The sequence below is a fragment of the Acipenser ruthenus genome, chromosome 16 (assembly GCF_902713425.1).
Source record: "Acipenser ruthenus chromosome 16, fAciRut3.2 maternal haplotype, whole genome shotgun sequence".
In the NCBI taxonomy this organism is placed as follows: domain Eukaryota; kingdom Metazoa; phylum Chordata; class Actinopteri; order Acipenseriformes; family Acipenseridae; genus Acipenser; species Acipenser ruthenus.
This window is the reverse complement of record NC_081204.1, coordinates 17,971,579-18,043,667: the sequence shown is the minus strand read 5'-3', so window position 1 is coordinate 18,043,667 and position 72,089 is coordinate 17,971,579. Positions and strand designations below refer to the sequence as shown.

The 72,089-nt window shown below is 43.0% G+C and overlaps 1 protein-coding gene and 1 long non-coding RNA gene across 6 annotated transcripts; both read right to left on the bottom strand.

Annotated features, from left to right (window-relative positions):
• Positions 1–13,181: 13,181 nt before the first annotated feature.
• On the bottom strand, positions 13,182–15,142 carry LOC131697765 (uncharacterized). The gene is made up of 2 exons (XR_009307480.1): positions 15,015–15,142; positions 13,182–14,572 (listed from the first exon to the last, which is right to left on the bottom strand). It is a non-coding gene; the product is annotated as an uncharacterized LOC131697765 (long non-coding RNA).
• Positions 15,143–24,750: 9,608 nt separating this feature from the next.
• On the bottom strand, positions 24,751–50,602 carry LOC117414309 (galactoside alpha-(1,2)-fucosyltransferase 2-like). Of its 5 annotated transcripts, none has more exons than XR_009307477.1 (5): positions 50,506–50,596; positions 37,957–38,067; positions 26,410–26,520; positions 26,014–26,150; positions 24,751–25,852 (listed from the first exon to the last, which is right to left on the bottom strand). XR_009307477.1 is itself a non-coding variant. In XM_034024106.2 (2 exons), the coding sequence occupies exon 2, from the start codon at positions 44,892–44,894 to the stop codon at positions 43,860–43,862; it is 1,035 nt and encodes a 344-aa protein (XP_033879997.1). In that variant the 5' UTR covers positions 44,895–44,911; positions 50,506–50,602; the 3' UTR covers positions 41,679–43,859. The 5 variants fall into 5 exon arrangements, 1 of the variants encoding a protein (XP_033879997.1); XR_009307476.1 differs by having other exon boundaries at positions 24,751–25,791; XR_004546182.3 differs by lacking the exon at positions 37,957–38,067 and having other exon boundaries at positions 24,751–25,791.
• Between the last annotated feature and the right edge of the window lie 21,487 nt (positions 50,603–72,089).

Sequence of the window (72,089 nt, the reverse complement as noted above, 5' to 3'; positions counted from 1 at the left end):
GATATTGCGATATTGGATCTACCCAAGAGATGACTGGTGTGGTGATGTGTGCGCGCGCACGAGAGAGCGAGACCGCCAAGTTAATAACAGCATCATTCTCAGCATGTAATGGGAAGAAAAAAAAAATATCAATCAAATGTAGACCAGCGGCCCACGCAGGTCCAAACAGACCGGCCCACCGGGAATTCTCCACCACTTCCCGATGGCCAGTCCGCGCCTGGAGATCAGCACAGTGCAACACAGACAGGGACAGAGAGAGATCAGGACAGTGCACACAGACAGGGACAGAGAGAGATCAGCACAGTGCAGTACAGACAGGGACAGAGAGAGATCAGCACAGTGCAACACAGACAGGGACAGAGAGAGATCAGCACAGTGCAGTACAGACAGGGACAGAGAGAGATCAGTACAGTGCAGGGCAGACAGGGACAGAGAGAGATTAGCACAGTGCAGTACAGACAGGGACAGAGAGAGATCAGCACAGTGCAGTACAGACAGGGACAGAGAGAGATCAGCACAGTGCAGTACAGACAGGGACAGAGAGAGATCAGCACAGTGCAGTACAGACAGGGACAGAGAGAGATCAGCACAGTGCAGTACAGACAGGGACAGAGAGAGATCAGCACAGTGCAGTACAGACAGGGACAGAGCGAGATCAGCACAGTGAGGCACAGACAGGGACAGAGAGAGATCAGCACAGTGCAACACAGACAGGGACAGAGAGAGATCAGCACAGTGCAGTACAGACAGGGACAGAGAGAGATCAGCACAGTGCAGTACAGACAGGGACAGAGAGAGATCAGCACAGTGCAGTACAGACAGGGACAGAGAGAGATCAGAACAGTGCAACACAGACAGGGACAGAGAGAGATCAGCACAGTGCAACACAGACAGGGACAGAGAGAGATCAGCACAGTGCAGTACAGACAGGGACAGAGAGAGATCAGCACAGTGCAGTACAGACAGGGACAGAGAGAGATCAGAACAGTGCAACACAGACAGGGACAGAGAGAGATCAGCACAGTGCAGCACAGACAGGGACAGAGAGAGATCAGCACAGTGCAGGGTAGACAGGGACAGAGAGGGATCAGGACAGTGCAACATAGATAGGGACAGAGAGAGATCAGCACAGTGCAGCACAGACAGGGACAGAGAGAGATCAGCACAGTGCAGCACAGACAGGGACAGAGAGAGATCAGCACAGTGCAGTATAGACAGGGACAGAGAGAGATCAGCACAGTGCAGCACTGTGACAGGATGAATAATGTGGTGCAAAAGACTGCCAATGTCCAAACATATTCTCCCAAAACAAGTAATTTAATAATCCACACAAAAACAAAAAATATCCACAAAAATAATCCAAACAGGAAAATAATACACCCTGATACCAGCAATGGTAATCAGGGCAAAACAAAACAATGTCCACGTTTCAAAAATAACAAACAAAATGACACTCCTTAACCACAATCCTCCGTGCACGAAACTGTGCTCTCTCCAAAGGGGACTGTGGTGCGTGCGCTGTGCTGTGTTGTGCTGTGCGATGAGGGGAGTGCTCTGGGGTTAGTGCTGGCTCTGTAGCGACAGCCTCCCGTCCTCCTGCTCCTCTACGAAAACACACAAACACGTAACAAAAACAAACAAACATACACCAGCTCCGGCCGGTCAATTATTGTCTCAGCGCAAGGGGAGATACTGACGTCGCTGCTTCCCCTTTGTACCCAGAAAACTCCTCCCTGCGATCAACGCGTCGCCTGGTTTCTCCAATAGAGGGCTGCCCCGCAGCTGACTGCAATGGAATCGTCCTGAGTACTCGCAGCTACGCGCCCCTCCTAATATGGTTACCTTCCGGTTTCCACCTACCACCGAGGCAGATCTAGGAGGCAGCTTACCTTTCCCCTTGCACAGTGTCATTTCTAATCGGGAGGGAGATTTACAGCATCAATCCTTTCTCTCTCTATCACATATCTCACCCTCAGAGTGATGCCGAAGAAACACTCGGCCAACTCTACATTCCCCAATGGTCCCCCCTCCCTTGAAAAAAAATCTGCATTTTGATGCTCCTTACCTGCACGATGTTTCACTGTATAGTGGAAGGGTTGCAGCGCCAGATACCACGAGTTATCCGAGCGTTATTGTCCTTCATCGTATGTAACCACCTTAAAGGAGCATGATCAGTGATGAGAGAGAAAGAACGCCCCAACAAGTAATAGCAAAGAGCGTGAGTAGCCCATTTGATGGCTAAACACTCCTTTTCAATGACGGAGTAGTTAATCTTCCTCGGAGCCATTTTTTTGCTCAAATAAATAACAGGGTGTTCTACCCCGTCAACTTGTTGGGACAGGACTGCCCCCCGACCAATGTGGGAGGCATCGGTCTGCAGGATGAACTCTTTGCTGAAATCTGGTGAAATCAGAGCGGGAGCTTGACAGAGTCGCTTCTTGATCAAATCAAATGCCTCCTGACACTGCCCTGTCCATTTAACTATTTTTGGAGCAGCCTTTCGGGTGAGATCTACCAGGGGGTTAACTATGGTGGCATACTCGGGGATAAATCGGCGGTAATAGCCGGCTAACCCCAGTAGCGATCTCACCTGTGACTTGGTTCTCGGGATCGCCGTCTCCACCAGCGCCTGGACTTTGGAGGCGATCGGCCTCACCCGGCCATTACCCATAACGTAGCCAAGATATTGGGTCTCCTGTTTGCCAAATGCACACTTGCCCAGCTTGGCTGTTAGCCCCGCCTCCCTCAGAGACTGGAGGACGGCTGAAACTCTAACAATATGCTCCTTCCAGGTGGAGCTAAAATCACCACATCATCAATGTACACAGCGGCATACTGATGATGGGGAGCTAAGACCTGGTCCATCAGTCTCTGAAAGGTGGCAGGAGCTCCATGCAACCTGAAGGGCATGGTCCGGAAATGGAACAAGCCATCTGGGGTAGAGAAAGCAGTTCACTTTCGAGCTCTGAATCAGTGGAATCTGCCAGTATCCCTTCGTCAGATCCAAGGTCAAAATCAACCGTGCCTTACCCAGTCGGTGGAGGAGCTCCTCCACCCGGGGCATTGGATATGCATCGAACTTGGAGATGGCATTAACCTTTCGAAAGTCCACGCAGAACCGAGTGGAGCCATCCTTCTTGCCCACCATCACGATAGGACTGCACTACTCACTCCGGGAAGGTTCAATGACTCCGAGCTCAAGCATATCCTCCACCTCCTTGCGAATAGGAACCCTGCGACTCTCTGGGACCCTGACCCCTGGTGGAGTAATAATAGCGTGAGAAATAACATTAGTCCTGCCGGGCAAGTCAGAGAAAACATCATTAAACCTTTCCACTAACTGGTAGAGCTCTCATTTCTGATCCGGAAGTAACTGTTCCCCCATTGGAATATGAGTTGTAGCTGGTGGATTGACAGTGGGACCAAAATCCTCTTCCAAACTGTCACCAGCTACAAATAGGGCCTCCCTTTCATTCCAGGGTTTTAGCAAATTGATATGATAAATTTCGGTTTTATTTCGGTGATCGGGTTGTCTAATTTCATAATTTACTTTACCAGTTTCCCGAACTACCTCATATGGCCCCTGCCACTTAGCATACAACTTAGATTCCGATGTGGGAAGCAGCAACAGTACTTTATCACCTGGCCGAAAAGTCTGAATACGTGCTTGTTTATTGTACTGTTGCTCCTGGCGATGCTGAGCTAGTTTTAGGTTCTCCTGCGCCAAACGACCAACCAATGCTAGGTGGTCTCTTAACATAATTACATATTTGACTATGTTTTTAGAGGTTTTTGTTTGCTCCTCCCACCCTTCTTTCACAAGATCAAGGATACCTCGTGGTTGCCTCCCATACAGCAGCTCAAAGGGAGAGAACCCGGTCGAACTCTGAGGCACCTCTCTCACTGCAAACATTAGGTAAGGGAGGAGTTTAGCCCAATGTTTTTGCTCTTGGTTGACAAACCGCTTCAGCATCTGTTTCAAGGTCTGATTAAAACGTTCCACCAAACCGTCCGTCTGCAGGTGATAAACGGAGGTTCGGATCGACTTAATTTGCATCAATTTGTATAATTCTTTCAAACATTGTGACATGAAGTTCGTTCCGTGATCAGTGAGGATTTCTTTTGGAATCCCTACTCTCGATATAATATTCACTAACTCTTTAGCAATGGCTGCGGCACTAGTGGATCTCAATGGTACTGCCTCTGGATATCTGGTCGCGTGGTCCACCACTACTAAAATGTGCGTATATCCAGAGTCAGACTGGCTCAATGGACTCACTATGTCCATAGCGATGCGTTCAAAGGGAACTGAGATCAGGGGCAGTGGGACCAGCGGGGCAGGGCGAACCCGCCCCGGCGCTACTTGCTGGCATTCCGGGCATTCCGCTACATATCGCGCCACCTCACTAAACACTCCCATCCAATAAAATCGAGCCAATATTCGTTCCCGAGTCTTATCGATACCTAAATGGCCCGAACAGGGGACATCGTGAGCCAACCGCATGATCTCACATCGAAAAGACTGGGGCACGAGTAGTTGTGTTACAATCTGACTTGTGCTCCTGGCTTGGGATACTCTATACAGTAAATGCCCGACAATAATGTGGTAGGGATATGTAAGCAGCCGGCTATCCTCTACATCCTTCCCCTCGATAGACCGAACCTGCCCCCAGATGTGTGCCAGCGAAGGATCGTTCTTTTGCTCCAACGCTAGGTCCACATCTCGGTCCCAGAATTTCGGGATATCGAGCGGAGCTAAAGTAGCTTCAGCACTGTGGGCCTCAGTAACCTGCCCCCGCAGGTCACACTGGGTCCCAACCACCTTTCCCTTACATCTGACTGATCTTGAGGCTTCCCCCACCAAACCCCAGCCTTGTTTCATTAATGTTCCTTCCCATTTTTTAACCCTTCGCTCTTTTTTAGTTTTTTTTGGGCGAAATCGAGAGTGGAACAAATCGGTGTGCAGCGGAAAGATATTCCCAATAGTTTCCTCCGCTGCTGCCATGGTCTTACCAGAGACTGGCTTTACCGTTTTATTAATCATGCTGTCAAAATACGGCCAGTCTCGACCTAAAATAACTGAATATGGCAGCTTCTCTGCCACAGCCACGATTACGCGGCAGGCATGACATCCAACTGTCAAATCTAATTTAGTGAGGGGGTAGTCCTTTTATCCCCATGAATACAGGAAATGACCACGACCCCTCGTGACCACCAAGGTACCCCCTTCAATAGAGCTTGCCTAATCAAAGTCTGGCCACATCCTGAGTCCATTAATGCATGGGTGCTCACCTCACCAACCTGTACATTAACAATACAAGGCCCCTCCCAATCATTACCCCTGGTCTTACCTGGTGCTGTCAGAACCAAATGAGAGGTCACCCCACACTCCAGGGCTGCTGGACAATTCCATGCCAGATGGCCGACCTCCTGGCACCGATAACAAGTGGGGCGAAAGGGTGCCCACGGAGCCTGCGTGTCCCGTTGCCGGTTGGGCAACGGGGACGGGTACTCTGCTCTTCAGCCGCTGGGGGTCGCCCTCGCTCTCCATTGTGTTGGAGGGAGGCCGCCCATGGGGTGATGCTGCAGTGCTGGTCCGTGGGTAGTGGGGGTGAAGCGTGGTGGTGGTGCCGCCACTTGCGGTTTATTGGAGGCAGGAGCAGGTAGGGCAACCACCGGAGCGGCAAGTAGAGCATCCTTGAACCCTTCAGCCAACCTGACCGCTGCATCCAGCGTGGTGGGATGGTGGCGACTGACCCAGTTTCTTGTGTCTGGCCCCAGCACCTTAATGAATTGCTCAATGGCAATGAGCTTGGTGACCTGCTCTGCGCTATTGGTGCCGGGGCAGAGCCACCGGGTCACGTGGTCCACCAATTGTTGCGCCACCACGCGGGGTCGCAGTCCTGGGGGTCGCTGGTATTCCCGGATCTGGCAACGGTAGGTTTCTTCCGTGATGTCAAGTCGCTGGAGAAGGGCTATAGTGGAAGGGTTGCAGCGCCAGATACCACGAGTTATCCGAGCGTTATTGTCCTTCATCGTATGTAACCACCTTAAAGGAGCATGATCAGTGATGAGAGAGAAAGAACGCCCCAACAAGTAATAGCAAAGAGCGTGAGTAGCCCATTTGATGGCTAAACACTCCTTCTCAATGACGGAGTAGTTAATCTTCCTAGGAGCCATTTTTTTGCTCAAATAAATAACAGGGTGTTCTACCCCGTCAACTTGTTGGGACAGGACTGCCCCCCGACCAATGTGGGAGGCATCGGTCTGCAGGATGAACTCTTTGCTGAAATCTGGTGAAATCAGAGCGGGAGCTTGACAGAGTCGCTTCTTGATCAAATCAAATGCCTCCTGACACTGCCCTGTCCATTTAACTATTTTTGGAGCAGCCTTTCGGGTGAGATCTACCAGGGGGTTAACTATGGTGGCATACTCGGGGATAAATCGGCGGTAATAGCCGGCTAACCCCAGTAGCGATCTCACCTGTGACTTGGTTCTCGGGATCGCCGTCTCCACCAGCGCCTGGACTTTGGAGGCGATCGGCCTCACCCGGCCATTACCCATAACGTAGCCAAGATATTGGGTCTCCTGTTTGCCAAATGCACACTTGCCCAGCTTGGCTGTTAGCCCCGCCTCCCTCAGAGACTGGAGGACGGCTGAAACTCTAACAATATGCTCCTTCCAGGTGGAGCTAAAATCACCACATCATCAATGTACACAGCGGCATACTGATGATGGGGAGCTAAGACCTGGTCCATCAGTCTCTGAAAGGTGGCAGGAGCTCCATGCAACCTGAAGGGCATGGTCCGGAAATGGAACAAGCCATCTGGGGTAGAGAAAGCAGTTCACTTTCGAGCTCTGAATCAGTGGAATCTGCCAGTATCCCTTCGTCAGATCCAAGGTCAAAATCAACCGTGCCTTACCCAGTCGGTGGAGGAGCTCCTCCACCCGGGGCATTGGATATGCATCGAACTTGGAGATGGCATTAACCTTTCGAAAGTCCACGCAGAACCGAGTGGAGCCATCCTTCTTGCCCACCATCACGATAGGACTGCACTACTCACTCCGGGAAGGTTCAATGACTCCGAGCTCAAGCATATCCTCCACCTCCTTGCGAATAGGAACCCTGCGACTCTCTGGGACCCTGACCCCTGGTGGAGTAATAATAGCGTGAGAAATAACATTAGTCCTGCCGGGCAAGTCAGAGAAAACATCATTAAACCTTTCCACTAACTGGTAGAGCTCTCATTTCTGATCCGGAAGTAACTGTTCCCCCATTGGAATATGAGTTGTAGCTGGTGGATTGACAGTGGGACCAAAATCCTCTTCCAAACTGTCACCAGCTACAAATAGGGCCTCCCTTTCATTCCAGGGTTTTAGCAAATTGATATGATAAATTTCGGTTTTATTTCGGTGATCGGGTTGTCTAATTTCATAATTTACTTTACCAGTTTCCCGAACTACCTCATATGGCCCCTGCCACTTAGCATACAACTTAGATTCCGATGTGGGAAGCAGCAACAGTACTTTATCACCTGGCCGAAAAGTCTGAATACGTGCTTGTTTATTGTACTGTTGCTCCTGGCGATGCTGAGCTAGTTTTAGGTTCTCCTGCGCCAAACGACCAACCAATGCTAGGTGGTCTCTTAACATAATTACATATTTGACTATGTTTTTAGAGGTTTTTGTTTGCTCCTCCCACCCTTCTTTCACAAGATCAAGGATACCTCGTGGTTGCCTCCCATACAGCAGCTCAAAGGGAGAGAACCCGGTCGAACTCTGAGGCACCTCTCTCACTGCAAACATTAGGTAAGGGAGGAGTTTAGCCCAATGTTTTTGCTCTTGGTTGACAAACCGCTTCAGCATCTGTTTCAAGGTCTGATTAAAACGTTCCACCAAACCGTCCGTCTGCAGGTGATAAACGGAGGTTCGGATCGACTTAATTTGCATCAATTTGTATAATTCTTTCAAACATTGTGACATGAAGTTCGTTCCGTGATCAGTGAGGATTTCTTTTGGAATCCCTACTCTCGATATAATATTCACTAACTCTTTAGCAATGGCTGCGGCACTAGTGGATCTCAATGGTACTGCCTCTGGATATCTGGTCGCGTGGTCCACCACTACTAAAATGTGCGTATATCCAGAGTCAGACTGGCTCAATGGACTCACTATGTCCATAGCGATGCGTTCAAAGGGAACTGAGATCAGGGGCAGTGGGACCAGCGGGGCAGGGCGAACCCGCCCCGGCGCTACTTGCTGGCATTCCGGGCATTCCGCTACATATCGCGCCACCTCACTAAACACTCCCATCCAATAAAATCGAGCCAATATTCGTTCCCGAGTCTTATCGATACCTAAATGGCCCGAACAGGGGACATCGTGAGCCAACCGCATGATCTCACATCGAAAAGACTGGGGCACGAGTAGTTGTGTTACAATCTGACTTGTGCTCCTGGCTTGGGATACTCTATACAGTAAATGCCCGACAATAATGTGGTAGGGATATGTAAGCAGCCGGCTATCCTCTACATCCTTCCCCTCGATAGACCGAACCTGCCCCCAGATGTGTGCCAGCGAAGGATCGTTCTTTTGCTCCAACGCTAGGTCCACATCTCGGTCCCAGAATTTCGGGATATCGAGCGGAGCTAAAGTAGCTTCAGCACTGTGGGCCTCAGTAACCTGCCCCCGCAGGTCACACTGGGTCCCAACCCCCTTTCCCTTACATCTGACTGATCTTGAGGCTTCCCCCACCAAACCCCAGCCTTGTTTCATTAATGTTCCTTCCCATTTTTTAACCCTTCGCTCTTTTTTAGTTTTTTTTGGGCGAAATCGAGAGTGGAACAAATCGGTGTGCAGCGGAAAGATATTCCCAATAGTTTCCTCCGCTGCTGCCATGGTCTTACCAGAGACTGGCTTTACCGTTTTATTAATCATGCTGTCAAAATACGGCCAGTCTCGACCTAAAATAACTGAATATGGCAGCTTCTCTGCCACAGCCACGATTACGCGGCAGGCATGACATCCAACTGTCAAATCTAATTTAGTGAGGGGGTAGTCCTTTTATCCCCATGAATACAGGAAATGACCACGACCCCTCGTGACCACCAAGGTACCCCCTTCAATAGAGCTTGCCTAATCAAAGTCTGGCCACATCCTGAGTCCATTAATGCATGGGTGCTCACCTCACCAACCTGTACATTAACAATACAAGGCCCCTCCCAATCATTACCCCTGGTCTTACCTGGTGCTGTCAGAACCAAATGAGAGGTCACCCCACACTCCAGGGCTGCTGGACAATTCCATGCCAGATGGCCGACCTCCTGGCACCGATAACAAGTGGGGCGAAAGGGTGCCCACGGAGCCTGCGTGTCCCGTTGCCGGTTGGGCAACGGGGACGGGTACTCTGCTCTTCAGCCGCTGGGGGTCGCCCTCGCTCTCCATTGTGTTGGAGGGAGGCCGCCCATGGGGTGATGCTGCAGTGCTGGTCCGTGGGTAGTGGGGGTGAAGCGTGGTGGTGGTGCCGCCACTTGCGGTTTATTGGAGGCAGGAGCAGGTAGGGCAACCACCGGAGCGGCAAGTAGAGCATCCTTGAACCCTTCAGCCAACCTGACCGCTGCATCCAGCGTGGTGGGATGGTGGCGACTGACCCAGTTTCTTGTGTCTGGCCCCAGCACCTTAATGAATTGCTCAATGGCAATGAGCTTGGTGACCTGCTCTGTGCTATTGGTGCCGGGGCAGAGCCACCGGGTCACGTGGTCCACCAATTGTTGCGCCACCACGCGGGGTCGCAGTCCTGGGGGTCGCTGGTATTCCCGGATCTGGCAACGGTAGGTTTCTTCCGTGATGTCAAGTCGCTGGAGAAGGGCCTGCCTCACTCGTTCATAGTCGAGGGCATCTTCATTGGATAAGGCTTGGTAGGCTGCCTGGGCCTCCCCAATCAAATTGGGCCCCAACTGGGTAGGCCACCAATCCCAAGACCACTGCGCTGCCGTTGCCTGCCTCTCAAAAGCAAATAAATAGGCCTCGGGATCATCCTCCAGCGACATTTTTAACACCCATATCTTCGGTAAGGGTGGCGTTGGTTCTGTCACCGGTCCCCCCCGATTGGCTTCCAGGAACATGGCATGCATCTGCTCCATCATGGTAGCCATTCCCTCCTGGTGTCTTCACTCCTGTGCCTACAATATCGCTAGCAACGTGGCGGCGTCCATCCTGAGATCAGCACAGTGCAGCACAGACAGGGACAGATCAGCACAGTGCAGTACAAACAAGGACAGAGGGAGATCAGCACAGTGCAGCACCAACAGAGACAGAGAGAGATCAGCACAGTGCAGCACAGACAGGGACAGAGAGAGATCAGCACAGTGCAGCACCGACAGGGACAGAGAGAGATCAGCACAGTGCAACACAGACAGGGACAGAGAGAGATCAGCACAGTGCAGCACAGACAGGGACAGAGAGAGATCAGCACAGTGCAGCGCAGACAGGGACAGAGAGAGATCAGCACAGTGCAGCACAGACAGGGACAGAGAGAGATCAGCACAGTGCAGCGCAGACAGGGACAGAGAGAGATCAGCACAGTGCAGCACAGACAGGGACAGATTAGGACAGTGCAGTACAGACAAGGACAGAGAGAGATCAGCTCAGTGCAGCACAGACAGTGACAGAGAGAGATCAGCCCAGTGCAGCACGGACAGAGACAGAGAGAGATCAGGACAGTGCAGCACAGACAGGGACAGAGAGAGATCAGAACAGTGCAGGGCAGACAGAGACAGAGAGAGAGATCAGCACAGTGCAGCACAGACAGGAACAGAGAGAGATCAGCACAGTGCAGCACAGACAGGGACAGAGAGAGATCAGCACAGTGCAGCACAGACAGGGACAGAGAGCGATCATCACAGTGCAGCTCAGACAGGGACAGAGAGAGATCAGCACAGTGCAGCTCAGACAGGGACAGAGAGAGATCAGCACAGTGCAGGACAGACAGGGACAGAGTGTGTGTGTGTTTTTGTTTAATTCTTTTTTTTTGATCACGATATAACTTTCTAGTTTCACGGAGCACTATTCTTTGGGATTGATTTGTGTAATTGTATTTTTGTATTTGATATTTATTTACACTAAGGATTTGTATTCATTGACTGGACACTTCCCGCCTGATTCGGGTTGATTAGCAAAGGCTTTCGTTTGTTTAATTTTAGAACGCAACTGGCCCTCGTGTGTGGAAAGGTATGAAACGTGCCGCGCAGCAGCAGAGAGACGAAGAGAAGGAGTTGGAACATATTGAGTCATGTGACATATTAGCGTACGAGTCACGTGACGATTAAGTTTCGCTTTTTTATTGGCATTTATTCGTATTATATTTATTTTTTTATATTTATCAATGTTTTTTGTATCATAAATGGTTGTATTTAATTTGATTGCTTTTGTTTTACTTACTGAAAATTACGTTTGCGTGTTTTTTTACATTTATTCGTATTATTATTATTATTATTTTTAATATTTAACAATGTTTTTGTATCATAAATGGTTGTATTTTATTTGATTGCTCTTCACGTGATTACATAAGAGCTTTTACAGTAAATATAAAATACATTAAATATTGTTTAATTACATATATATGCTAATAAATAATAATAATAAAGTAGAGCAGCTTAAATGATCACAACTGTAACGCAAACGTTATATTAAAATTGTAACTTTTCAAATAAAATGTTTATAACAAACAATAAGTTAGAAGTATAGTCTGGTAATAATTTCTACACATTTGTGGGTAGTCATGTTGATGTTTAGTCTTGCTATACTTATGGATCACAATCAGGGAGTTGTCATGATTACATACAGTTGCAGACAAAATTATTGACACCCTTAACTAAAGATCATTCAAGACGCTTTTTATTTTTTTATTTTTTTTATTTGAATTGTTGTCAAATGTGGTTACCATTAAGGTCGCGTATAAGCCTTTTGTGTTTAGATGACTTTGTATAGTTATTTCATACACTGCTATACCAGATGTTTCTTTAAATCCTTGGCTGTTAATGGTGGATTTTTGCGAGCTGCTCGAACAATTCTTTATGCTATAGTCGTAATCTTCCTGGGATGTCCACTTCTTTCCATCGTTTCAGTTGAATTAGTCTTCAAATACTTGTGGATTTTTGTATTACGATTTTTTTTTTTTATCCACAACGCTCTTTATCGATTCCCCTTCTGCTGTAGTAGTTACTGTAACAAGTGCTTTTCTCACATCTAGATCCAGCTCCTTTGTTTTGACCATGCTGTGCTAAGTGCACAAACTATTTTGCTTCAGTTTCTGTGCGTGTTTTACAGCTAATGGTTTTTTTGTTTGTTTGTTTGTTTTTAATAATATTGCTAAATTGATAAGTAGCGGTTTCTAATTGATTAATAGTGACTAACTCAATTAAGACTAACCTTAACTTACAGACTTTAATTGAAAATGTGCCAATAAGTTTGTGATCAACAAATATTGTTATTTACTCCAATAAGGCAGTATGATTAATATTGTGAGAAATATTTAGGGAATGTTAAAAATTAAAGGAATTAACAGGTCAAAAGGTTTAATATTTAGCATTATTCATGCATGGTCTTGCACTAAATCTGCAAACAAATTTCTCTTAGTTTAACCATATAACTTGTCATAAAAAAATGAAGTAATACACCCTCATTGTATGTGTTGCCACTTCCTACAGTGTTTGTCAGATCATTGGCATCATCCTGGAATGGAGCCTATCATTTCTCAAAGCAGGTCTGCAGATTGGTTGTTGTTCCTTTGTTATGAGTAATACTGTATATGCATTTGTTAAATATGTATGAAGCCAAATTATATCATATGCTATAAAATAAGAATGTTTCTTCCATAACTTCGAACACTCAAAAGTACAAATTTGGAACTAGAAGCAATGTGATTGTTAACCACTACATATTGTCCCTGACTTTAGTGTCTATAATTCAGGCTCTTAACTAATGAAGCATAGAGGATGTCAGATTTGTGTAAATGCTAGAGTAGAAGTCAATCTAGATCGGAGTTGTCCAGTCTTAGTGCTGGTGAACCCTTAACAGAGCACTGCATGGCGAGCAGAAATATGAACTCAATCATTTAGTGAGTTGTGTATCAGTTGTAGTAGTCAGAACCAGAAAGACATTCACAAAAAAGGCACAACATGTTGAAAAATGTAACAAACTTTATTTTCTGTATTCTTCACAATAAAACATGATCAGTACATGATCAGATTGCATATTTCCATTGTAAAGTGCTATCCAGGACTTAATGCGTAAGCAGTGGTGAAAAAAAAAAAAAAAAAAGCTATACTGTAGGTCAGCTTTGGTAAAAAGCCCACTCACCACGTCAAGGTCCTGACCTATGGAGTGGGGTGTTAGGAGCAGGTTTAACAGAACTTTAAAATGCCTTCTCACATAACCCACAAAAAAAGAAGGACTTTAAAGAGGCTGTCTGTCTAAAAATGACATTTCATACTGTTAACTTGTATAGTATTAATTGTCTAATATCATTTAATAGGAATGGAAATCGAATTTGAAATTGAAGCATTACATGTACTGTCTGAAACGTGAAATTGTTTATTACTTCAGAATTACATTTACTGTACTTTTATATCATGTTACACCCACCTTATTTGGCACAATTTCACTTCAATACAGTGAATCAACCCCTCCCCAGCTAGTTCACAATAACTACATTAAACAAGGTGGGTGTTAGAACTGACATCCAGTTTACTTTGGATATCTCTGCCCTGGAAATACTCAAGTCAGGCAATAATTCAGTAGCTCAGAAACTAAGACTACCATACCAATTAAAAATGAAAGTGCAAAAGCATCTGCAATATTTCTCCAAATAAAAATGTCTCAATACAGAATCAAGGTCTCCTGAAAAAAAAAAAGTCTTCAAAATAAGTAGTTGTGTGCTCATGAAAAATAAACACTGAAGACAATGAGCCTTATTAACAATGCCCTACTGTACATATGTAAATAGCTATAAATTATGACAGGCATTACCAAATTTTAGTGTTAGTATAATATACTAAGCTGGAATGCTTAGTATAAAATGTTCAAAAAAACATATAGTAAAAAACAAAATAATAAATCTGTTTCACCTTTACTTACCATGCTTACCCATGTGTGTAACTCTGCAAATGGAGCACATATACTCCTCCATACTGATGAGGTCATCTCGCTGTAGATCTTCACACTGGCCATGGAACCATTCTCCACACCTCCCGCATTCCACCAGCAGCTCCAGTCCAATCCTGTATGGTCTCCTGCATGTGCAGTAGACCTCCACATCACAGAAATGTACCTCTGGGAGGGGAGTTCTCTCACAGCTCGGGAAAGGAGTAAGAGATCCAGCTACAAAACAAGAAAAAAGATGATCACGAATTTGCTTTTGATCATAACATAACTTACCTGGCTCTTCACCCATGCAGAGTGCGAGGCTGTTTGCAATGGTAAACAGTCCACAGTCACTACATCCCTGCTGCTGCTGTACATGTGGCCACACGATCCAAACTGTCTTTCCACTGTACTGCAGCAGTGATACGACCTGGGAACGGAAATCATGGTTATTATTAATTCCCAAAGAGTCAAACACATTTAAATGGGGCACCCTTTTTTTTGGGGGGGGGGGGGGGGCAGTCATTGTTGTCAATGGGTGTTGCATCTTTTTGTACTGGAAATTGTCCTGATGCACCTATCTGTACAAAACATAGCAGATTTCCACCCCCTGTGGATGACACATTAATCACATTACAGATGGATGTCATGTGACAATGTGACACTTGCTCTAATTAGTCTGTAAACTGCAACCTGTTGTCAAATGATGTTTTGTGAGCACGTGCTTACAATCTGTTTAACTGGCTATCAAGAAAGTTTGTTACCAGACTAAGCTCTTAGTTTTCTACATATTACAGACTACATTTAAATTCTGTATGTTCTTCCATTCTTTGTCTGACCTCACTATAAAAGTTTAATGATGTAATACTCACCGATCATGTACCATGGAGAAACAACTTTGATTGGCTTCAGTTCTGGGGCAACAGTCTTCACCCTCTCAAATCTCTGGCATGCTTCACAATTCAGGATCTTAAGGGAAACAGTAATGATGAAATCGTTGAATGATTTTCCCCATCATTCTCTTCATCCCAGTGTCCTGTGTGAACTTCATTGCGAATGGCAGTCTTCTCCTCTTCATCGGTCACAACCCTACGGAAACACTCTCCATTCTTCTCAGGGACATACAGGTACTTACCTGACAGATAAAACACAAGTAAAGATAATACTACAATAAATACTTCAATGAGTGGAGGTTTTTAAATGAATGTTTTTAAAAAGAATGAGCTAAAACCTATTCAAAAGAATCAGAACCACTGACAATACTGACATGTGGAAAACTGTCTCTGCCCTTTATAATGGTCATTTCTTAGACTCTTAAGTTACATATATATATATATATATATATATATATATATATATATATACACACACACATATATATATATATATATATATATATATATATATATATATATATATACACACATATATATACATATATATATATATATATAATATATAGTAATATTCTTTTTTAATACAAATTCTGTTTTCTGGTACTCACATTTCTGCTATTAGTTATCTAGAGAGATGTTTTAATCTTTTAAACCTTTTTCTTTCATATATATATATATATAATGTTACACACACACACGTTTAATATTAATATTAATTTTCGATATTTATTTCTTTTTTTTTTTTTACCTTTCAAAACGAATGTACTGGCTTTCTTTCTGATACCCCTATTCTCTTCTTTGGTGGCTTTTTCAGGATACTCACCTGTGCTGAGGTAGCGATATACCGCTCTCAAGTGATCCATATCGATTGATAAATGTAGTTTTCTGAGGGGGAAAAAACACAGTATTACAAATTTGTACTGTAAAAAGAAAAATGATTTGATTACAATTGTATGACGGCGCCAACGAACTCCAACTGTCAGTGTCAAGATCTGTGGAGCAAAAGCAGTGACGCGCATAGCAACAGAACGCTGACATGTCACATGACTGACATGTCACATGACTCAGGGGGGGGGGGGGGGGGGGGGACAAATTTGGCAGGGGGGACAAATTTGCCATGACACCTGTACTCTGCTACAGGAAGTGCCGAGTGGTCTGTGGTGCCCTGAGACACTGCCGTGAGTGTCCTGCATAGGATTGTATTGTACTTTGTGAGTGGACTGCGGTGTCCTGGACTGCGTGAAACTCACGGTATTAATTATTATTGTTATGATTAATATTAATAATTACGTATGGAATTCTTTGGGGTGGTATGCCTATATTGTCTGACTTTAACGTGATAATTATAATTTGCTTCTGGCTCGTACTACTGTGCTGCCTGGGACACTGCCGTGAGTGTCTTGAGGATTCTATTATACAGTGTAAGTGTCCTGCATAGGATTCTATTATACTGTGTAAGTGTCTGCGGAGTCCTAGGACACTGCCGTAAGTGTCCTGTGTGCTAGAAAGGCTGTTGATAGTGTGACAAACATCCCTGTTCTCTGCAGAGCAATTGAAAGAGGAAGTAGGGATACAAATCTCCTTGTACTTGGACTGAGCTGTTTTTTCTAATGGTCATTTTGTGTATGTGTGCAAGGAAAGTCAAGCTTAAGAAATATGTGTAAATGTGTGTTTGCTCAGCAACAGGAGATGGGGGCACATGTAATACAAAGCCTGGAAGAGATGAAGAGGTCATGTATATAAGCATGGAAGAGATGAATGGGTCATGTATATAAGCATGGAAGAGATGAGGGTCATGTATATAAGCATGGAAGAGATGAAGGGGTCATGTATACAAGCATGGAAGAGATGAATGGATCATGTATATAAGCATGGAAGAGATGAAGGGGTCATGTATATAAGCATGGAAGAGATGAAGAGGTCATGTATATAAGCATGGAAGCTGCAACTTAACAACAGGCATCTTTAGGGATGTCTCTCCAAATATTTGTCTGATAATCAATACAATGAAATGCATTAAGTTTTGGGATTGCCAGCACACAACTAATGCTATTTAGTTGGATTGTTTTGGTAGACCAAATAAAACAAATGATGCTTCAATCAAAGTTGTTTCAAGTTTATTCAGTAAACATTACTAAAACAAATTATATATATACACATATATATATGTATGTATATATATATATATATATATATATATCCCTATATGAAAAAATATAGAAAATAACAAAATTACAAAATAAAAAGGAGGAAGGGGCTTCTCCAGATGAATGGCACGGGGATGGGTTTGCAGGGCATTCCAAGACATCTACACATTAAAACACAAAGGCCCAACTATTATCACAATGAGACAGCTCGGCTGCAATGTGCATGAGAGTAACACAAGTTATCTTAAAATGCAGCATGGCACAATTAATTCAACTCCATAATTCAACTTGTTTTTGTTTGTTTTTTTAACCCAAAGTAAGGCATTAGTAGTACTTTGCTAGTAAATGTGGTGTTTTAACAAGCAGATATTTTCAATTTATAAAAAAAATAAGTCTGACTGATTTCTCAAATACAAAAGTATGACAATTACAGTCCCACTACTTTTTAAAACAGCGGATACAACACCCTTTCAAATCATGTTTACACAAACACTAAGTCAATGGCCCTTACTTAACATGCTACTGCAACACTACAGTCCTGCACTGCATTCTATGCAATCTGCTTTGACAAAAGCCATCTCAGCTTTGTATCTGCATAGACCTTCATGCTTCTGAAGGATTTTGATAGTAACCTGTAATGCAAAACAGTCATTAGAAAAATCGTAGTTTGTTTCTGGTCATTAAGAGACTGTCTGTGACTACATGGCCCTGGCAGATCCTCCTCTGTCACAAGACTGTATTAACTGTAGTATACTGAAGTTTGAATGTGAAAGTTTTCAGCATGATACTCACTTCATACAACTGTACAAAACAGACCCTACTGAGTGATTCACTTCTGTTAATGTTTGTTCTATTATTGTAACAGGAACTCCATAAATGTGTTTGCATGATGAGGTCTTACCTCTGGACCAAGAACATCCAGGACTAATGATGTTTTATGAAGGCTAGTACAGAAACCCATCACCTTCTTGATGTGATCGAATAAACCAGTTGTCTGAAGAGGGGAAACAATGGTGTGGAGGTTATTAATAAAGGCATCCATACCACATAAAAATATCACTGTAAAATTAATGACTTACCATATTTTCATCAAAAATACAAATTCTTGTTTTCAATTCTTGCTTTAAATTTTGCTATGTATGTAGGATTAGTAAAAAGAAACCTTGAATTATGGCATTCCCCAAATCATGCATTCCAGAAAAGATATCAGTCACAACATGAGAAAATACAGACATTGATCAAAACAGGAAGAAATATATACAGACACTAAATACAAATATATTTTACATACTTATACACTTTCCATGAATATGTACGGTAGTGAAATGTAAATTTATTGACATGTTTCTACATCAATGGAACTGCCATCGACACTGGTGGTATCTTCATGTTCTGCCAAGGATTCGGATACAGTTTCACAGAGCACCTCCTGTTTTTCTTGGTATATCCACCACATTGACAAGTATCTGTGCACACAGAATGACATTTTCTTACTTCCCTTGCACTGGCAGTACCAGTTCCCTGTTTTTTGTGTCAAATGTGACGACACCAGGAGTCTTGTTTACCAGTGTAAACTGAAAAATGAAAAATCTTTCTGAAAAGTCGTGGGCTTCATAAAGTACTGGATAAACTGCACAAGCACCTTCAATTGAGGGCGGCTTGAGATGCCATGCTTGCACACTCATCTTTCCGAAAGTTAGATTTTAATCCTTTGCTCAAAAGACTGTCAAGGGACTGCTGGCATAATTGAATTGGAGGTGAATATGGGAGTGAATGCACCGTTCTTTGAAGATGGCAGCATTCCATTCCTGGATTGCCACTCCTATTAGCAAGAGCCATGAACTCTCTGCATTCTTCAAGTTCACAATCTAGAATTTGTGCTGTAAAAGATTTTCGCCCGTGAACTGGAGCCCTTGGACCACTTTGTGCTTTTTCTGTGAAGTATATTCCTTTCAGCACATCTACACAAAAAATGGGGTCCTTGCCAGAGCCATGTTGGTGTGCAGCATGGCGTCGTAATGATGTGTGACAAGTAAATGTGGATTTGCACACACTGCACTGTGTGGTTTGCAATGATGGGGGTCCAGATGCACTTTTCAATTCAGGGACATTCACTGGGATTTGTTCATCTTTCTTTGATGTATCTATAAAAATAAACAACAAAAACCCCACATAATAAAATATGCTTTTCCTAATTATACATATACTTGCTGGAACAATTTCACATTGAAATACAGTCTTGTATTGAACAATAATAACTTTGATCTGAAACACTGTGGAAACAATTATTACTGTGAAATATAATACTGTTGTCTAAAATACCTGGACTTGTACATGAAGTAGGAATTCATTTTGGGGGCTTGTTGTTTTATAACACATTTTTTTAAATTAGCACTTTGGTTTTATAATATTTTTAAAAAGAATAGCCCATATGAAAAACAACAACAAAAATAACTCTTTAATTTACCTGTAGGTGTTGTTTTGCATATAATGTTGTACCCTGTAAAATTAGAAGAGAAAAGTTCAAACATAAAATCACACTAATTGGCAGTTATATTTTCAATGTATTATTATATTCAAAGGAATACAATGACTTATCATGCTTCACTAAGTGGCTCCTAAAGTTGCTTGTGCACTGAAGTGTAGATTGACACTTCTGACGATGCCAGTGCAATCTCTGGTTTTTGATGAACTTGTTAGTAAACCACAATTACATGGAATATGTAATTTTCTGTAGAAAGAGAAATAAACACAAATTATATAATAATAATATTTACATACATTATGAAATGAGAAAATGAATGTGTGTGTGTATATATATATATATCTCTCTCTATATATATGAGAGAGAGAGAGAGAGAGATGAGTAGATAGATGGTCATCAACATAAAATCAATACAGACTAACAATTATAATTTTTGAAAATGATTACTTATGTATGCAAAGCAGTTCAAATCTTCATCTTTTTCTTCGAAAGCGATGTTAAAATTCCAATGCTTTTGCAATAAATGTTGTCTTGTAGCACTCTGTGGAACTTTACAATAAGGACAGCATGCAAATAAATTCTTGTACATCTGTGATATGGTTATTTAAAGTTTATTTGTAACTTTATGGTTGACATTGGTAATATTTTCACGTGCCACATTAAAAAGAAACTGCACAGGAATCTAAATTACAATCTTACAGTACATAAGTTAGAGTACATTGACGTAAAGAAATAGGCTACCTTATTGTAATACTTGTGAAGTCATTGTAATTAACTAGACACATTACAGGAAAAGGCATGCTTACACGACAGAGTTAAACTGTATTAGACATGACATAAATGACAAGTATCTTATTGGTCTGATTTCAGGTTGCTCGATTGGATTTCTAATACAATGCATGCAACACATGTACATGTTGCTAATGTAACGGGGTTTATTCACATTTGATTTAATGTTAGTTTAATGTGTGTATGTTTTTAATGGTTTTATTTTAAAAGGCATTGGGGATTGTTCTTGAATTATACTTAAACAAATAAACCATGTTGTATGCTTTGCAGTTATCCATTTTCAATGTTGCATCCTCAAAAAAGTCAAGTTGGTAAGTTAGACACGATCTCCCTTTACTAAAACCATGCTGACTGTCTCCCAGGATATTGTTACCATATACTGTAGGTAATTTTCCATTTTGGATTTTATTATAGTTTCCATAAGTTTACATATAATAGAAGTCAGGCTTATTGGTCTGTAGGAAATGGTTTCATTTCCATGAAAGGCTATTTTTTCTCCACCTAATGGGGCTTTTTTCTACCTATTTTGTCTTCATTTATTTTAATTATTTATTTTAAAAACAATTATTGTTTTTACCCCCGTTTTGGCCCAATTTGGAATATCCTGTTGTTTAAGACCTTGTCTCTGCACTACTGCAACTCCTCTAAGACAGGCACACATGTTTCTTCTCGTTTCTTCTCATTGACTTTGATGAGATCACACTGTAACACACAGCTCAGCCATCAGACCTATCGTGCTGGAGGACAACACAGATCAGGTGACAGGAGTCGCTGGTGCACTGTCAGACAAGGACCAGTCAACTAGACTACCAACCAATTGTGCACCACCCCCTGGGAACTCCCAGCCACAGCTGACAGTGGAATAGCCCGGATTTAAACCAGCAATAACTGAGCTATAGGGCGCATCCTGCACTTTTAATGGATGTGTCACTAGCTATCCGTCACTAACTTGTTTTGTTTCTACAGAAAAACACCTTATTATGAGAGGTAACTAGTCAGAATTGGGCGCGTCTTAATACGTTTTGTTAAACTAACGAGACTAAATGATTTCTTGGACAGTGCAAATATTCATTTGCAATCACTGAAATACACTCTTGTATTTCTTTTTTTGCGATACATTTTTATTGGTTTTCACAGAACAAAAACAAACTATTACATAACATACTACATTCTCCCTCCATCCCCTCCTCCTAATCTCCCTCCATCCCCTCCTCCTAATCTCCCTCCCCCCTTCTCCTAACCTCCCCACCCCCCCCCGGTCTTCTTGCGAATAAACGGACACAGAATTTAGCTGATGCATCACAATAGTCACAGTTTACCATCAGTTTCTTTGACGCTGTTAAACCAGCAAGCCAAATTTTCCGCTGGCGCTCCAGTAATTGAAGTTTTGAAACATCATTAGGTAATAGTACAACTGGATCTAATGGTATGTCTCTCTCAATTGTCCCAGACAGTGCAGATATCACCTGTCTCCAAAAGGAGTTAACTTCTGGACATTCTCAGATCCTGTGCATTCGAGTGCCTGGTGTGTTAGCCTTTGTATTTCTAATGTATTTACCTTCTCAACCTCTGCATCTGTTTTAATGGATATCACATTTTTAGTAAAAAAATAAACAACTATACATTTATAGATGTTGGAACCTAATATCCAAACCAACTTTTTAATTGAGATTTAAAATTAAAATAATAATATAGAGAATAAATAGTGACACTTATCTCTAACCTCAAGAGATAAAAATGAAAACTACACATTGGGATTAACCTACATAAAGGCTTGTTTTAAGATAATAGTGAGCATTCGTTGAATTTTATTTTAGAATGAAAATTACATAACAGGGTTTTGTATATAGTACTGTATAAGAGCCAGCTTATTGTGGTATTTTTCATACAGCGCAAACCAAGTCCCTCCAACAAGTTCTTGACAGATCTAAAAAAAAAAATGTGAAAAATAAAATCGAGCCAAAAAAATAAACTTGAAATTTCAGTACAAATGTCGCTTGTATGAATCCAGGCTATGTCATCGCCGCCCGTGGCCTGGGGTGGGGCGGCGCACAATTGGCCAAGCACCGCCCGGGTTGGGAGGGCTTAGCTCAGCAGGGTAATCCTTGTCTCACCACTACATTGCACCAGTGACTCCTGTGGCGACCAGGCGCCTGCGAGTTGGCTGCGAATTGCTGGCAGAACTGTGTTTCCTCCAACGCGACAGGTCTGGTTGGCTTCGCTGTCGGCTTGCAGTGTGAAGAGCACAGCAGACAGCATGTGTTTCAGAGGACGCGCATGATGAGTCGTCTTCTCTCCCGAGTCGAATATGTGCAGTCAGTGTAATTTCAGGATGTGTGTATTCCCTACCTCTGTATAACCTGGCGGTAGAAAGGACCTCAGTTATCTACCTCCCAGCTGCTGTGGACCTGACCTCACTGCCATGCCAATAGAAAGGTGCATCCACCACCTATGTACATTGTATTGTGATATTTTGTAATTATGTATAAGAAAATAAAAAATAATAATCTTAAAGCCTGGCTGACAGCACGCCCTTCAGAGGACACGCATGCTTGCCTTCATCGCTGCCAAATCAATATGGGAGCTGCAGCACTGAGACAAGGTCTTAAAAACAATTGGAAATTTCAAATTGGGAGAAAATGGGTAAAAATAATTGCCGATTCCAAATTTAAAAATAAAAAAAGTTTAAACCAAAAAAGCTTGGAGAACAAAACAAGAGAGAATGGTATTCCATGCCAAACACGGAGGCGAGTGAAATGGGGACAGTTTTGGCTGAATTCAGAAAACTCTGTAAAGATGTGAACACCAGCCTTCAAATAGTAGAATAGGCTGAAAGCAGAATTAGTGAAATGGAAGACAGCTGCATCAGCCGGGAGAGATTGTTAAGAAAGAAAGGCATCATTGATTATTGCAATTCAGTCTGATCCGCAGGATACATTACAACCCAGAACAATATTTCAAACAGTTTCTCAGATAACAAACATTATTGTACCACCTGAGCCATGCCTAATATGTCTTGGCGATATGTCTTTAGTGACAAATATGGGCATTGCGGATGTTTGATTTATTAAGATGGCACTAATAACAGCTGATAAATGTATTGCTCTTTGTTGGAAAAATGATAACTCCCCAAATATATCTATGTGGATCTGTAGTTACCGAACCAGGTAACTACAGATCAATAAGCCTGACCTCTATTGTATGTAAACTTATGGAAACTATAATAAGATCCAAAATGGAAAATTACTTATATGGTAACAATATCCTGGGAGACAGTCAGCATGGTTTTAAGAAAGGGAGATCATGTCTAACTAACCTGCTTGATTATTTTGTGGATGCAACATCGACAATCGATAATTGCAAAGCATACGACATGGTTTATTTAGATTTCCAGAAAGCTTTTGACAAAGTACTGCATAAAAGATTAATTCTCAAACTGAATGCAGTAGGGATTCAAGGAAATGCATGCACATGGATTAGGGACTGGTTAACATGTAGAAAACAGAAAGTACTGATTAGAGGAGAAACCTCAAAATGGAGCGAGGTAACCAGTGGTGTACCACAGGAATCAGTACTAGATCCTCTTCTATTCCTAATCTACATTAATGATTTAGATTCTGATATAGTAAGCAAACTTGTTAAATTTGCAGACAACACAAAAATAGGAGGAGTGCCAAACACTGTTGCAGCAGCCAAGGTCAAATTTTCCATTTTGGATCTTATTATAGTTTCCATAAGTTTACATATGATAGAAGTCAGGCTTATTGGTCTGTAGTTACATGGTTCGGTTTGTAAACCTTCTTATGTATGTTCTTATATGTTATTACTTATAACAGGTTGTTTGAGTTTTTTATTTTTGGTTTGTTTTTGTTTAAGTACTGCATTATATTTCAGGAAGGTATGGTGGGAATGCATGTAGCGGAACTACTGTTTAACTTTTCTATTGTTTTTATAATTTTATTTTCTGTCATTCTACTGTGTTTTGGATAGTTTGTTTGTTGTTATAAAGATAGATTTATATTACAGAGTTTCCAAATGTGAGAAAGAATGACACAAAACTGACCTTAAAAAAAAAAAAAATTGTGAATAAACTTGAAAGATGAAATACCAGAGCTTTTAACAGTTTGGGTATATTAGATGCTATTTTATCTGTTTCCATACTTTTGTTAAGCGCTTTGTGATCATTTGTCTTTATTAATAAAGATTATTATTATTATTATTATAACACCCTGGAGTTAAAGTGTGCAATGTGTAGTGCATGGCACAGAAAGGAATTGGTTAGCATGGTAACACACTGATAAGAATGGTAAAGCAGGATATCAAAGAGGGTGAATCATTGGAAAGGCACAGTGTGAACATGGCAGGATATGAAAAGCATCCTCGTTTTCACCGAGTTTTAGGCTTCTTTCAAGGATCAGCAGGTGACAGCAGAGCATTGTTAAATGATCACTCAGACAGACATGCTATTACTTAAGAGAAAAACCCATGCAAACTAAAGGGGCTATTCTGTAGGGGGATGGTTTCATGATAGAAACATGTCACATCACATGCATCACAGGAAAGCCTTTTATTGCAAAAGTGTCAACCTTTCCTCATTTACATCTGAAGAGAAAACACTGAAACCACAGTTAAAGACTAGAAATCAATATCATTCATTTTTAGAGTAATATAGTTGTGTTCTCTTAGGGGAAATAGATGCACTTCTACAGTATTATATATATCCAAAAAACAGAAATACCAATGGAGACCTCTGAACCGGTACAAATATAACACTATATAACAGAAACATACCAAAACCAAGAAATCCAAATATACTACAATATATATTTATATAAAAAAATGTAATCATACACTGTACAACTGAAGACATAAATGGAGTATTTAGATTTCAGATCCTTAAGTTTCGAATGATACAGGATAGTTTATAAAATGTTATGCCATGCACAGAGCTCCACTAAAATACAGTAAAAATAATTTTTTTGCTGAAGTACCCATACCATTGCTGTCATTTCAGCATCAAAAACCAGGATGGGGACAAATCCATACTTGGCCTCTATATTAACCAGACCTCGTCCCCCTCCTCCTCTTCTTCACTGTCCCCTTTTTGGTGACTCAGTTGCTGACTGGTGTGAGTTGAAGCTGCGGCGGCACTGAGTGTAGCACTGCACTACCAGGGCCAGCAGGCTCAGCGCAATGACCAGTACGATGAAGAAGACCGAGGCGGCCCGCACGCTGTAGCCATGACCTTTCAGCTCGCAGGGGTCTCAGTGGGGATTAGGTTGGTCAAGTTCAGCGTGTAGCCCAGCATCCAGCCGATATCGGTGTCATCGGCCTGAAAGAGAGGAGGGCTCGAGTGAACGAGGGGAACACGTAGCACCAGTTATTTTGCAGCCCTGCGGAAGGAGATGCAACAAAAGAGAGTAAGATAACATTAGAACGATCTTCAGCTGGTTCAAGTCTGAAGAAGAAAAGCTGCTGCTGTTTCGCTTGCAGTTTATTAGTTTGTTGGCGCGAGGTTTGATCGCTGCATGGACTGAAACTCCCTCACCCTCACCTTCTTCTCAAAGACGATCTTGTTCCATGATTGGTTGTCAAACTTGTAGGCATCAGCCAGTAGAGTGGTGATGTAATAGCTGGTGGCGCAGTACTCTCTGATTATTCTCCTTCTCTGTGGGGAAAGTCTGTCTTCAGCTGCAGCAAAAACACAGATGCAGCACTTTCAGCACAGGGTGGTTATGGATCAAACAACTCAGCTGGACGATAACCAGAAGAACAGCTTGCAAATGTTTTATCAGCTAAAGGTTTTATGGAACAGATATCCAACTGTATATAAGAACCCTATCCTTCAGCCATGCAATAGCCTTGATGCTGAGGTTTGGATTATTTCTGAAGTGTGATTCTGCAGTGAGTCCCTGCCCCACCCCACCCCACCCCACCCCCGATTACGCACACTGCTCCAGTCTCTCTTGCAGAATTCTTCAGTGGTTTTCTTCGTAACATCCAGAGAGGACCGTGGAGGCAGCTTAAGAAAGTCAAACGTGTAGAAAAACGCAGAGAAGGCCTGAAGAGAAACAACAATAACAACAATTCATATCCGAGTCACCTCTTGGGGACGTGCCCCCACCTTGTTATTTTGCTATCTAAATTGCACATCAAACAAAGTCATTGTCGGGAGACTAACTGGTATGAAAGCTGTAAAAACAGCAGCCCAGGGATGCCAGAGAATTACAAAGAAGTATTAAATTATATCAATTTAACAAGACCTGCAATTATAATGTATCAAAGTGGAGTAATTGATCACTATAATAAAATAATGTATTGATTTATCGCACAGTATGCATTTTATATGTGTTTAACCTGTATGTGCACTACAGTGCATGTTGTAAAATCGTATCCATGGCATCTTCATAACCGCATCCATCACAGCAAGCCCTTCACGCATTTGAAATTGAACGCTGACAATCCAGCTCCAAAGCTGGAGCGGCTAGTGTGCTCGGAGCCCTCCGACAGGATTCTCCTCGAAGTTTTCCGAACGACAAAGAGCACTCCGAGAGTTTACGAACGGCCAGAGTGCACTCTGACAATCTCAGACTGATTTTACAAACGCACCCCTAAGAGGTTGTTCTTGTGTCCAATCGTTTGTGCGTTCTGAATTGGACATTTTTTGACTGAAAAAATACTAAACACCTTAAAAAAGTGCTTGTTTAGGTAACTGCATCGCATGACAAGAAAAAAAAAAAAAAAAAAAAAAAAAAAAAACAGCTGCATGAGGATTATACGAGAATGGAGAAGGAGTAAGTACATGTGAACGTGTGGGATGCAGTGTGTAGTGAAAGGGTGATGCAGGTGCTCCAGACAAGGACAAACACAAAGTTCACGGTTCAAGTTCCTTTTTATTTCTTGACCAAATATTAAATAATAAAGCTGGCTCTACCCAGCAATGGGTACCGACAGCGTCAAAACAAGGGGTTGCAGTCCCGAAATAATAATCACAAAACCCACAAACACCTCTCCGGACAGTGCGTGCTCTTAGTGCAGGTGCGGTGCTAGAAACAGTGATACTTGGTTAAGTGCAGGTGAGGTGAAGTCCGGGTGAATCGCTGGCCCCGGGCTGCAGCTCCCAGATCCGTGCTTAATTATTCTGGCAATGACAAAAGACACACGGTTGCAAAACAAACACAAAACACTTACCTCTCGCTCCAAACAGTTCTCGTTTCCTCCCATCAACCACCGTCCCCCTAAAGTACCCTCAGCATCGCCCCCTCCGATAGCTAGTTCAATCACGTCTCCTCCAATTCATGAATGAAACTGTTGAATGAAACTGGTACCGTGACGCCATCCCATTCCTGAATGGTCGGCTTCCGACTGCCCCCGGAATAAACTGCCGAAACATTCAGTACGGGGCACGCAGTTTTTGCTGTACAGTGCTGTCACAGGTCGAGAGGGAGATTGTTGATTCAGATTCATTCGCTGTTTGTCACAGTACATTATAACATTTATTGTAATTAGTACAATATTTAGGTTTAATATCCTATTTTTGGCTCGTCTCTTTTTATAAACGCCTGGGTTATGGGCTTTAATACATGCTCTTGTGTGCTTGGTGCGTATGTAAGTGTGTCAAAATACAATGATTTGTCTTTAGAAAAAAACTTTTTTCTAAAATCAAAATTGACATAACATGAAAACCCATAACAGCATACTGTACAGTAGTATGTCAGTAAAATTAGATTTTAGTCCTGGTTAGCTGTATCAAGTTCCCAGTATGCCCATGTGTAGCGATATAACTCCAAATAAATAACAGGTTCTTTAAAAATCAAGACAGCACAGTGTGTACAACAAGGTATAAAAACAACAAGATTTTTTTTAAACAAAATATCACAGCTTTTACCTATAGCAGCAGATTTGATAGCAACACCCTTTAAACTATAGCAGCAGATTTGACCAAGAGCGATCCCATCAAACCCTAAGCACTAGGATACTTTGAACTACGTCATGTCACACCAACACTTCTAAATAAAAATAATTCACAACACAATAACACTTAAATAACAGCCTTCAAAACAAATAGTGGTTTCCACCAACACAATTCCAAACAAAACAAACTTTAAATAACACACTAAAAAAAAAAACAACTAATCAGTGATGTTCAAAGAAAAACAGAAAACGTCATGCAACCTAAAAAATGCCTAATGCTTAAACACTCCAATAGCCGCTATTTTAGTTAATACACAAGTTGATAAAGTGCAGGTGTGCAATCAACAGTTAACAGGCCTTTTATAACTATACATTGTAAACACATACACCATTACAGTTAGGGTGATCAGGACAAAGACGCTACTCTAAAAGTCTAAAACAACCAATAACACAGAAAAAAAAAAGTTTGTATGCAGCGCTCAGAATTACATCGAAATTCACAGGATCATAATTACCAACTCAGAATACAGACAATGCACATTCTCTTTTATAAATCAACCCCATACAATTGCGACCGACGGGGGATACTTCACTGAAACCTCTCCAATATAGAGCAGACCAAACTATTCAACATGAATAGTAGGAGTTTACCATTAACTTCTAGCGCTTCAGCCAATTCACAGCGCCTCAGTATTACACTTGAAAAGTTACAATCCTTAACAAACAGTAGTTCCCCGACCCGTGCTCTCAGCTCACAAATCTCTCAAACCCGGTCGCTCTCTCGCTGATTAACCCCACCTGTTTTTATACAGCTGGCCCCCATTACGAATTATCACTGCAATTACTATTGAGACCAGTAGTCTCCCTGGGGTTTAAAGGGACAGTGCAACAGTAAAAATAATAAAAATCACACAATAAAACTCAATCTTATTACATTAAAAAAAATAAACAATACATCCATTGTACATCCGTTACACATGTGTAACCCTGTCTACTTAGTTTTGGTTTGAAGGCAACAGAAGAAGTAGACTTTTGCATATTGCCTGTTTTGTTTAGTTGGGATAATTTAAAAAAAAAATCTGCTTAATTATTGCGCAGTGTGTGTCTGTTTCAGTAGATTGTCTGCATATTTGTTTTCTGTTTGTAACGAATACGTGCAACTGTTAAAATAGAACCTGCTCATGATACACTCTGCAACATACATGTCAGTCTTGGCTACTTTGCTGTGCTCCCAAAACTGAGTGTCCCCGGATTTTGTTTACAAAATATGGTCACCTTACATTTTTTACTTTTCCAGATAACACACGGGCATAAGCACACAAACCCTTAATTAGAAAAAAAACAGCCTTACAGATATGTTACATCTTAACTTTTTGACGCACTGTATATTTAAAATGCATGGTTTCAGGGCAGCATGTTAACATTTTCAAAAATCACATGATTTACATCACATAAGGAGTTGTGGCTTGTGGGTGCAGGAGTCAAAGTTAAGTTCAAATTTGATTCTGAAAGTGGTCCAGTGAATGCTCAGAATGCATCTGAGATCATGTGGAACCCCATAGTTTTTGGGGGGAGCCTAGGCGGCTCCCAAACCCCTGTTGGTTTCAGTCAAAATGACACTTTCACCTATGTGTAGGCTACTTGGCAGGTGTAAGTGGAATTTTTAATGCATGAGCAAACTTAATCAAAGTAAATAATATTAATTTGAATCAATAAAATATAATTAAAACGTCCTCATACTACTGTTAGTTCTGCAGACGTCAGGGACAATGCCAAGCAATGAAGAACAGAAAGTTTGACAAAAAAATAAGCAGGCCCACCTTACTGACATCTGTAAGTACTCTTTTACTTACAGCATTATTCACAGTATGTGTTTAGAAGTACATTGATATACTTTTCTCCGTTGGGGATTGTGGCGGAGTATCCCGCCCCTATGTATTATTATTTGTATTTTTGTTTGCGGCACGGATAAAAACGCTGCGTCTTTTATTATTTATATTTAAAAACCCCGTGAGGATGCATGACTGATCAGCTACTGATTATTTAACTGGCTGACAGTCATGCATCCTTACCAAACGCGTGCAGACTGTGGCCGAGGGGTAATAAGATAATTAACAGCTAGTTAACCCCTCGGCCAGAGTATAAGAACCTGCAGCTGCCCATGTTGCAGGGTGGAGTGTACAGAGGAGAGTACGGGGAGAGAGTTAGAGCGAGAGCGAGAGCGAGGAAAAATAACATTTAAAAAAACGACTGCTAAACAGTCTTTGTTTATTCGTTTGGCCCTCGTGCCCTTTGGTTTCTGTTTTGTTTGTTTAAATCTTTTGTTTTGTTTTGTTTATTAATAAATTCAGCTGAGTTCCAATAGCATTCAGCTTCACCCGCCCATCCATTGTTTTGGTTTCAGTTAATTCCTGGTCCGTGACGTCACCACTGCGAGCCAGCCTGTCACAGGGATCCATGATTAATGTTGCATTTAAAAAAGGGTCCATCAACAAACAAAGTTTGAGAACCCCTGCACTAAGGGACGGAGACTGCGCTGCTAAAACAAAACTTCCAAATGAAATGAATAGAAACTGCAACACAGGGCCGACACAGGCCCACAGCATTGAGATAGTGACCCTCAACACCGCAGAGCAAGATCTGAGTGACCAGACCCGTGCCGTTCTCCTTGTACACCAAGAGGGAGGTGTGAGTCAAACCCGCGTCAAACAACATGCCGTACTGCCGGGGACAGAGAGGAATGGGTTAGCAGCGCGAATAGCAGCTGCAGCTGACCCAGTCTCCCCTGGACTGCAATCCTGGCATGGGGGGGAGGGGGGTTCATGTAGCGGCCCCAGGGGACCAGGAGACAGACCCTGGTTATCAACATTAATTTAATTGATTATTTTAAATGACCAATTCAGTGGGTTTAACGACTACGCCAATTTAAAGCTAGTATAACTCCAAATAAATAACAGGTTATTCTAAAAATCAAGGAAGGCAAGTGTATAAAGTGAGGGCGGCACCAAGGTAAAAAGTAACAAGACATTTTATTGGTACAGAGTTAAACATTAAAATATAGCAGCAGGTAGCAATGATCCACAAGAGACATTCATTAAGGCTCAAAGTATTACAACGCTTTTCATACAAACACTTCTAAGTGCTCAAGAAAATTGAGATTTCCACAAGAAACATTTAAAGATGAATACAACCTTATATACTTCAAAATAACACACTTCAAAATTAGCAGGAAGCAGCGATCTTCACAGAAACAATACAAACATCAATACAGCACCATGCAACTCCAAATGCAACACTTCAAAATAGTTGTGACAAAGGTTTCATAGAAAAAAAAAAACAGCCTAACCCTAAAACACCATATAACTTTAAATTCTTAATTGTAAACACTGCAGTAGACACTTATCTATGGTGGCCCGGAAGGGCAGGGTGAACATTTAAAAAAACATGGTGAGCAAAAAAATGTGAGCCGGAAAATAAAAACGATAATGACTTCCGGCACACATTTCTATTTCCGGCACACATTTTATTGTGTTCGCACACTCGTTTTTAAGTTTCACCACTATTCTCGTAAATGTTGCACACTACTTTTTTACTTTTGCACACCACTTTTTAAAAATGTTTTTTCACAAGGGAATTTGTGTTTTTTGATGTACCGTATAAATAATCAAATCAATATATTGCACCTAGATTCAAACAAACTACCACTTTGAAAATGTAAGCTTAACTTAGGACGGCAATGATTATGGAGAAGTACTGTATCAAGTTACAAAAACCTCTAGTTTCCAAACTAACTGGGACCAGGTTGTGTTCGGATCGTGGAATTATTCAGATTATAGAATAGCAATTATTAAGAGGAAATTCTGAAGATAAATACATAACTACATAAGAACATGCAGCTACAGTTATACCGTTTTGTAAAAAAACTACACTTTTATAACCCTTAAATACAGCAAATGTTATTTCTACAAAAGAACTAATCAGGGAACACAAAACAGAAATATGATACAGCGAGTACACAACAAACTCCCATTATTATCCTTGTATGTGGACAGCCTTGAGTGCGCAGCATCAGCTGATCATACGCAAAACTAAGGCTGTGTCCCAAATCACAAAGTGTACTGCACTATTTTGTCCGTCAACCATTTTGTTTAGTGTCGCAATGCTTAGGGAGCACCTGAAGTGCACTGCGATGCACCCTAAAAAAACCCTCTTCTGTAAGTGTGCAAGCCATGTACACTTGTGTCAAATAATAACCCAGGATGTATTGCTTTATTTTCTCATTTCCGTTAGAAAAAGATTTTAGAATTGCGTTAATATTTTGATTTTAAGAAACTAAGAAAGTATTTTTTGTTTATAAATGTGACATATGTCATCTTATTTGTCAGGCCAGCGGACTTTGTTATGTGTATATTATATACGTGTAGCTTTTAATCTGCTCCTCCTGTGTAAACAAATTACAAAAATTAGAAGTATATTGCAGACAGTGTTTTTTTTGTTGTTTAAAAATGTAACGTTTGTCATCTAATCCAGAGGTTCCCAATCTGTGGGCCACAGCCCCTGTTGGTCCGCCAGCACAACTTCATTCTCAGGCAGCAAAGTGAAGGTATGACTGGAAAGATTGTGACCTCCCCTACAATGTGATCAGGAAGACTTCACCGTCAAACAGATTGGTGTAAGGCCAGAGCAGCGAAACGCACAGCTACTCGATCCGAGCTGTTTTGAAATGTGAAGTACTCGACACATTGCGATGGGGATATCTCAGCGCTGAAATGGTGAATTCAGAAAATTAATTTGCTGTTTGACGGTAGGAAAACAACATTTTTGATATTGAGTCAGCTTTTCTTGCTCTTTTGCTTTTGTAATTATATTACAGATGATTTATGATATATGATGTGTAATTGCAGTACCATGTTCTGCCCGCGGGACAGGGCGGCGTAAGCGGTTAATGACTAGGCATGCCTTGGCTTGTGATATCAAGTAACGAGATGGAATGAGCCAATTGTGGGAGAATATTTTGACAATGCACCTGAGGCGATCCATTGCAGAAACTACAGCACCCTAGTGTTGCCACTGCAAGTAAGACTCTGGGTTAGTCTTCAGAATAAGGTTATGTTCAAAACAATTTATCTACTACTGATGCTAAGATGTGTTTGCACTCTATGATTTTATCCCATATGTCCTACTGCATAACTGTATGGTCACAGGCTTGGTCAACTATGTTAAAACCACTTCACTCTTTATACAAACAAAGTTTGAAAGTTCTAGATAAAAAGCCAGTAAAATATCATCACTGTCACATTCTTAAAAAATATAACTTTTTTGCCTTTTAATTTTATACATTTTTCCAATGCATGTCTGATTTTTAAGTCTCTACATGAACTGGCCCCTCAGCCCCTAAGGGAATTTGTTCAGCCCTGCTCTGTAAAAGCTGTTAGAGTCACTCGTTCAATCATAAGAGGAGACTGTATAGTGTCTCGATGTCGCTGTAAATTTGCACAAACAGCTTTCTCAATTAAGGGTGCCATGTTCTGGAATACGCTACCGGACTTCATGAAAAGTATATCAGAATACAAGAGCTTTTTAACATAACTGAAAACATGGTTAAAACAGGACTAGCTTGTGACCATGTCTAGTCCCAATCCATTTGTTTTATTGTATTTTATTGTTTGTAATTGTTTTTTATTGTTATTTTAGGATTCTTAGTTGTGTTTTATTGTCGTTTTGTTAGCTCCCCTCCCTGTTTGATTTCTTTGTTGTGTTTTATTGTTATTGTTGTTTTGTTTGTTTTATTTAGTTTTGGGAATACCGATGTAAATGAGCTTCGGTTAAATCGGGTGTGCAATGCATCGCTTGTTTAATCAACAATGTTTTTAATTGTACGTTTTCCCAACCAAATAAATAAATAAATAAATAAATAAATAAATGAATGAATGTTCACTGCAGAGCAAATCATTTGATAAGCTATCCTTACCGCTTGCATAGGAATAGCAGCACGGGTGCTCATATAAGAGTTGAGTTTATTTATTTGTGTGGCATTAAAGAGTATACACTTAGTTTTCAAGACCACAGATCATTTCTTTTGAGATTTTGTATTTCTTTCTGCAGTAGAAGTAGGGGAGATGGGGGCTGTTCTTTTGTTTTGCTTTGTTTCGAAACAACTGAAATCCTGTTGGAATCCAGGAGGAGGACTGCTGGACAGGATAAGGGCTGGCTTCTCATTACCTCACTGTCATTTTCCAATTAGCACAAATAAACGGGAGAGCGATACGTCCCCCCCCCACCCCCCGTCCCCCCCCCCGGCTTCATTTCAAACCACCGTGCCATGCTATGGCTCCTTTTGTGATGAAATGTATTCTTAGTTCTCCACTCCTAGCTACCAAACACTACCTCCCCCTCGAGCCCCAAGCCAGGATCCCTTTAAAGACGAACACAGGAACAGAGTTCCAGTGGCTTCAGCGTGACTCCACAGCCGTTCTTGACCAGAACTTAACAACCATGTCTCAACCAGAATTTCAAAGCCCTTGGCATGATTCAAAAGTCGTGTTGAGCTCTGCCTCAGTGCCTTGTCTCTTGGTCACAGACAGGGTTCACACGTCTGTTTGTAAATCAGATAGCAATCTGTACTACTGACTCTCCTACCCTAGCACTCTGTACCATTGTACCACATGCCTGAAAGAAATATTAATAATTATTCAAGATTTCCCACGAGAAGACTTTGTCATTCCTTCTGTGTTTTATTCTTTTATTACTACCACTATGTGGGCAGCAGTGTGGAGTAGTGGTTAGGGCTCTGAACTCTTGGCCGGAGGGTCGTGGGTTCAATCCCAGGTGGGGGACACTGCTGCTGTACCCTTGAGCAAGGTACTTTACCTAGATTGCTCTAGTAAAAACCCAACTGTATAAATGGGTAATTGTATGTAAAAATAATGTGATATCTTGTAACAATTGTAAGTCGCCCTGGATAAGGGTGTCAGCTAAGAAATAAATAATAATTATAACTACACTCTCAAAGTGAAAGATCTCAGCTTCATACATTTTGTTCCACTTCAGACAGATAGCATGTTGCAATCTGCACATGAGGAACATGTTAGACTGGTCCAGCCCAGCACCCAAACCTAAGCAATCTGTGAAATGAACAAAGTGAACGCAATTTTCACTTTTGAGAGATCTCTCTGAGTCACAGAGAGCCAGGAGATTTGCAGACTTTTTAGATTCTGCTTTCGTTCTGAGAAACTCACGTAAAATAGCTGCTGCCCCCTTTTCCCAAACCCTGCTTTCAAATAAAGTCTGCTATTTGTGCTGCTAGACATCAACAGAGTTTTATTAAGAACCTAAGAACATTGACATTTCAGAACTTGGAAATGCACTTTAACTATGTTGCTTACAGTATATGATCCATTAGCACTTATGAGAGGAAAAACAAAACCCCCAAGATTGTTAGGGGAAATAAAACCTCTGGGAATCCATGGCTTCTTCCATCAATTCAGACCACGATCAAAAATAACACCGAGGCAAAGTTTCAGTAAAAGTGTGTGCTTGCAGAGCGTTTTGACTCTGCTGTGTGGGCTGGAAAACGTTGTGAGTAGAATCTGTCAAGTAGCTTGACCCCTCCCCCTTTTGAGTGATTGATTTATGACACTCCGGAAATCCTGTACCTTTTTTGCTTGACAAGAGGATGTCCTGCCTTTTTTGATTGACAGACGGAAGACCTTCCTTGGTGTGAGCTTTCTAAACATTTTTTCACAAAATAGCTTTTGCCTGAACTCAAAGGACCTGAGATAATTGCCGCAAAAGGAACTGTTAAATGCACATCGAAGCCGCCGTCATTAAACTGGCGTAGTCAGAGTTCAACACTCTCTTCTTATACAAAATGTGAAATGTTTTCCGGTATGGTCTGTTTTCGAGCTGAAAATCTAATCTTTCATATTTATAATCAGGGTATTTTCAATTAAGATTTTTTCAGGAGGGGGTGACACGGTCAGGGTTCACAAAATTCTGTGTCAAATCAGTCAGGTACGCAAGATTAACCCTTTGCGGTCCATTTATTCAGCGCGTGTCAGGCGCGTCAGGTCCAATTTATTTTCACACGCGCAGTTTATTTTAGACGCACTGTTTAAAAGTATTTTTTTTCACAGTAAAACAAGTTTAAAAGGCACTGCATATCAACAGGACACTCGGTACTGCATCTCCAGCCCAGCCCCACCCCTTGTTCACTATATTTTTCAAATATCTCTTAATAATAGTAAATACAGATAAATCATCTCTTGATCACTCGTTTTATCACCACACTCCTCAATAATGCGATCCAAGTTGTTATTTTATTACTATAACATCTAAAAAAAGCTCTGCCAATGTCTGTGATATTCTTTGAGCGCTGGATGCAGAAGCAGCTATCTTGTTTGTTTATGTCTGTGTTATCTATGTGGTGTCGGATCTATCAGTATTCATGAGATATGCCCCTTTTTTCGGCTTCTCTCAGCTCCTATCGGTCTCACCCGGCCATTGAATGGTTTTCTCGGCTTTTTCCAGAGAAAAAATGACTAGAGACCTGTTTTTTGCATCTTTTTGATGACCAGAAAGGGAAAATTGCGATGTCGGACAAGGTCCGACATAGGACCACAAAGGGTTAATGGTTTGAGAGTTTTCATAAATAAAGGTAATACCCTTCATTTTCAGACATGTTTTCACGATCTTTTGATTTAAAACTGTACGCTTAAGGCCCTCCCGAAACAAATTCTGAAATGTAATCGCCTGGTTTAAGCTCACTGGTCAGTTCTCCTAGATAGTCTCCTAGCGAATGGTTCCAATCCCTGGGTTTACTTGTGAACCTTTTCAGTATCATGGTAAAGGCATCGTCTCTGTAGACAATCCATTAGATTATACAGCTCTAAACGGGCTGTGACAGGCTGACCGGGGTAAGGAGACTCAGAGACAGGAAGTGCAGGCAAAATAAAGACTTTAATTAACAAAACAAAGAAACAAACAAAAGGGCACGATGGCCAAACAAAATGACACAAACACAAAACACTAACTACACAAAAACACAAACTTTCTCTCCCAAACACTCAGCCTTGCTCTCTCCCAAACACCCACCCTTGCTCTCTCCCAAACACCCAACCACCAAACACACCCAACCACGCCCCTTTTATACAGGTGCCGGGGCTAAGTGAGTAATTGACACCTCATTAGCCCAGGCACATTCCACACATAAACTCATTCACTCACAAATCCACACCCCAAACTCACTCACATTATTGTTATTATTATATATTTCTTAGCAGACACCCTTATCCAGGGTGACTTACAGTCGTAAACAAAAATACATTTCAAGCCTTTGTAAAGGGGGGGGGGGGGTGTGCGTGTCAGAAGTGTATCGCCATTGAACCTGTACCCAACGAAGTACCCAACAAAGCAAAAATGGGATACCTTATAACATTTAGAAAACACATACTGAAAGAAATCTGCAGGCTTGCTAACAAAAGTTGTGGATAAAGGTTTAGTATGTTGCCCACACTTCCCTCACAGTGAATTTAAGGAAATTGCCTTTTGGCAGGATTCACTGTAATGTTCTTAGGGTCTATACCTTCTTTGAGAAGAGAGTCACGGGTGTACTTTTCTTTACTCTCATCATCCACACATTGCTAAGGGCATCCCGAACTCTCTTGTTTGCCTTTCAGGTGAGCGTTGATATACCCTGTAAAGAGAGTATCATAGATCTGAGGGAAACGTCATATTTCATGTATTTTAGGCACCTTATACCCCTTTTCAAGAGCTTTGAATACCTCCACAGAACACCACACACCTGTTAAAGATCTTTCATCATCATTATGGGTGCAAGGCCCGGTCTGATTTATGTACGACAGAGGGTAAAAATGAGTTTACCGTAGATTCTGGAGGGGAGCACTGGAAAATACAACCCTCTAGGAGGTAGCATGGTTATTTTAAATTAACCAAAATAATTACTCCTCAAAGTCCTGGTAAATTATGTTTGGGTGTTCAATGGGATATGTCTTGGTCTTGTTGACAAAGGGGTACAAACTTTTGAAATCATAGTACGCTAGCTTCTCATTTTCTTTAGCCACATAATGCAACGTAATAGCATTTGTGCGTCCTCCAAATAAGGAATCACAAGGGTTCATAAGCTGTGGAAAAACATTTACTCACAAAAGCATGAACCTGAAGATTCTGTTGTTTTTTTTTAAAGCCGTCCATTCATGCTCCCACATCACACTTAGATCTAGTTTGTAGACGTTTTTCAGCATCTTAACTTTCTCGTTAAAATTCTGGAACATCACACCGCATAATTCTTTAGTTAAAAGATTAAAGTCGTTAGAGTCATAACAAACGTTACAGCCATGGGAAAACACACTGCAAATTCATAGGCGATATGAGCACCTTCTACAACTGCATAGCCATCCAAAAAATATTTCCCTATCTGTTTCTCCCCTTTGTTCAGAGCATGTTGAATGTGTGTTTTCAGTTTCAGAAACATACATCAGGTTGATTGTGCCCACCTCAAAGACCAGAATTTTACAGAATCAGATTCCAGCCCACCCCAATCTTCAGGATCTACCAGCGCATATATAGTAACTGTAGATCTTTTAAGTTCAGGGAACAGCCTCTCATTTACCGGGAAGGGGTTTTTAAAGAGGTTCCTACAATTCCCTTTGCCCACTACACGTTCAAACAGAAGGCCCTCCACTTCACTGCACAGTCTAGCCGGACTCATGCAGTTCCTCATCTTCAAAGTCAAAGATCCCTAAGTTGCCAGATCCATGAGGGGTGCAGTAAAGTTTCTATGATAGAAGGCCTTATAATTTGTATGTATTTTTGATGTAATTTTGCTTGTGTTTTTTAATGTACTATTTATTTAATGTATTAAGAAAAGTATAATGTATTTTTTGCTTATGATATCTGTATGACTCAATGTGTATGTCTTTATGCCTGTGTATATTAATAAAACTTTTTTTTTAAATTAAAAGTCACTTTTAGTGTTCAAATGTTATTTATTTTAACATTTATAACTTGTTTTTTAAAAGCTTGGCTGGATTTTACACATTGCAGGTTTACAATATTTTAAACTTAATGTCCATACGAGCATAATGTGTGAATAAGTTTGTATCACTTTGTAAAACTGTAATTTATGCAAATCTTTGTAAACCATTATTTTACTATTGTGCAAACCCTAGGTCCAAATAGACTTAAACACGTCCATTAGGTTCTTGGTCTAGTAAACCATTTGTAAAAATGGGCTTGAAACATGTGTGATCTTTCTAAACGTTAAGTTTCTATATTATTACCATATGTTTGCACAATTAGTTAATCATATTTTTCATGCAGTGTGATAAACGGGAAAGTGCAATGTTTTCTTGATTATTAGTTTCAAGGGCTTTAGGACAAAACAAACAGAATATTGTTTTCTCACTCTGTTCAGCCCTGAATAGATAAATTCCTCTTAACCTTTAAAAAAAGATTGTGACATTTTTACCTGTTTGTCTACATTCCAAATCTGCCCCTGCGTGTTTTTTTTTTTACCAGGGCAGTTTCCTTGTGATCAAGAGATGTAAACAGATTTTCACTGGAAGCCAAGTGTTCCAGTTTATGTCAGAATTCTGTATATGTGCTTCCGTGTCTCTATGTGTGGGAGGCTATTTGCATGTTACACAAAGTATAGTGTGTATAACATAACATCTGACCAGCCCATTGTTCTTAAATCAGAAGATAAAGGTGGGGTAGAGCTACTCAGAATGAAGATGATTATACAGTGCCTATAGGTAGTATTCACCTCCCTTGGACTTTTTCACATTTTGTTGTGTTACAACCTGAAATCTTGATGCATTTAAATGGGATTTTTTTCTTCTGATCTGCACAACCTACTCCACACATTCAATGTGGGAAAAAATGGGGGGAGGGGGGTGAAAAAACAAATCAATTAAAAATAAAAACTTGAAAAGTCTTCATTAGATAAGTATTCACCCCCTTTGCTATGACACACCTAAATAAGCTCAGGTGCAACCAATTGCCTTCAGAACTCACACAATAAGTTGAATGGAGTCCATCTGTGTGCAATAAAGTGATTCACATGATTTCAGATTAAAACCGCCTGTCTCTGTAAGGTCCCACAGTTGGGTTGTGCATTCAAAGCAAAAATACTACCTTGAAGACCAAGGAGCTTTCAAAACAACTTCAGGATAAAGTTGTGGCAAGGCACAGATCAGGGGAGGGGTATAAAAAGATTATTAAAAGATTCAAGATTGAATATCCCTTGGAGCACAGTCAAGTCGATCATTAAGAAGTGGAAGGTATACGGCACCACTCAGAATCTGCTTAGAGCAGGCCGTCCTCCCAAACTGAGCAGCTGGATAAGAAGGGCATTGGTCAGAGAAGCCAGCAAGAGGCCAATGACAACTCTGAAAGACCTACAGCGTTCCATGTCTGAGATGGGAGAAACTGTCAATATGTCAACAATAGCTCAGGTACTCCACAAATCTGGCCTGTATGGAAGAGTGGCAAGAAGGAAGCCATTTCTGAAAAAAGCCCATGTAAAATCCCGCTTGGAATTTGCAAAAAGTCATGTGGCAAAAGATTCTGTGGTCTGATGAAACAAAAATTGAACTATTTGGCCTAAATGCAAAGCGTTGTGTCTGGCGCAAACCCAACATAGGACATCACCCAGGTAACACCATCCCTACTGTGAAGCATGGTGGTGGCAGCATCACAATATGGGGATGCTTTGCATTGGCAGGGACTGGGAAGCTTGTCAGGGTAAAGGGCAAAATGGATGGAGCTAAATACAGGCAAATCCTTGAGGAAAACCTGCTTCAGTCTGCAAAAAACCTAAGACTGCGACGGAGACTATATTACTCTAAAAATGAATAATATTGATTTCTAGTCTTTAACTGTGGTTTCAGTGTTTTCTCTTCAGATGTAAATGAGGAAAGGTTGACACTTTTGCAATAAAAGGCTTTCCTGTGATGCATGTGATGTGACATTTTTCTATCATGAAACCATCCCCCTGCAGAATAGCCCCTTTAGTTTGCATGGGTTTTTCTCTTAAGTAATAGCATGTCTGTCTGAGTGCTCATTTAACAATGCTCTGCTGTCACCTGCTGATCCTTGAAAGAAGCCTAAAACTCGGTGAAAACGAGGATGCTTTTCATATCCTGCCATGTTCACACTGTGCCTTTCCAATGATTCACCCTCTTTGATATCCTGCTTTACCATTCTTATCAGTGTGTTACCATGCTAACCAATTCCTTTCTCTGCCATGCACTGCACTACACATTGCACACTTTAACTCCAGGGTGTTATTATAATAATAATCTTTATTAATAAAGACAAATGATCACAAAGCGCTTAACAAAAGTAAGGAAACAGATAAAATAGCATCTAATATACCCAAACTGTTAAAAGCTCTGGTATTTCATCTTTCAAGTTTATTCACAATTTTCTTTTTTTTAAAGTCAGTTTTGTGTCATTCTTCCTCACATTTGGAAACTCTGTAATAAAAATCTATCTATATAACAACAAACAAACTATCCAAAACACAGTAGAATGACAGAAAATAAAATTATAAAAACAATAGAAAAGTTAAACAGTAGTTCCTCTACATGGATTCCCACCATACCTTCCTGAAATATAATGCAGTACTTAAACAAAAAACAAACCAAAAATAAAAAAACCCAAACAACCTGTTAAAAGTAATAACATATAAGAACATACATAAGAAGGTTTACAAACCAAACCAGGTAACTACAGACCAATAAGCCAGACTTCTATTATATGTAAACTTATGGAAACTATAATAAGATCCAAAATTGAAAATTTGACCTTGGCTGCTGCAACAGTATTTGCCACTGCTCCTATTTTTGTGTCATCTGCAAATTTAACAAGTTTGCTTACTATACCAGAATCTAAATCATTAATGTAGATTAGGAATAGCAGAGGACCTAGTACTGATCCCTGTGGTACACCACTGGTTACCTCGCTCCATTTTGAGGTTTCTCCTCTAATCAGTACTTTCTGTTTTCTACATGTTAACCACTCCCTAATCCATGTGCATGCATTTCTTTGAATCCCTACTGCGTTCAGTTTGAGAATTAATCTTTTATGCAGTACTTTGTCAAAAGCTTTCTGGAAATCTAAATAAACCATGTCTTATGCTTTGCAATTATCCATTGTCGATGTTGCATCCACAAAATAATCAAGCAGGTTAGTTAGACACGATCTCCCTTTCCTAAAACCACGCTGACTGTCTCCCAGGATATTGTTACCATATAAGTAATTTTCCATTTTGGATCTTATTATAGTTTCCATAAGTTCACATATAATAGAGGTCAGGCTTATTGGTATGTAGTTACCTGGTTCGGTTTTGTCTTCCCTTTTTGTGGATCAGTATTACGTTTGCTATTTTCCAGTCTGTCGGTACAACCCCCGTGTCAAGAGATTGTTGCATGATCTTTTTTAGCGGTTTGTAAATAACTTCTTTCATTTCTTTGACTACTATTGGGAGGATCTCATCTGGCCCAAGGGATTTGTTTATTTTAAGAGCTGTGTTATTATATGTTCTATAATATATGTTATATTATATGTTATATAATATAACATATATAACAAAAATAACTGGACTGCGGATAAACTCTGGTCAGGAGGGAGCTATACTTTGTGGTGGCAAAATAAGTTGAGGAGTTAAGGAAGTTAATAAATCCACCCCATATCTCTTCAAAGAGCCAGTTCCTTTTGCAAATCCTACAGTATTTTTTTTCACAAAGGACAGATGACTAAATATTCCCAAACCACATAGATATATTTGGGGAGTTATCATTTTTCCAACAAAGGGCAATACATTTATCAGCTGTTATTAGTGCCATCTTAATAAATCAAACATCCCCAATGCCCATATTTGTCACTAAAGACATATCGCCAAGACATATCAGGCATGGCTCAGGTGGTACAATGATGTTTGTTATCTGAGAAACTGTTTGAAATATTGTTCTGGATTGTAATATATCCTGCGGATCAGACTGAATTGCAATAATCAATGATGCTTTTCTTTCTTAACAATCTCTCACGACTGATGCAGCTGTCTTCCATTTCATTAATTCTGCTTTCAGCCTCTTCTACTATTTGAAGGCTGGTGTTCACATCTTTACAGAGTTTTCTGAATTCAGCCAAAACTGTCCCCATTTCACTCGCCTCCTTGTTTGGCATGGAATACCATTCTCTCTTGTTTTGTTCTCCAAGCTTTTTTGGTTTTAACTTTTTTTATTTTTAAATTTGGAATTGGCAATTATTTTTACCTATTTTCTCCCAATTTGGAATATCCAATTGTTTTTAAGACCTTGTCTCAGTGCTGCAGCTCCCGTATTGACTTGGGAGAGATGAAGGCAAGCATGCGTGTCCTCTGAAGGGCGTGCTGTCAGCGAGTCCTCCTAATTTTTGGCCAAGTTGTTCATTGTTACAAGTGAAGTAGAGCAATTCATCGATCTATGGTTTGATTGAATTCAGAAGGGGTGAAAGGTCAGCTGGGATCCCATGCCATTCAGGAAGGAAGGCAGCTTCATACTTGAATAATTTCAGGAATGGTGATTCAGGGAGTGTGAAGTTGGAGAGATAAACTGTCTCCCCACCAACAAGGTACCCAGCCCAGTAGCCAAATGTCCCAATAGTCATGATGGTGTGATTGCAGTGAGCAAGAATAACAAAGTCCTTTGCTGGGTTTGATTCATTTCCATCACCAGAGAAATACACATCTCCTTTAGAAGCATCAATGTTCTCTTTGCACCACTCCATGCCATTGCTGGTTACCACAAACACAGGTTCTTGATACTTGTTCCTGAAATAAGACATGGCTTTATCAATGTAGGCCTTATCTGCTATCACTCCCTTCCATGAGTCTCTCATAACATGCACATAGTCCCCCCTTCGCACATGGACTGCAATGAAGGTGACATTTTCCCGACTCCCTTTAATACCTTCCAGGTACCGGTTGGCCTCGTCTTTGAGGAAATCATGGAAGGTGAATTCCCTAAGGATGTCTTCTTTAATATGATGGTAGAAGGTCCAAGAGCAAGGAGTGCCTGTTAGCTTCACATAATCCCCATGAATGTTGTAATACTCATTGGACATCCAGTCATGGAGCCAGTAATGTTTCCATTGTATGTTTGTGTTCATTTTACTATGAAGCACAGGTAAAGTGATCTTGAAGATTGGTGCTAAGTACTCATGCATCTCTGGAAGTATGTATGCTTGGTGATTGTTTTGCTTAGCCAAGGCATACAGAGTTGCATACTCACCCATTTGATTGCCAAGACGGCCAAGTGAGTTTACAGTCCATATCCCTTGATCCTTTCTAATAGTGGTCATTGTTGATTTGGAACTTGATTTTAATTGATCCATCTTCAGGATTTGCTGTTTATTAAATATTTCAATGACTCCATATAAGAAGGACATTATGAAGATACATAGTAGAAACAGTAAGAAAATACATGGTTTCCAATTCATTGGCTTTTCAAGTTTCATTTGTTTTCTTTGGTATCCTAAAAAGAGTAAAAGAAAATGTATGTAAGTGTTTTTGATAAAGAAAACCACCACCCACTTTCCTGTAAATATGCATGTGTGTGTGTTTAGCAGGGATGGGGTTAATCTCCAGCTCTATCCCTGATTGAATGCCCAGCTGCATCCTATTAAAGGGAGGTTTGTTTGGTGTGTAGCAGAGGGATACAGGAGTAGCAGGCTGTGGTGATGGTATGTTGTTTGCATTTGATTGTTTGAACCTTTTTGTTTTGTATTTTGTTTTGAAAGCTTAATTTTGTTAGTGAATAAATATGTGTACGATGTTTCTTTGACAACAGTAGAGAAGCTGGAAGCTTTAATCAGTTCATACATCAGGAGATGGTTGGGAGTGCCACACTGCCTCAGCAGAGTGGGACTTTATGGTAAAGAAATACTGCAACTAACAACTACTGCAACTAAATGACATTAGTAGAGTCACGCGACAAATGCGTAAGGGAGGCAGCACCTGTATTGAAAACTGGAAGAAAGTGGGATGCAAAGAAAACTGTGGAGGATGCAAAGGCTGCCCTTCGAATTGGTGATATCATGGGGCAAGTTCAGCATGGAAGAGGGGGTCTTGGTCTCAGTTCAGCTCTTCCTACATGGCACAAGGCAGCCCCAGCTCAACGGAGGAAGCTGGTAGTCAACGAGATGTTAAAGCAGGAGGAGAGGATGAGGTGTATAAAGGCCATTTCCCAGGCCAAGCAGGGAGAATGGATGAGATGGGAGAGTGTGGAACAACGCAAGATTGGCTGGCAAGACCTATGGTCAATGGAACAGAGCAGGATCAGTTTCCTCATCAGGTCAACATATGATGTTCGCCCATCACCACAGAACCTAAACCTCTGGGTAGGAGAGGATCCCTCATGTCCTTTGTGTTCATCACCTGCAACATTAAGGCACATTTTGACAGGATGTAAGGTGGCTCTTAGCCAAGGACGGTTTATTTGGCGCCAGGACCAGGTGCTGCAATGTTTGGCCTTAGCATTGGAAGACAAGCGTAACATGACCAATAAGTTGCCACCTGTTCCATCAAAACATTACACACAAAAGACAACATTCCTCCACCCAGGAGAGCAACCACCAAGAAAAAGAATTAAAACCAATCCTCGCCCAGGACAACTGGAAGCTGCTAGAGACTGGAAAATGCTGGCAGATGTTGGTCAACGGCTTATTTTTCTACCTGAGATTGCCACCACTAACCTTCGACCAGATATTGTCTTGTGGTCTGGATCAGCATGCCTTGTTCACCTGGTAGAGTAAACAGTGCCATGGGAGGATGCTGTAGATGAGGCGTATGAGAGGAAGAAACTGCGGTATGCTCAACTAGCCACTGAAGCAGAACAGCGAGGATGGAAAGACTGGGTTGTCGAGGATTTGTGGCACACTCTACAACCCGGTTTCTCAGAGACGTCGGATTCAGTGGTCAAGAGTTGTGTCGCACACTGAAGAACTTATCTGAAGCAGCAGAGAGGAGCAGCAACTGGCTGTGGTTGAGACGCAAAGATTCTGGCTGGGGATCTCAAGCACAATAGAAAGAAACGCTGGGTAAGTAAGCTGGGCTAAGTTGAGTGGGGGACGGACGGGGGTGATGCTGGGACGCCAGAATCACCGTCGAGCCCTCTTGAGGTGTCGTGGGCTAGTCGATGAAACACAGAGGATGGAACGTGCCCACTTGAAGACCCCAGAGATGTACCCGATTTAGCTCAATCCAGACGGTTGTCATGCTGATGCGCTAGGGAGACCGCACTGTGGTTTGATCCCCGGAGCCAGCATCGCAGCCGTTGTGTGTGCTGATGCGCTAGGGAGGCAATAAGCTGATCCCTGGAGTCAGCATTACACTTCAGCCATCAACACCAGACAGAAGGATATCTACATCATCATATGGAAGGAAGCACAAATGGATGGAGACACATATGGATCACATTAGTTTACTGTAAAGCTATGTCTTAGTTGGTGCTTATCTTGGTGAGAGCTGAGTTCAAATCAGCATGAAGTTTTAACATCTATTTTTGTGTAATTGAAATCCTTGTGATGGGGATTGGTGGGTGTAGCGCCTGTGGGACCAGACGTGACGACACAGACAGGCAGGACCTGTGCACCAGCAAGGCAGGGCTGGGCAGGGTTTTATTAATTCACAAATAAACTAACAAAAAGAATCCCCGGGAATATCAACTATGATAAGCCCGGGTAGAAAATAAAATAAATAAACAAAACAAACAGGTCTCGCACACTGAAAAGCGCTGTTGTTGCTGCCTGCTCTCTCATGCTGCCAGTGGTCAGGAGGACGAATTACTGCTATCAGCTGTCCTCCTGCCACAGTCCTACTGAACTTAATTGCAAGGTTCTGCCTCCGAGTTTCCATTCTGCCACTGCACCACCTGGCTGGGTTTGCAACCTTTTCACAGTTATCTTATTCTATGTTGGCATCCCTGAATAGATGCACATTGATCCTGAGCTCTGGTGCACAGAGTGGCTGGGTGTGGTACAGTTCTCACTTTAGTGGCTCAGGCGTTGTGTCTCCCCGTTGGTGGTGAAAAATAACAAATGTTATATTTTATTTATTTTCCTTTTTTTACAGTACTTCCTGATAAATGCTCTGCAGCTATTGTGCAGCACTCTTCTTTTTGTAATAATAAATGATCTGGCTAGGAACAGCAAAGCTACATTGTCTTCACTTGAAAGGGACAATATATGGCAAATATTTGTGTCTTCCCCTACTTGTTACGTCTCTAAAGCTGAGGGGCTCTACAATAACACTCATCTATTCTCTTTATTCCATGTGGATTTTGCTTCCCTAGGAATAGTTGGTGGTTTAAATAAAAATTCTGAAAAGAATGCTATATGACGGCTTTGACGGCGTAGCCGAATGTTTTTTTTCGTTTCATTTCGTTTCTCTCTCGCTGCTCTCGCTCCTAACACCCACCTTGAGTGTAGAGAGCTGCAGGCTTTTATGCAGGTGACCATCTCCTGATTAGCAACAAATTAATCACTTAATTTGGGAGATGGCCACCTTCTACACAAGGTTTTTAATTACCGTGGATGGGCTTCTCATCCACACTACCAAACAAAAACAAACATTCGGCTACGCCGTCAAATTTATAAAAGAATAAACCATAACAATAACAAACACGGCGCACACCGTCATATTTTCACAATAACTAAATCATAATAATAATAAACCACAAATACAAAATAATAAACTGCACAGGGGCGGAGGGGAGACCCCGTTCTAAAAATAAACAAATAATAGGAGGGTGTGTGGTCCAGTGGTTAAAGAAAAGGGGCTTGTAATTAGGAGGTCTCCGGTTCAAAGCCCACCTCAGCCACTGACTCATTGTGTGACCCTGAGCAAGTCACTTAACCTCCGTCTTTCGGGCAAGACGTAGTTGTAAGTGACTCTGCTGCTGATGCATAGTTCACACACCCTAGTCTCTGTAAGTCGCCTTGGATAAAGGCGTCTGCTAAATAAACAAATAATAATAATAATACATTTCAACAGCAGGGCTTTCAACCGCCCTGCTACAGGTAGATAGGACTTTTTCTTGTTATTTGTAGTAATTACCCTGTAATGTACTCTGTTTAATTAGTTGTATTCATCAATCTTTTGCAGGTAATGTATTGAACTGTGATTAGATCAGTCTGCAGCATTTAAACTTATTTCAACTTTTTCTTAAAATTGACACCGGCGCAGGATTAGACTACACCAATGTAAATTCAGTGCATTTGAATTTTGGAAGCGATATCTATATATTTAAAAAAAAAAAAAAAAATTCAGCCTAGGTGAGATGACTATGATTTTTTAACATTTCAGTTTGCTCTTTTTGACAAGTTCCAAACTTTTTGAAACCAAGTGTATTTTTAATTAAAAGCAGCCAATTAAGGCCCAGATTAGCGCAGAATCTGTCACTGTTCATAACTTAATTATTATTATTTTATTTCTTAGCCGACTTACAATTGTTACAAGATATCACGTTATTTTTACAAGATATCACGTTATTTTTACATACAATTACCCATGTATACAGTTGGGTTTTTACTAGAGCAATCGAGGTAAAGTACCTTGCTCAAGGGTACAGCAGCAGTGTCCCCCATGTGGGATTGAACCCACGACCCTCCGGTCAAGAGTCCAGAGCCCTAACCACTACTCCACACTGCTGCCCTGTCCAGAGCCCTAACCACTACTCCACACTGCTGCCCTGTCCAGAGCCCTAACCACTACTCCACACTGCTGCCCTGTCCAGAGCCCTAACCACTACTCCACACTGCTGCCCTGTCCAGAGCCCTAACCACTACTCCACACTGCTGTTGTCATCATCAAAAGTTTGCATACCCCAATGTGTGGAAATTTGTACATTTCTGCAATAAGTTATATGTATATACAGTAATTTGACTAATCTTTTTTTAATTTATAGCATTCTTTTCAGATTTTTTATTTAAACAACTATTCCTAGGGAAGCAAAATCCACATGGAATAAAGAGAATAAATTAGTGTTAGCTGCAATAACAGTAATTTATTCTCTGTGTGGTCCAGTGGTTAAAGAAAAGAGCTTGTAACCAGGAGGTCCCCAGTTCAAATCCCACCTCGGCCACTGAGTCATTGTGTGACCCTGAGCAAGTCACTTAACCTCCTTGTGCTCCGTCTTTCGGGTGAGACATAATTGTAAGTGACTCTGCAGCTGATGCATAGTTCACACACCCGAGTCTCTGTAAGTCGCCTTGGATAAAGGCGTCTGCTAAATAAACAAACAATAATATATCTAGTACATCAGAAATAAAAAAAATCCCTTTTGGTTCAGAGGTAGGCAAATGTAGAATCTGACTTCTGACAACTTATCTATGCTTGATCCTCTCCTGGTGAGATTAATGAAGCCTGGTAAATTGGGGTTATTGTTCCATTTTCATGAAATGCCTATCTCGAAAAAAAAGAATGTTTACTCTCTGTGGCACCAATACGCTTCCGTACAAAGACACAACGCGTTGGAAGGTGAGAGAGTCACTCAACTTGCTATAGAACAACACTCATTCTCATGCATTTTAACAAATATATTAATTAACTTTCCAATTAAAATACACCTGCTTCAGAAAAATATTCAAATTAAAGTCTGGTTTGATACTGTATACTCTGTTTTGGTTGGTTAACACCTTCAATCACTATTATAATGAGTTTGCAATGTGCTACAGACTCCAGAAGGGACATTTAGCTTTGTTAGTCCAGTTTTCTTTACCATTTCCTTGTACCTTGGTTACAGACAGCACATTTGCCTAGCAATTTATTTACATCAAAGCCCTTGTGTTTAGCTGAATTCTAAAAAGAGCCTTGCAACTGTTCTAGTTCTTCTCCAGGGCCCTCACACCAACATTCAGTCTGTTTCAGTATAAGTTAAAAAATAATATTTCACACTTAGTAATAATTAAAAAATAAGGTGGCATAGATAAAGGTAAAGGATATCTTGAAATAAAGGTATAAAAGTCAAGATAAAATATAAAAACAACATAAATCAACCCATTAAGCTCCCTTCACATACAGTAAAACATAGCACCAGTTTATTATCAAGAATATGAAATAAATACTTACTGGAGAGTAAAGAGAAAATAGCTGTTGTATATTCTGTTCACGAGAGAGATGTTTTTATTAGCAATTGGTTCAATGGGTGACTGGCAGCCAATATGTACTTCCTTAAATGAGGTTCAAGTGGAGGAGGCGTGCATTTAGGAGTGCCAAAATACACCCATCTTACCTCAACACAAGCCAATCAGCATTTGTACTTATTTTGTAAGACTGAAAAGTAGGTGGCAGACCCTTGAGGCTGTTTTTTGTGTCATTTATTAGTTATATTAGGATAAAATGTAAGAAGGTAGTAATTTAGGCAATTATTGCAAGAAAGACACACCTGTTTGCACTCTGAAATGGATTGCAGCAAGCTAAGTTACCAATACCTGACGGTAGATTGTACTGCAGCAACGTTGAAAATGATTTAAAAAAAAGGTTTTAGAAGAAAAAGAAAAATAACTTTTACAGCCCTTTCTGTTTTTTTTTTTAATCTATAAGAAAATCAAAACCGTTTTGGTTGCAAAACTAATTTTCTTTTTAATAAAAAAAACTTGAAGATTGTTTGCTTGTTCCACAGAAGATATGTGAGGGGATGGAGGAATGAGATTAAAACCACTTGAAGCCATTACTGGCCTGTAAAATAACCGTTCAGCTGTTTAATGAAACATACATTTTTGTCCAGAACTTTTTTTTACTGTCTGGGAAATATTGTCATGATATATGCATACAGTCCTTTTCTGTTTCTAGAAGAAAAACCTTTTTTTATTGCACAACTAAATTTCTATTGATCATAGTTTGGAAGATTGTTTCTTTACTTCCTTGGAGGTAGATGTTGAGGTAGATCATATGAATGCTAAATGTTTGGTGGGTTGGTTAAATTGTCATAGCTGATAAAGGATTCCTGGATATCGTTTGGACTGGCTGGACTCTTTCATTCATCGCTGGATCAAGGACTCTTCAAGGAGTGGTGAGATCGTTTCCATTCATTTTTTTCACTGGATTGTTTTTTTTTTTTTATTTGCTACTTTGTTTTGATGCAATGTTTTCTTTTCTTCTCTGTGGTTTTGCTCTGTTCAGGACTTTAATTACTGCTCAGTATACCTGGTTGTGTTGATCAAGGCTGAAGGGCTCATTGTCTGTCTGTACACGCTGTGTGTGTGTGTGTGTGTGTGTGTGTTCGCCTATGAAGAATCAGAAAATGTATTGTCTGGTTTAAATGATCGATTATTGTTCCTTTTGTTTTGTATTTGTAACTTAAAGATCCCGCATCCTTTTGCGCTGTTGACCCGCCTTTCCCCCTTTATTAAATGTTTTCGGCACTTAGTTCAGGGAGGTAACTTTTTCATTAAAGTTGGCTTTTTTGCTAAAGGTGTGTTTGTTACAACGTAACATTGGTTTATATAGTGTTAAATATGAACAGTTCACATACATCTTTTCTGTAGGAGGAAGTTCAAAGTATTGGGTTCAGACCATTGTGAGGAGTAGAAGTATCTACCTATGTATCTACAGTACGTCATAATGTTCCACTGAGATGTATGGTCAGAGCTGAAACATGGGTCAAAAGTTGAGTTACGCTTATTATTTTGATATTAAACATTTGCTAAAGTGCTATTGTATAAACATAGGGATTATTACCTCAACGCTATTAATATTGTTTTTTATTTTTATGTAATGCTTAAAGAATTAGAGGAGAAACCTCAAAATGGAGCGAGGTAACCAGTGGTGTACCACAGGGATCAGTATTTGGTCCTCTGCTTTTCCAAATCTACATTAATGATTTAGATTCTGGTATAGTAAGCAAACCTGTTAAATTTGCAGATGACACAAAAATAGGAGGAGTGGCAAACACTGTTGCAGCAGCAAAGGTCATTCAAAATGATCTAGACAGCATTCAGAACTGAAAGGCACTTTTTTACACAGAGAATTCCATTTCATTCAGCTAATTGAATACATTTTCAGATATTCACGGTGCTTGTTACATTTGTTCAGACAATTTCATGACAGTTATGAATATAAAATGATATATTGGGTATAATACGGTATTATACCATATATTAATAATACATAGGACAAACCCAGATTAATGTTCTATTGAGTGATACGATATAAAAACGCTGGATTGATGATGGTGCCAGACTGTAACCAACACAGATTGGTGTAGCTTCTACCTTTACTCTATTTTTGTATTTCACAGTAAAACTACCTTCACTCCATGTTTCTCCCTCTCCCTCGTTTTTACTGGTACAATAAGCTGTCATACGGTAATAAAATACCAGCAGCACTATTTCTGTTTGTGAGGTCATCTGGCTGTATTTTTATTGGCTTGTTGTTTTAGCTCAAATTAGTCTAGACACTGGTGTACCTTCAGCTCTTTGCTGTATTTTTTCCATTTTTTTTTTCATTTCTGAAGCGTCAACTTAACAACTACCAGTTATATGACAATTTCTTAATTGTACAATGAATAGTGAGCACAGATTATTCAGAAAACTTCTCACCCTATATCAGAAGGCATCAGGCAGTCAGGATCCCCTCTTTCCACGCTCACACTGACAGTAAGCTATACTGAACCTCTCCTTTACAACGTCCGATCCCGCACACAATTCAATCTGAACGATGGTCTTTCGCACGTTCTATCCTGATTTACAGGTACAGGTTTGTAGATAATCACATGTGCTCATTCACATATTGATTTCACATGGAATCCAATTATTTAGATCTTCAAGATAACAGAAAGAAATGAGCCTAAATATGAATTTACACACACATAAGAACATAAGAAAGTTTACAAATGAGAGGAGGCCATTCAGCCCATCTTGCTTGTTTGGTTGTTAGTAGCTTATTGATCCCAGAATCTCATCAAGCAGCTTCTTGAAGGATCCCAGGGTGTCAGCTTCAACATTACTTGGGGCAGCAGTGTAGAGTAGTGGTTAGGGCTCTGGACTCTTGACCGAAGGGTCGTGGGTTCAAATCCCGGTGGGGACACTGCTGCTGTACCCTTGAGCAAGGTACTTTACCTAGATTGCTCCAGTAAAAACCCAACTGTATAATGGGTAATTGTATGTAAAAATAATGTGATATCTTGTAACAATTGTAAGTCGCCCTGGATAAGGGCGTCAGCTAAGAAATAAATAATAATAATAATAATACTGGTGAGTTGGTTCCAGACCCTCACAATTCTCTGTGTAAAAAAAGTGCCTCCTATTTTCTGTTCTGAATGCACCTTTATCTAATCTCCATTTGTGACCCCTGGTCCTTGTTTCTTTTTTCACGTCAAAAAAGTCTCCTTGGTCGACATTGTCTATACCTTTTAGGATTTTGAATGTTTGAATCAGATCGCCGCATAGTCTTCTTTGTTCAAGACTGAATAGATTCAATTCTTTTAGCCTGTCTGCATACGATAATTCTGGTTGCTCTTCTTTGCACTCTTTCTAGAGCAGCAATATCCTTTTTGTAACGAGGTGACCAGAACTGAACACAATATTCCAGGTGAGGTCTTACTAATGCATTGTAAAGTTTTAAGATTACTTCCCTTGATTTAAATTAAACACTTCTCACAATATATCCGAGCATCTTGTTGGCCTTTTTTATAGCTTCCCCACATTGTCTAGATGAAGACATTTCTGAGTCAACATAAACTCCTAGGTCTTTTTCATAGTTCCCTTCTTCAATTTCAGTATCTCCCATATGATATTTATAATGCACATTTTTATTGCCTGCATGCAATACTTTACACTTTTCTCTATTAAATGTCATTTGTCATGTGTCTGCCCAGTTCTGAATGCTGTCTAGATCATTTTGAATGACCTTTGTTGCTGCAACAGTGTTTGCCACTCCTCCTATATTGGTGTCGTCTGCAAATTTAACAAGTTTGCTTACTATACCAGAATCTAAATCATTAATGTAGATTAGGAATAGCAGAGGACCTAATACTGATCTCTGTAGTACACCACTGGTTACCTCGCTCCATTTTGAGGTTTCTCCTCTAATCAGTACTTTCTGTTTTCTACATGTTTTATGCAGGTGTGACAGGATGGACCGAGGTTTGAGACTCAGAGACAGTATAAAAGTTCAAAAATAAAGTTTTTAATAAACAAAAATACAAAATAAACAAGCACAAGGGCCAAACAAAGAGATTTAAACACAAAATACAAACACAAAACAAAAACTTACAAAATAAAGTTTCCAGGCTGGGCGTTGCCTTTCCTGGAACCAAAAACTTACAAAGACACAGCACAAACAAAACACTCCTCTTCTGGAACTCTCTTTCTCCTACTCTCCCTCTCTTAGCCAGGGCCTCTCCCCTGGCTTTTATCCCCTGTGGCTGGAGCCCAATTATTCAATAATTACTGATTAGTCAATTAGGGCTCCAGCCACATTCTCACATGTTTTTCTGGCAGGGAGGAATTTTAACCCCCTCCCTGCCAGTCCCAACATTTATCATAAAGACGGGGCAGTGCCCCGTCACATATCCCCCCCCTTGTGCCAAGCACAACATGGCCTAAATGGCCACCTCCCCCCTCAGTCTCAGTTCCGGAAGAGGGGGAAGCACAGTGTCCATGGGGGTGGCCATGGTGGGACGTCCGGCACCACCCAATTCTTCGTGGCCAGCAGCTCCCTCTTCCGGGGCTCCGGCCACACACCATCTTGCCGCGAAAGTGCAGCTGGGGGAGCTGGTCTCCTGACCTCCCTCCCCCTCTTCATGGCCAGCAACTCCCCTCCGTGGGGCTCCGGCCATAGTGTAGCGACCCCAGGCGAAGCAGGATCCCTGGCAACCCCAGGCTACGGCAGCAGCAGCGGACCCTCGGGAGGCAACGGCAGCAGCAGCGGACCCTCGGGAGGCGACGGCAGCAGCAGAGGACCCTCGGGAGGCGGAGACGGGAACGGCGGCCCGGCTCCCTCTGGTGGCGGAGGCGGGAACGGCGGCCCGGCTCCCTCTGGTGGCGGAGGCGGGAACGGCGGTCCGGCTCCCTCTGGTGGCGGAGGCGGGAACGGCGGCCCGGCTCCCTCTGGTGGCGGAGGCGGAAACAGCAACTCGTCTCCCTTTGCTGGCGGAGGCGGAAACAGCAACTCGTCTCCCTCTGCTGGCGGAGGCGGGAACGGCAGCTCGTCTCCCTCTGCTGGCGGAGGCGGGAACGGCAGCTCGTCTCCCTCTGCTGGCGGAGGCGGGAACGGCAGCTCGTCTCCCTCTGCTGGCGGAGGCGGGAACGGCAGCTCGTCTCCCTCTGCTGGCGGAGGCGGGAACGGCAGCTCGTCTCCCTCTGCTGGCGGAGGCGGGAACGGCAGCTCGTCTCCCTCTGCTGGCGGAGGCGGGAACGGCAACTCGTCTCCCTCTGCTGGCGGAGGCGGGAACGGCAGCTCGTCTCCCTCTGCTGGCGGAGGCGGAAACAGCAGCTCGTCTTCCTCTGCTGGCGGAGGCGGGAACAGCAACTCGTCTCCCTCTGCTGGCGGAGGCGGGAACAGCCTGTATTCTTCCCCTACAGGTCCCTTCAGCCCTAGGCCTGTGGGCTTCCCCTTCTCGGGCCGTGGACGCACTGACTCCTCCCGCTCGGGCCGTGGACGCACCAACTCCTCCCTCTCGGGCCGTGGACGCACCGACTCCTCCCGCTCGGGCCGTGGACGCACCGACTCCTCCCGCTCGGGCTCCTCCCCCTCAGGCTGTGGACGTTCGGGATCCTCCCTCTCGGGCTGTGGACGTTCGGGCTCCTCCCTCTCGGGCTGTGGACGTTCGGGCTCCTCCTCTCGGGCTGTGGACATTCGGGCTCCTCCCTCTCGGGCTGTGGACGTTCGGGCTCCTCCCTCTCGGGCTGTGGACATTCGGGCTCCTCCCTCTCGGGCTGTGGACGTTCGGGCTCCTCCCTCTCGGGCTGTGGACGTTCGGACTCCCCCTCTCTGGGCGACGGCTGCGGCCCCCATTCTGGCTCTCGGGACGGCAGCTCCTCCCCTTCTGGCTCTCGGGACGGCGGCTCCTCCCCTTCTGGCTCTCGGGACGGCGGCTCCTCCCCTTCTGGCTCTCGGGACGGCGGCTCCTCCCCTTCTGGCTCTCGGGACGGCGGCTCCTCCCCTTCTGGCTCTCGGGACGACGGCTCCTCCCCTTCTGGCTCTCGGGACGGCGGCTCCTCCCCTTCTGGCTCTCGGGACGGCGGCTCCTCCCCTTCTGGCTCTCGGGACGACAGCTCACCCCTCTCTGGCTCTCGGGATGACGGCTCCTCCCCTTCTGGCTCTCAGGACGACGGCTCACCCCTCTCTGGCTCTCGGGACGATGGCTCACCCCTCTCTGGCTCTCGGGACGATGGCTCACCCCTCTCTGGCTCTCGGGACGACAGCTCCACCTTCTTTATTGGAATGATTGGGGCGTCTCCCATATCTACCGCCAGGTAATTAACGACCATCAGGGCCAGCTCTGCGAAGGACGCCGGGTGATGCTGTTCCTCCCACTTTTCCCACATCCCCCCATCTCGACGCCACAGCGTGTTGATAACTATGGGGAGGTCGTGGAAGAGGTCCGCCTCAGGGTGCATCAACCAGTCCCATATTTCCTGGGATGGTGGTGAAGGCGGTGATGTAGGAAGTGGTGGGGTGGCTGCCGAGGACGGGGTTTGCAGCTGCTCCTGGTCCCGATTGTGGGGGCATCCTGCCCAGTTGTGGCCATCCACCTCACAGTACCCACACCAGTCAGCTGGTAGCCCATCTGGACAGGACCTCCACCGATGATCCTCCTTCCCGCACCAGGAGCACCAGGGGAAAAGACTGGCTGGGTCCTCCAGCTGGGGTGGCTGTTGTTGCAGCAGCCTACATTTCTTCGGCTGCTGCTTCTCCTGCCTTTGCCGCTGTCTGCTCTTCCCCATTTTCCAAAAAAAAAAAAAAGAAAAACTCCCAAAATTCAAGAAGAAAAAAAAAAAATTACTGCTCTGAGGCTCCAGGTGGCGCAATCCCACTTCTGACACCAAATGTGACAGGATGGACCGAGGTTTGAGACTCAGAGACAGTATGAAAGTTCAAAAATAAAGTTTTTAATAAACAAAAATACAAAATAAACAAGCACAAGGGCCAAACAAAGAGATTTAAACACAAAATACAAACACAAAACAAAAACTTACAAAATAAAGTTTCCAGGCTGGGCGTTGCCTTCACTGGAACCAAAAACTTACAAAGACACAGCACAAACAAAACACTCCTCTTCTGGAACTCTCTTTCTCCTACTCTCCCTCTCTTAGCCAGGGCCTCTCCCCTGGCTTTTATCCCCTGTGGCTGGAGCCCAATTATTCAATAATTACTGATTAGTCAATTAGGGCTCCAGCCACATTCTCACATGTTTTTCTGGCAGGGAGGAATTTTAACCCCCTCCCTGCCAGTCCCAACATTTATCATAAAGACGGGGCAGTGCCCCGTCACAGCAGGACTTTGTCAAAAGCTTTCTGGAAATCTAAATAAACCATGTTGTATGCTTTGCAATTATCCATTGTCGATGTTGCATCCTCAAAAAAATCAAGCAGGTTAGTTAGACATGATCTCCCTTTCCTAAAACCATGCTGACTGTCTCCCAGGATATTGTTACCATATAGGTAATTTTCCATTTTAGATCTTATTATAGTTTACATAAGTTTACATATAATAGAAGTCAGGCTTATTGGTGTGTAGTTACCTGGTTCGGTTTTGTCTCCCTTTTTGTGGATCAGTATTACATTTGCAATTTTCCACTCTGTCGGTACAACCCCTGTGTCAAGAGACTTTTGCATGATCTTGGTTAGTGGTTTGTAAATAACTTCTTTCATTTCTTTGAGTACTATTGGGAGGATCTCATCCGGCCCAGGGGATTTGTTTATTTTAAGAGCTCCTAGTCCCTTTAACACTTCTGCCTCTGTTATGCTAAAGTTATTTAAAACTGGATAGGAACAGGTCAACATTTCTGCATGTTGTCCATGTCCTCCTTTGTAAAACCTGTGAAAAGTAATCATTTAATATATTTGCTATTTTTTTTTCTTCATCTATGATTTTGCCATTTGTGTCTCTTAGACATTTAACCTCCTCTTTGAATGTTCTCTTGCTGTTATAATATTGGAAAAACGTTTTGGAATTGGTTTTAGCCCCCTTTGCAATACTGATTTCTATCTCTCTCTTGGCCTTTCTAACTTCCTTTTTGATGTGTGTTTGCAATTCCAAGTACTCTTTCTGTGTACATTGTTTTTGGTCCCTTTTAAACACCCTGAAAAGTGCCTTTTTTCACTGAATATTTTTTTTAATTGATCTATTAAACCATTTTGGCCATTTTGTTTTAGGTTTTAGATTTGTCTACTTCTGGGATGTAATTCTTTTGCGCCTCTAGTACTACATTTTAAAAAAGACAGCCATCCTATTTGTGTGGATGTTTTTTCTATTTTACTCCAATATACTTCTGTTAGTCTCTATTTCATACCTTCATAGTTTGCTTTTCTAAAATTGTAAACCTTAGCTTTAGTCATTACTTTTGGGCTTTTAAAAAACACTTCAAATGAGACCATGTTGTGGTCTGAGTTTGCCAATGGCTCTCTGACCTCTGTTTTAGTTATTCTGTCTTCGTTATTTAAAAAGAATACATCAAGGCATGCTTCCCTTCTAGTCGGTGCCTTGACAAATTGCGTTAGGAAGCAGTCATTTGTCATTTCCACCATTTCAATTTCGGCCGTCCTGCTCCCCACCGGGTTCTCCCATTTTATACAGGGGAAGTTGAAATCCCCCATTAATATGGCTTCTCCTTTTCTACACGCATTTCGAATGTCATTGTATAACAGATTATTTTGCTCAGCGTCTGAATTTGGCGGTCTATAGCATGCTCCTATTATTATGCCCTTTGAATTTTTGTCCATTATTCTGACCCATATTGATTCGATATTGTTTTCTTTGTCCAGATTTAACACCTGGGCTTCAAGACTATTTCTTATGTATAGCGCTACCCCTCCGCCTCTTCTGTCTTTTCTATATAGTGTGTACCCACTAATATTATATTTGTCTCCATCACTCTCAGACAACCAAGTTTCTGTAACACCTAACACATTGTAATTACTCTTTGGTGAAGCAGCTTCAAGTTCTAACATTTTGTTTCTGAGACTTCTATCAGTAAGATAAGCATCGCATCCAGTTCAAGACTCTTGTACTAGCCTACAGATGCCTTGACCAGTCTGCACCCAGCTACCTCCAGACCCTCATCTCTCCCTACACCCCCACTCGACCTCTCCGCTCCGCCTGCACTAGAAGACTAGCTCTACCACCGCTACGCTCCCCTGCCTCCAAAGCCCGCTCCTTCTCCACCCTTGCTCCGCAGTGGTGGAATGACCTTCCTACAGATGTCAGGACTGCCCAGTCCCTGACCACATTCCGGCGCCTCCTTAAGACTCACCTCTTCAAAGAGCACCTGTAGAACTCCTTTGTTTGTATCCTGGGACACTATCACCCTTCATGTAAATGTGCTTTATTTTGCTCTTATCAGCCCCTATTTTACTGCATTTAATCCTGTACTTCAGAATACTGTAATCTGCCAAGTTTTTAACCTGTAGTACTTTGTATTTAATCACATCCTGATGTAACTATCACTATTTAATCATATCCTGATGTAACTATCACTATTACCTGCTGTATTATTGAATTGTGGTTTGTCAAACTTGTACTTTACTTGAACAAATGTTATTGTATTTCTTGCTCTTATTGTATTACTTGTATTGTAACGCTTGAAATGTTTTTGCTTACGATTGTAAGTCGCCCTGGATAAGGGCGTCTGCTAAGAAATAAATAAATAATAATAATAATAATAATAATCTGGACCTCCTCAAGGATCCTTTCTCCGAGTAGATTGGTTCCCTTTCTGTTTAAGTGCAGTCCGTCCCACCTATATATATAGTCCTTGTTGTAGAATGTGCTCCAATGTTCAAGAAAGATGAAGCCTTCCTGTGTGCACCACGATTTCAGCCATGCATTTTGATTTTGTATTTCCAGCAGTCCATATGGTCCTTTGCAAGGTGCTGGCAGTATCCCAGAAAATACCACAGTTTTGGTCTTGTCTTTTAATTTCCTTCCTAGCTCTCTGAATTTGTTTTGCAGGGATCTTGGTCTGTCTCTTCCAATGTTGTTTGTACCAATGTGGACGACTACTACCGGGTCGTCTCCTGTTCGTCCTGTCCACGTTCTCAGTGATGTGCTTGAAAGAGGCTCCTGAAAGGCAGCACGCTGTTGTAGTAAGGGGGTCCAAACTGCGAACTGAACTTGCTGTGTTTCTCAATATGGAGTGCCAACAATCATGACCTCCCTTCTTTTTGCTGCCTGGCCAGCACTGTTTATAGGGTCCTGGATGTTGTTCCTTTCATTCTCTTGATGTTGGTTTTGGTCATCTAAATGTTGAAGTGGCTCAAATTTGTTGGATGTTTGGATTTCTGGTGGTTGTGTTTGACGAAGTTTCATTTTTTCCCTGCTTCTGCCTATCTGAACCCAGCTGTTTCGACTCTCTTCCATCGCCCTGGTGGCTTTCAGTCTGCTAGGGGTGCAGACTTCCATGAATTGTGGGTGTGTCAGCTCCTCAAGCTCCTGTTGCTGTCTCATTTCCTCCAGCTCCTTTTCTAACAGACTTACTCGTTGAAGCAAGTCCTGGATTATGCGGCACTTTACACAAACTTGGTTGAGCTCTGTTGGGTTTTCTCGGATTTCCCACATCATGCAGTTGTCACAGATTACTGGCTTGAAGACCATGTTTTTTTTTTGTTTGTTTTTTTGGAAGTTCAGTTTAGCTTCTGCAGCTGTCAACCTGCTTTCAAACTGCTTCTAACTGCGCTATACTTGTCCAGGACTGTACTTCTCCCACGCTGTCGCTTCCACACGCTTTTGCTCTGAACTCTGGCTGCCTTTGTTTGTGCATTGTGCTGCAGGCTCCGCCTCTCCCCCATGTCTCAGAATGCCACAGAATTTGAATCATCTGCTCCAAGTTTCAGCTTGTTATCAGAAAAAGACACGCAGCTGTTAGGCTTTAAGCTGCAATGTTTTCTGATTAAAGCACTGTGGCAAAGTGGTAATGACGTACAGGTGAGTGCAGTGCAGAAGAATCACACAGACAACGTTGGTACAGGTGCAAGGGTGTTTATTTAATTTAATAAATGTCCAGAGCCTTAAGGCAAAACCTGCAAATAATAATAGTGCTGGAAGTGATACAGCGGCGTGTATCACTTCTATTTGTAATTCCTACGGGTTTGACCCGCAACCCCAAAGTCCCGTCCAGACACCCACACTAAACACAAACACAAAGACAGTGCGTGATTAAAGTGCTAAAGGTGCAAACAAAAGACAGTTCCTGTAGTGCAAAGGTGCGTGGTGAAGTCCGGGTTTCTCGCTGGCCGGCGGCTGCAGCTCCGGATCGTGCTCAGTAATCTTTGTGAGAAACGACACACAAGACAAACAGTGTAAATACACAGACAAGCAATCACTCACGGTTTTTAGCACAAACAAGACGGGCTCCTTCTAGGTTATTTGGTTTAACTATCTGCAAAGGAACAGATCACTCAAGCCATGCCCCCTATTTATACCCTCGCCCATGACCCCGAGGTTAACGAGCGCATCCGCTCCTCCAGTCCTCGGATGCCACGCCACTTACCGTCTGGGTCACTGAGCTCGGGTGCCATAGCTCCGCCCCTTTCCGAACTGACCGACTTCCATCTGCCCTACGGAATAAATTGTCGTGCCATTTCATTAAGGGTACTCTGTTCCTCGTGCACCGTGCCCTCACAGGTCGAGAGGGAGATCTAACACTAAGACTCATTCAATCTCTGTCACAAGCACTTCAAGATGTAATTTAAAAATGTACTTCCTCCTTTCTGCTTCTAACTGCGCTGTACTTGTCCACGACTGTACTTCTCCCACGCTACGCCCGAGTGGGGGGAGCCCGAACGTCCTAAGCCCAAGAGGGGGGAGTCGGTGCGTCCACAGCCCAAAAGGGAGGAGTCGGTGCGTCCACAGCCCAAGAGGGGGAAGTCGGTGCTTCCACAGCCCTAGGACCCAAGCTGCCAGGAGGTAGAATGCCTGTTGGTTCACCTGCTGCTGCCGTCCCGAGAGCTAGAGGGGGAGGGGCCATCGCTGCCATCCCAAGAGCCAGAAGGGGAGGAGTCACAGGCTCAACCCCCTGAATTTTTCTGGGGGGGAGAAGGGCAGGATGCTGGTGTCCCCCAGCACCCTGTATTTATGCTGCCGAAGGGAGCACGGCACACATCAGCCCAGCCGCCACAGCAGAGGGAGCCAGCACCGCCACAGCCTCCCTCTGAGTGGCCAGCATCAGCCCCATCGCCACTGCCTCCACCACAGTCCCCTGCAAGAGCGGGAGAGCCACACCAGTCCCCTGCAAGCGAGGCAGAGCCACACCAGTCCCCTGCAAGAGAGGCAGAGCCGCACCAGTCCCCTGCAAGAGAGGCAGAGCCGTACCAGTCCCCTGCAACGTCAGGAGACTACACGCTGCTCCCACCTCCATCGTCAGGAGACTACACGCTGCTCCCACCTCCATCGCCAGGAGACTACACACTGCTCCCACCTCCACCGCTTCCTCCACTAGGAGCAGAGCAGCAGGAGCTGCCTCTGCCTCCACTACCGCCAGGAGCAGAGCAGCAGGAGCTGCCTCTTCCTCCGCCACCGCCAGGAGCAGAGGAGCAGGAGCTGCCTCTGCCTCCGCCACTGCTCGAAGCAGAGGAGCAGGAGCTGCCTCTGCCTCCACCACTGCCAGGAGCAGAACAGCAGGAGCTGCCTCTGCCTCCGCCACTGCTCGGAGCAGAGGAGCAGGAGCTGCCTCTGCCTCCGCCACTGCCAGGAGCAGAACAGCAGGAGCTATCTCTGCTTCCCGCACCTCCACCACAGGGAGTACGGTGGCCGGAGCCCCAGAAAGGGGAGCTACCTGCTATGAAGAAAGGGGGAGAGGTCAAGAGACCACCATCCCCTGCAGCAATTACGCTGCAGGAGTGGACCAGCATGCTGTCAGCCGAGCCACTACCGGCAGGGGTGCTGACAGCATTGCCAGCCATGGGCCCACTGAAGCCTTCCTTCCCAGCCCGAGACTTTGTCCTGGACTGCAGTGTTTTTAAGGGGGGAGGTGGCCATTGAGGCCATGTGTGCTGCGCACAAGGGGGGGGGGGGGGTAAATGTGGCAATGCGCCCCGCCCCTGTGTGCATTTGTGTGTTGTGTTGTATGGTGCGTGTGTTAATGTTGGTGTATAGTCATTGGTACACGGGATATGAACGGGTCTGTGTTTCACGTGTATTTAAAAATGTATAATTGTATTTAGGCACGGGATTGCACATCACTGCACGTGCATTTAAAGTAAGTAATATGCGCACACGAGGTTGCACGTAATTAATTCACGTGCTGGGATTCAAGTGAATAATTAATTAGTAATTGAATCCCAGCACAACAGTATAAATAGATGCACGTTTCATTCACTCAGGGTTGGGTGTTCAGTGAGTGGAGAACGGGATTGGAGACGGAGGTAATAATAATAATAATAATAATAGTTAAAAATAGAAACTCACTGTGTTTTGTCTGTCTGTTTACTGTATAGTCCATTTTGTTTGTCTCTTTATTTTGGCGTGAAGTGCCGTGTCCTATTTTTCTGTTTTGTTCAACCTTTTTATTTTGCAATAAACCTTCTGAAGGCTACCATTGCGTCTCAGTTTCACTCACCACTACTGTCTGTCTGTGTTTCTTCCGGGTCTGACGTGTCACCACTCAGCCAGCCTTGTGACAGTATTTGGGAGGTATGACCACCTGAAAGTGATAATTAGGCCTATTATCACACATGCTTTATAGAGGTTGAAGCGCGTCAGCAGTGTGGCTACCGTGGTTTTTGTTTTTAACATGCCTTTGTGACAGGGATGGACGAGTGGTGACGTCAGGCCAGATGCAGGATGGAAAAAAAACCCCAAATACTGCAGTTCAAAACAAATGCTTTCTTTAAATACAAAAATAAATAAAATATTTAAACAGAAAACACTTGCTCAGAGAGCGAAATAAAAAGGTTAAACAAAAATAATCACAAACACAAAATTCTCTCCCGCTCCTCGCTCTCTCCGCTCTCATTCTCGCTCCTAAAACCCACCCCGAACTTGGAGAGCTGCAGGCTTTTATGCAGGTGACCACCTTCTGATTTAGCAACAAATGAATCACTTAATTCAAGAGATGGCCACCTTCTCCACAAGGTTTTTTTAATGGTAGATGGGGCTTCCCATCCACACTACCAAACGGTACGAAAAAACAAACATTCGGCTATGCTGTCATTTATAAATAAACCATAACACGTCATCATAAATATAATAAATAAATCATACACCAAAACACACGGCTTTCGTCGTCATTTAAATACAAATAAATAAATCATAATACAAAACAATAAATTGCACAGGGGCGGAGGGGGAGACCCCGTTGTAAAAATAAAACAAACAAATCAATGTGCAGTGCACCTCGCCCTGTTACATATCCCCCTCCTTGTGCAAAGCACACTTGGCCCAACGGCCACCTCCCCCCTCAGTCCCAAAGTCCTGCTTCACAGTCCCGGAACAGGGGCAGCAATTGGCCAAAGGTGGCGGCCACGGTGGGAGGTCCTCTTCCCACCCCAACAGCTGTAGCGGCCAGGCTGACCGCACACAGGCCAGCTTCTCCGGCCAAAGAAATCTTGGCAGCTGCCCGGCTGCCCATGGGGGTGATCTCCTGACCCCCCCCCCCCTCTTCGTGGTCGGCAGCTCCCCTTCATGGGGCTCCAGCCACAATATTTCCTGATGCAGGACCTGTAGCGACCTCAGGCGAAGCAGGACCCTCGGGAGGCGACGGCCGCAGCGGACCCTCAGGAGGTGATGGCAGCAGCAGCGGACCCTCCGGTGGAGGGGAGCCCCTAGCCATGGAGGCGGCAGTGGGAGCGCCACTTCTCCCTCGTACCCTGTAACTGATGGCTCCACAGGCGATGTGGAGCAGCAGGCAGCCCCAGGCGATGTGGAGCAGCAGGCAGCCCCAGGCGATCCAGACGTGGCATCCCTGGGCGGTGCAAGGCAGGCATCCTTGGGCGATGGCGAACTGGCATCCCCAGGATAAAGCAGTTCTCCCATGGCGGTGGAGATGGAACCAGCAAGTACTCTCCCTCTGCTGGTGGAGACGTGGGCTGTAGATGTTCGGCCTCCCCCCTCTTGGGCTGTGGATGCACTGACTCCTCCCTGTTGGGCGGTGGATGCCCTGCTGTTGCTGCAGTGGTTGCAGCTGCTGCTGTCTGCAGCCCTTCCTCCTTTTTCCTCCCATCCTTCTTCCTCACTCTCCTTCCTCACTCCACACGTATTAGAAAAAAACTGCAGTTTCCCTTCTGACCTGATGAACTGAAAGCACAAGTTAGTTTCTCAGCACCAGCCTTTTAGCAATGTTATGTAGGTGATAAAAAGATACTTTTATAATTTTTCGACATTTTCGGAAAACTCCAAATCAGAGTCAAATATAACCCTCAAGTTTCTCACATCAGGTTTTATATTAGATATTATATTAAGTCAGGATGCCCAAATCATTCTCTAGGCAGTTTTCAAGCTCAGGTTGTTGCTGAGAACCGAACAACAAAACTTCTGTCTTGTCAGAGTTTAATTGCAGAACATTTTGAGACATCCAACTTTTGATGTCAGCAAGACAAGACTCAAATAGTGTAGGAAAGCCATTCTATATGAATTTTATTGACATGTACTAATCAACTAAACTGTTTTTCATGTCAAGCAGTTTTAATTTGAAGAAGAAAATGTACGTCTAAACATGAAACAAACACAAAAAAAATACAACTTGAGTTCCCCTTTAAAACTCTTAGAGAGATAGGAAGCCAAGCCCGTGACAGACAGTGCTTCAGTTTTAGCTGCAGATACAAAACAAAAAGTTCAATATTCAATCAATGGTGTATCTCAGATTTGACTTAAAAGCAAGGAAAGATATATATTTTAGTGTGGCAATGCGCCCCGCCCCTGTGTGCATTTGTGTGTTTTGTATGTATGTATGCGTGCGTGTGTTAATGTCGGTGTATAGATTGGTACACGGGATATAAACGGGTCTGTGTTTCACGTGTATTTAGAAAGTGTATATTTGTATTTAGGCACGGGATTGCACATCACGCACGTGCATTTAAAATGTAATATGTGAGCACGGGGTTGCACAGAATTAATTCACGTGCTGGGATTCAAGTGAATAATTAATTAGTAATTGAATCCCAGCACAACAGTATATATAGAGACACGTAGCACTCAGTCAGGGTTGGTGTTCGGTGAGTGGAGAACGAGTGTGGAGAAGGAGAGTTAAAATAAGAACGGAAGAACGTAAATATAAAGTAAATAGTGTTTTCACTCACCGTGTTTGTTCGTCCCTGTTTGTTAGTGTCTGTCCGTTTTGTCTACCTGTTTATTTTGGCGTGAAGTGCCGTGTCCCGTGTTTTGTGCTGTTTTCAACCCTTTTATTTGTTAATAAACGCTGAGTGCAGCCATTGCACTCAGCTCATCATCAACCACTGTCTTTGTTTTGAATTCCTGTCTGGTCTGACGCCACCCACTCTGGCCGTCTTTGTGACACGTGGTGTCATCGTGGGATAGCCGCGCCTCCAAGCGTCAGACCAGGAGGGGTCTGGAAAAAAAAAAAAAAAAAAAAAAAAAAAAAAAGGTCAATGGCAGAAGACGCCATCAAACTGCGGGGCTGGTTCCTAGAGAATGCTGGGCTGGAGGCCCAGTCTCTGCCCATAATCGTCCGGGCCCTGTGGATGATGGACAGTGAGAGATGGGAGGCCTATCAGCAGGAACACACCCCAAACACCTTGGAGGAAGGTGTGGAGTTTGTCCTCAGCTACCTGGAGGCAACCATAAATGGAACAGCAGCCCAGGTAGCAGGACCACCAGCAGAGGAGTACCTGCTGTCCCCATCTCCACCAGCAGAGGGTGAGTACCTGCTGTCCCCATCTCCACCAGCAGAGGGTGAGTACCTGCTGTCCCCATCTCCACCAGCAGAGGGTGAATGCCTGCTGGTTTTGCCTTCACAGCCCAAGCGGGAGGCAGAGACGGATAAAGAGGTGAAGGACAGGGAGGAGGAGTGCCGCCTAAGGGCCAGGCATCCACGGCGATGTAACAAGCCATCGTCGGGGTGCCTCCTCTGCGACCAGGATCACCTGTTCGCCCACTGTCCCTTCCGCAGTTATGGGGAGGAGCCTGAGCGTCCACAGCCCAAGCGGGAGGAGCCTGAGCGTCCACAGCCCGAGTGGGAGGAGCCTGAGCGTCCACAGCCCGAGTGGGAGGAGCCTGAGCGTCCACAGCCCGAGTGGGAGGAGCCCGAACGTCCTACGCCTGAGTGGGAGGAGCCCGAACGTCCTACGCCTGAGTGGGAGGAGCCCGAACGTCCTACGCCTGAGTGGGAGGAGCCCGAACGTCCTACGCCTGAGTGGGGGGAGCCCGAACATCCACAGCCCAAGAGGGGGGAGTCGGTGCGTCCACAGCCCAAAAGGGAGGAGTCGGTGCGTCCACAGCCCAAAAGGGAGGAGTCGGTGCGTCCACAGCCCAAAAGGGAGGAGTCGGTGCGTCCACAGCCCAAAGGGAGGCAAGTCGGGGCTTCCACAGCCCTGGGACCCAAGCCACCAGCAGAGGGAAAATGCCTGCTGGTTCAGCCCCAAGAGCCGGAAGGGGAGGGGTTACAGGCTCAACCCCCTGAAAATTTTTTGGGGGGAGAAGGGCAGGATGCTGGTGTCCCCCAGCAGCCTCTCGCTATGCTGCTGAAGGCAGCACGGCGTGCACATGCCCAGCCGCCACAGCAGAGGGAGCCAGCACCGCCAGGAGCAGAGGAGCTGGAGCTGCCTCTGCCTCCACCACCTCCAGGAGCAGAGGAGCAGGAGCTGCCTCTGCCTCCACCACCTCCAGGAGAAGAGGAGCAGGAGCTGCCTCTGCCTCCGCCACCACCACCGCAAGGAGCAGAGGAGCAGGAGCTGCCTCTGCCTCCGCCACCACCACCGCAAGGAGCAGAGGAGCAGGAGCTGCCTCTGCCTCCGCCACCACCACCGCAAGGAGCAGAGGAGCAGGAGCTGCCTCTGCCTCCGCCACCACCACCGCAAGGAGCAGAGGAGCAGGAGCTGCCTCTGCCTCCACCACCGCCCGGAGCAGAGGAGCAGGAGCTGCCTCTGCTGCCCGTACCTCCGCAGGGAGTACGGTGGCCGGAGCCCCAGAAAGGGGAGCTGCCGGCCACGAAGGGGGAGGAGGTCTGGAGACCACCAACCCCAGCAGCAGTTTCGCTGCCGGAGATCGTGGGGGAGGTCCGGAGACCTGCTCCCACTGCAGCTTTTTCGCTGCAGGAGTTCTTGTGGCCGGAGCCCCACAGGAGGGAGCTGCCGGCTACGAAGAAGGGGGAGGTCGGGGGACCACCTGCCCCCGCAGCTTTTTCGCTGCAGGACGGGACCAACAGGCTGTCAGCCGTGCCACTACCGGCAGGGGTGCTGACAGCATGGCCAGCCATGGGCCCACTGAAGCCTCCCTTCCCAGCCCGAGACTTTGTCCTGGACTGCTGGGTTTTTAAGGGGGGAGGTGGCCGTTGAGGCCATGTGTGCTGCGCACAAGGGGGGGTATATGTGGCAATGCGCCCCGCCCCTGTGTGCATTTGTGTGTTTTGTATGTATGTATGCGTGCGTGTGTTAATGTCGGTGTATAGATTGGTACACGGGATATAAACGGGTCTGTGTTTCACGTGTATTTAGAAAGTGTATATTTGTATTTAGGCACGGGATTGCACATCACGCACGTGCATTTAAAATGTAATATGTGAGCACGGGGTTGCACAGAATTAATTCACGTGCTGGGATTCAAGTGAATAATTAATTAGTAATTGAATCCCAGCACAACAGTATATATAGAGACACGTAGCACTCAGTCAGGGTTGGTGTTCGGTGAGTGGAGAACGAGTGTGGAGAAGGAGAGTTAAAATAAGAACGGAAGAACGTAATTATAAAGTAAATAGTGTTTTCACTCACCGTGTTTGTTCGTCCCTGTTTGTTAGTGTCTGTCCGTTTTGTCTACCTGTTTATTTTGGCGTGAAGTGCCGTGTCCCGTGTTTTGTGCTGTTTTCAACCCTTTTATTTGTTAATAAACGCTGAGTGCAGCCATTGCACTCAGCTCATCATCAACCACTGTCTTTGTTTTGAATTCCTGTCTGGTCTGACGCCACCCACTCTGGCCGTCTTTGTGACATTTAGTTTTTATCTTTTCATCATTTTTAAAAACAGTCATTTCCGTTCAACTATTCCCAACACAAACCTGCCCAGAGAAGACATTGTGGAGTTTACATGCAGTGTTATTGACTCATGAAGTGATAACGCCTGTGCACGTTTGGGTAAAAAACTCAGGAGAATCAGGTTTCCAGACAAAAAAAAAATGGCCACAGAGAAGGACAGGGTCAATCACAAAAACGAGTAAGGAGGAGGCTGGGGTGAGAGGTCAGCTGTGATCTGGAGAAGAGCGGAAACACACAAGGAGGTCCACATTTATGCAAATGGTAAGCACTGGCTTGCCAATCAGCTCCCTCAGTATGTGAACAGGACCAGCCTGTCTGATTCTGAGCTGCAGCGCGGGGATGCTTCACTGTTGCTGAGGAGAGTCACAGAGAAGGATGCTGGGAAGTACCGCTGTGAGGTTCATACACGCAATAAGATTGGGTTGGAGCTGATTGAGTTAGTCCTGGTTTCAGCTGAACTCACAACACCACCAGCTGTTCTGAAAGGACGACTGCACTGGTTTGTTTTAGTTCCAGTTGTTCTGGGTGTGATTGCAATATGTATTGGGCTGGCGCTGTGTAAAAAACATGCTGCTTGTTGCTGGAAGCCCAGCAATGCACTAACAGCTTCATATAGTTTAACACAAACAGGGTCAGTGAGAGCTCAGGACAGTCCAGCGCAGACACTGAGAGCTCAGGACTGTTAGTACGTTTTGTTTGTCCTTTTATTTTGGCCTCAAGTGCCGTGCCCTGTGTTTTGTCTGTTAAAACCTTTTATTTTCTGTGCTGTTTAATTAAATGCTGAGCGAAAGCATTCGCTCAGCTTCACCAAACCACACATCTCTGTCTGTTTATTTCCTGTGTCTGGTCTGACGCCACCCACTCCGGCCGTCTTTGTGACAGGCATGCACAGTTATGAGGCATGCACAGTTATGAGGCATGCGCTGATATATTCTGTGGCCACGAGATATATATACATAGATAAAAGATAAAAAGAAAAAGCTGCTTGTTTTGTGGAGTTTGCTCACTGCACTAATTAAACAGGTTGGTGCTATAAATAAAATGAATAAATGTGAAATAAATGAATGAATAAATAAATAAAGTAAGGGTTTTGTGAAGTGTCAATTCATTTGTACTATATATGTTTAGCTAGTGGTGGAAATGGAAATGATTAACCGGGGGAACGCATCAATATGTTTAAAAAATAAAAATTATACCAGGGGTCAAGAGGAGCCCCCAAATAAAGTTTTATTTTATTATAGTGCTGATGTTATAGGAATGGGTCATTATATATTTAATCTTTAAATTCCAACGTTTTACTTTTAAATTTGAAATGTACATTTTAACTCCAAACTTTTAAATAGTCAGAACATCTCAAATAACAAACAAATAGTCTCAATTCTAACCAGGAGGCACTCTGCTCCCTTATTCCAGGAGATCGCTTAAGCACTTAGCAAAAACACACGAGCGAGCGGTGACACTAAGCAATTTTATTACACAGGAGAGTTACCATACCCGTAGAGGGACAAAAAAAAAAAAAAAAAAAGAGTCAAGATTGGATGGTTGTCGAATGTCCCCGATTCCTTCCGGCCCATTTCCACCATTGTGTGTAACCTACTTTGATTTCTGTTTAATATAATCAACTTAGATACCATTAAATGCATCTTTAGTCTTATTATAATGACAAGTTACGCTAATATCTAGCATTAAAGAGTAAAGTAAAAGTCCTCTCCATGTCGCAGGAACTCTGAGGTGGCTTTGTTTATGCAATCTGAATCATTACAGCAGCTTGTTCTGTATTGTGGCAGGACAGCTCTGTCATTGTAAATATTGTGGGCTATGCATTTAGTTTTGTCTGGCAGGAGGGCTTAAAATGGAGAGAGGCAGTATTTCTGTGTTTGTTTGCTGCTGTTCACTTGGTTCAGCCCAGCCTGGAAGTGTTTTAGTGTGTAGGTTTTTGTTCTTATTTCTTGTTGTTTTGTGTTTTAAACCTTTTGTTTGGCCCTTGTGCTGTTTATTGTGTTCTATTTGTTTATAAAAATGTCCACTGCAGTCTGTCTCTATTCTCTTACTGTGTTCAAATACAAATTACACTTCATTTTCTTTACTAAAAATCACAAATCACAACAAATCACAAATTAACAGAGTTCAGAGTGCTAACCACTACTCCACACTGCTACTCCCTAAGCAGTTCAAGTCCAGTGAATAACCTGAAATGGTACAAATGTAAGCGGTAAACTGCCAGAGGTTAAAAAAAAAGTTTAGGTTACCAAAAACTGAAAAATAATGTACATTTCAGAGCTATACAAAAAGGCCTTTTTCAGGGAACAAGTAATGGGTTAACAACTTACAGCTGTTCTGCAGCAATGGA

Excerpts from the sequence above, each read along its gene's own strand:
- LOC117414309 (XM_034024106.2), bottom strand. The coding sequence starts at position 44,894 with ATGAAACTTGAAAAGCCAATGAATTGGAAACCATGTATTTTCTTACTG.